This window comes from Protopterus annectens, chromosome 17.part0 (genome assembly GCF_019279795.1).
Source record: "Protopterus annectens isolate FY-2018-M chromosome 17.part0, PAN1.0, whole genome shotgun sequence".
In the NCBI taxonomy this organism is placed as follows: domain Eukaryota; kingdom Metazoa; phylum Chordata; order Ceratodontiformes; family Protopteridae; genus Protopterus; species Protopterus annectens.
Genome location: NC_056751.1, coordinates 796,011,949 through 796,084,037, shown reverse-complemented (window position 1 = coordinate 796,084,037; position 72,089 = coordinate 796,011,949).

Genomic DNA, 72,089 nt, shown 5'->3' with positions numbered 1-72,089 from the left:
TCTTATTGCATCTCATAAGTCTTTCACCAGAATTACATATCTTAGCAAGTGGAAAAGATTTACTTTTTGGCTGAAACAAAAACAAGTAGATCCTTTTTCAGCACCAGTGTCGATAGTATTGGAATATCTGTCTACCCTATTTCAGTCCAGTATATCTGCCTCTACCTTTAGAGTTCATTTGGCTGCAATATCTAATTTTCATGATGGTGTCCAAGACTCTTCTCTTATGTTACACAAATTATGCAAGACGTTCATAAAAGGCGTGAATCATCTAAGACCCCCTTTTAGAGAACCTACTCAACCATGGGAACCTGTCATTAGTCCTACAAGCTTTGACAATGCCACCTTTCAAACCAGCTTCTTCTTGCGACCTCAAATATTTGTCATGGAAAACCTTGGTTTTGGTTGCCATTACTTCTGCCAGAAGTATCTCTGAGCTTCACGCCTTATGTATCAGGAGACCATATTTGATTTTTCATAGAAATAGAGTGTCATTGAGAACTAATCCTTCCTTTCTGCCAAAAGTGATCTCTGAAATGTCCATTAATCAAACCATTGAATTGCCAGTTTTCTTCCCCAATCATTCAAACAGAGGAGAGTATTGCCTACATACCCTAGATATTCACAGGCAAATTTTCTTCTACTTGAACAGGACTAAGGCTTCTCATAAATCAGACTAGTTATTTTGGCCTATTCTGGACCTAGATTAGGATGTGCTGTTGCTAAGGTCACATTGGCTAAATGGTTAAAAGACTGCGTAACCTTCATTTATAGAAAACTTAATATTCCATTAACTACTACCATAAAGGCTCATTCTACTAGGTCAGTGGCAACTTCTGCTGCCTTCCATGACAGAGCCTCTTTACATGACATTTGTGCAGCTGCAACTTGGGCTACTCCTCATACCTTCATCAATCATTACAAATTGGATTTGGCCTCTAGGGGAAGAGCATCGTTTGGTTCTATGGTGCTGCGGAATGTCCTTCTATGACAGCCTCCCAGGAATAAAGGAAGCTGGGGACTCTGTCCCACATGTAAAGACTGAACGAGGATTAACAATATCAGATAAAGAAGTTATGTCTTACCTTAAAGTTCCATCTGTATTGTTGATCCTCGTTCAGTCATTATGACCCTCCCTCCTTCCCCCTCCTGTGGCTTCTAGTGGATCTCACCATCCGGTTCTGTTAGGTCATTTGACCACAGGTAGCCTCTACCTTCTTTTGACTTGCAAATTCAATCCGAGGTAACAGGGAGAGGGGAATTCTGGGTAAGAGTTTTTAGCTCAAGTGTTTGTAGCTGGCATGAGCTTGGAAGATGGCTGGCTTGGTTCCGAGGTCGGAAGCGATACCCACATGTAATGACTAAATGAGGATCAACAATATAGATGGAACGTTATGGCAAGATATAACTTCTTTTTCCCATAACTCTCATTACAAATGTTGCCGATATGCTCAACCAATGGCATACTGGTGTTGATAACCAAGTCATTAAAATGGTTCATGTTTCTGTGTTGCATAAACAATAATATACATCAAACTTTGTAGGGTCAAAAGACATAAACTTTGCTTTACAAATATTAATAGTCTTTCTATTTGTACAAGCCTAGTTGTAAAGCTTATTGAGGATCTCCTGGAAAATAAGGTCAGTTGTCTAACCAGCAATAACTTTATCCAGTCTGATAGCATCAGCATTAACAGAGCTGCTAAACATGTGTTATATAGATCAATACAGATTAAAAAAATACAGAAGAAGTATGGTCCCAATATAAAAGCTTGAGAAGCTTCCTGGTTGCCAGCCCACCAGTTTCCTCTGTTCTCATAACCTCTGTTCTCATAATTTTCACACACCATAACCTTCCTGACTGTCAATCCATCAACCAATTGATCAAAGTAGACAAAAAGCTCAGTTTAGCTAATTTTTATATCAAAAGACTGTGATGGAAAAATCGGTATAAACTGCTCCAATCCGCTTGACTAAATGACTATGAAAGAAATGGTTGCATAAAACAGTCAATCTTTCTTAGAAATAAACATGCTGATAGATAATTCTTTAGTCCTATCATGTAATTCAAAGTTTATTTTTGAGTCTACAACTTCTTCCATTCATTTTCCAGTGCAAGATACTAGATTAATAGATCTGAAATATTTGACCTCATACCTACTTGTTTTTATAGTTAAAAATGAAAAAAACTTTATTACTGCTGATCTTTAGTCCATGGGTCTACATTTGATGTATAGTTTGACTAAGTTAGTTTCTAAATGGTGACAGAAAGGTAGAAGGTTGCTTTTAGGTTAACAGGAAGTGTGTTAACAGGGATCAAAAGGTTGCACTGCTGTCTTGCAATCTGCAAAGCTGATGCTGTGGCATATATTGATTGTTTTTTGTTTGTTTGTTTATTTATTTTGTAAACTACATGTGTTTCTGGAGTGTTGTGAGGTGACAAGAGGCAGTATGTATTCCAGTTTTGGTGTAAGTAGCTGATGTAATTGACCAAAATGGGAGTCAATTCGAGGAAGATCGGATCTGAATATCATGATCTGAAATATGGAGGATGTGAAAATCTCAAAGCAGGAAGTGAATAAGAGATCGCTAAATTCTATTGTTTGCCATCAAGGTACTTACAAGCACAACACACAGCACATCTGTTACAGGGCTAACAGCATGGGTACCTGTCCTCCCAACTCATACTGTGGAGGTCAATCCACCCACAAATAATACTTTAAGGGTGTAGCTGCAAGGGTCAGTAAACTCAATACAATGGGTAGTGATTGTCTAGTACAACTTACTTTGATGTATTCTGAATTTGTAAACTTTAGAGGTCACAAATCTGATTTATTGGACTGTAATAAAAATAGAGTCTTGAGGGAAAGAACAACATTAGCTAGACTCTATTTTCAGAACAAGAAGTACACGGTCCTTCTGATCATTTGACTCCATCATTACTTAGATGTCACATTAAATGTAATACACACAGTAGTAAAATTAAAAATATAATTAAACAAAATTGGTCTATTTTACATTCTTTAACTATGAAGAGCAACCTAATTTTGTATATAAAAAAGAAAGGAATTTGAGACAACAGCTCTGTTTCAAGGATTTTAACACCACCTCTCCAACTAATATTATAACCAAAGGTACCGTCTCTTGCTATGATTGCCAATTCTGTGGCTATATAAATAAAGAAAAAGTGTTCAAAAATTATGTTACTGGGAAACTATTTACCTTTCGATGTTCTGAAACATTTGATTCTATTAATGTGATTTATTTAGTGACCTGTGAAAAATGTGTCTTTTTATGTTGGTGAAAGTAACAGGATGCCAAAGGAATGTATCTCAGAACATCTTTCTACTATTCAGAGAAACGTTTATAGTAATACTCTATTCAACATATAACAGATACTAATGATTCACCTAAGTTTACTTTTAGAGTTATAAGTATTTTCAATAAGAATGATAGAGGTGGTGATGTTACTTTAAAAACTGAGTGCATTGAATGCAAATGTATTAATTATTTTCATGAGGCTACTTATCCAAGTTTAAACAAAACTGTGAGTATCAAACCTATTTTGAAGATGAGATCATTGATTTTTTGTTAGATTGTATAAGTAAGTAATTATTTTATTATTATGACTGCACTCAGATTGGTCTGCTTTTATTATATATAATGCTTTGTTCACATTTTTTATATGAGCATTGAAAAAGAGTTTCACTTAAAAGCTTTGCTGTTGTATGTTGTATTAAATATTTTTACTACATTTTGATGTGTTGAAGAGTTCCTTTGTTTCAGTTTTGGTTGTTCTTCTGCTTGGAGTTTTCTTTGGCTATTGTGGAATGGTTTTGCTTGTGTTTTTTTTTTCCTGGTTCTAAATAGCACACCTCTACTATGGGCGAGTAGCAACCACTATTGCAAATGAAGGAGAGACTTAAGATTTTTTAAGGGTACAGGAGAATCCTTTTTCATCTAATTTCTGTATAACAACAGATACTAGCTCTTTAAATGAGCTTCATGTTACTGTCCTGAGCAATGTTAGATTGTTGGAGAAAAAAGTTCAGTCTTATAAATGTTTACAATTATGACTGAAATTAATAATTTGGAGAAAAAGATTACAGCTTCCAACCATAATAATTTCTTGTTAGTAGAACTTGATGTTAATTCATTAGTTACTGACATTCCCTATGACTGTGGCTTGCATGCCATTTGACATCACTTATGTAAATTTACTGGTAAGTCAGCTAATCAGATAGAAACTTTGTCTTTTACTAGACTTAGTTTTATGTAGTAATGTGTTTATATTTGATTAACAGATTTATCCTCAAATTAAAGGTGTTGCGATAAGTACCCCAGTCACTACCACCTATGAAAATATTTCTTTATCTGTATGGGAAGAAGAATTCCAACATCCTGGAAGAGTTGGTCCGTTCTTCTACCAGGGTACAAGCATCCTTGACCTTGTACACACGAACATGGAGGGGGGGGCAATGTTCCTCACCCAATGTAATGTTTTCACTTGTCAGATCTGACTGTAAGACAGTATTGCTTGAAATCCAGGGATCTAGCAAAACCAAAAACCTTTAGGGCCCATTCCAAGGCTAGTCTCTGTCTACCAAGCTACACCTTAACTAAATTTTAAGCATCCCCCACAAACCCAGTAAAAACCATTGCATATGCTGAGCTATTCACAAAATATCTGTACAGCTATAGTGTACCCACACATATTAAGAATAAGACAAACTCAAAAGACAAGCCACCCTGGTAGAATCACAGTATCAGTCAGTTATACAAAAAAAAAAAATCATGGCCAAGTGTAGGAGGAACAAAGCCATATAATCTAAAAGCCCACTGATTAATCTAAACAGGCAGCTAAGAGAATTAATTAATACTTCAAAGACTAAATTTGAATAAAAAGTATCTTCTCAAGCAAATGACAACCATAAAGTTTTCTGTAGCTTTGTCTGTAACCTCACAGGAAATACATAATGATGCACATAACTTGTTGTAAATGGCATCACCCACATTGAACCAGAGGCTATTTTCAACCTTTTGGCTGATAGTTTCAGCTCATATTTCTCCCCCCTCTCCCCACTGATAGTCCAGAGAAAGTACCGCCTATCACAATCACCCTAACCATTACTAGGTAGCAGGTCACCAAAGTGCTTTCCAAAGTCAAAAACACTGTATTGATGGGCCTCACTAACATCCCAGGATGATTAATAAATAAATAGCATAAAACATGACCTAAAACAGAGCATCAACTATAAATGAACAAACCAAAACCAATAAAATGCTGGCAGACCAAACCACACGAGCAGAACAAGGAAAAATGCAAGTTTATTGGCCCAGTTAAGTGCTTTTGTCCTGTTACTTTAAGACTTCATCAGACCTTGGATGTTCAATTAAATTAACATTTAACTAGCTGTTCCAATGGTTTACTATTGAAATGTCAAACGGCACTACATCGACTTTACTATAGTCGAACACGGAAGTTCGAAAATAGTAATGTCGACGACAAAAAAACAATCTAGGACTGTGTTTTAACATGGGTCGAGGTAGGGGAGATGTTTGTAGTTCTGAATAATACTGAACACCTACCTCGACCCATGTTAAAACCATTCCTAGATTGTTTTTTGTCGTCGACATTACTATTTTCAAACTTCCATGTTCGACTATAGTACAGTCGATGTAGTGCCGTTCGACATTTCAATAGTAAACCTGTTCCAATATGGCATGTGATCCAAAACAACCAATCAAAAAACAATAAAACAAATATATAGATATTTAATGCAATCAATTAAACATTTTTTTCTAAAAAGCATACAAGAATCCATAAATAATAACTTCAGTACATATGTATTAATAAAAAATCGACAATAAAAATATTTGTAATGCAAAAGGACTATAATTTAACAGCACACAGTTTTAATACACTCTTTAAAAAAAATAACTTCATTTAAGCCTGAAGGTTTACTTTGATTTAATCTTACTTGCCAAAGAAGTTTACAAATCACTTGTTCATGTACTGGAAAATGGAATTTTTTATTAGCAATACAAACTGATTTTTGTCAATAAACAACATTAGATTTCTTTACTTTAATAAATTAATAATGCTCTTGAATTCTGTTTTTCAAAAAGTGTTCAGTTTTCCTAAAATAAAAGGCTAAATATGAGTTACAAAAGATGAGATGAATTACACCGTTACTATTACAATCATATTGAGCCATGAACCTAAACCTATAATTAGTAGTACTCAAAAGGCACTCCTTTCCTTCAAAAATATATTTAGATTGTGCACAGGCTCCAAAATGTCTAGTACCTATCCAGGATGAATTTGCTATTTCCATATCCAAATGTCCACCCCTCTCAAGTCTTTCTTTAATATTAGCATGTCTTGTGAAAGTAAAATGTGACTTAGTACTTAATTTCTCATAAAGATCTTTATTATGTGCAACAATATTCCAGTGGTTTTGCATTAATGATGAGACAATGTGACTTTCTGTTCCATACTTAATACACATGCTGCTATCATAGTCATTTGTGTCTTGTGTGATGAAAGCTCTTAACTGGGACAATGAAACATGACCTCTGTGGTCCACTTGAATCACTTTTCAACAGCAGCCTACAGTCTGGTTTTGTGCCCAAGGAATGGAAGATGGCTACAGCCATTCCCCTTTACAAAAGAAGTTCAGTCACTGATCTGGGTAATTATAGGCCCGAAAGTCTGACCAGCCTCCTATGTAATGTCATGGAAAAAAACATGTGATGATAAATAAGGACATAGGTAACCTGCAAGTACTGGACTTATCACAATTCAGCTTTGTTAAAGGAAGATCATGCCTATTAAATCTGGTGGACTTTTTTGAGAGGGTCACCAGAACACTGGATGATGGCAAGACCATGCTCACAGCTTACCTTGACTTGGCCAAGTCTTTTGATACAATACCCAATTCAGGCATTATAGACAAGCTCACTAATTTAGATATAAACCCTTTTATCACTCACTGGATAGTCAACTGGCGTACTAATATTATCCAGGAGGTCAAAATAGGGTAGGCCACCTCCACCAAGAGGCCAGTCACTAGTGAAGTTCCCCAAGGCTCAGTATTGGGCCTGCTCCTTTTTGCTATTAATTTCTCTGAAATGGAAGCAAATACTGAAGGTTTATGGCTGACTAAGTCTGCAGATGATTGCAAGCTGGGGGGGGTTATCACTGACTCCCCAGCAAAACTAGCGTTCTTCAAGAAGGTCTGTCTTTGACTAACAAATGGTGCCCAAGCAATGGTCTTAAACTCAATGCTAAGAAATGCACAATTGTACCCTTTGGGAAGTCAACCATCTTGACTAATTACCATGTTGATAATACACAGATAAGAGTCGACCCAGTGGTCAGGGATCTGGGTATGCACATAGACAGTAGCCTTACCTTTGACCATCAAGTGGCCACAGTGGTGAGGAAATCCTTTTATGTTGTGCAACTTATAATTAAGGGTATGGCATCTAGGTTCTAAGTTGTCATTATCCCACTGTACTCTGCCCTTATCAGAACAATCATAGAGTACAATGTTCTCTTTAGTATGTACCTGACAAGGCATATGCAGCAAATAGACAGACTTCAGAGAATACTTACAAAAAGAATACAAGGCATAACATGCCTGCCTTATGTAGAGTGCCTTAAAGCCCTTTCCCTCTACTCAGTCTCCTATAGATTGCTTAGGGATGATTTATGCCTGGTTTACAATGCATCCACAAACTCCCACACTTATGAATCTCCTGCATATTTGTAAATCAAACACTACCAGAACTACAAAGTCTAGAGACCTAAATTTTGTCTGTGACTTAAACAGAACATGCTGGAGAGACAGATATGTGTCCTAGAGACTGCCCCTCCTATGGAACAGGCGTCCCATCCATGTGGAGCTGAGTTTGTCTATTACCCAGTTTAAGTGCAGCCCCAACCAATGGATGGGGAATAGGAAATTTACACTGGGCGTGGCACCCATGTCCCTTATGGGCAGAGGTAGCTTATAAATGCCTGGCCTTCAATGTCTTGTTTGAATACAGGACATGATTATTCTTTCAGGAAAACTTGGTTAGGCTTACAAAGGCTGCTGGTCATTAGCCTAGTAATAGTCTATGAATCTATGAAGAAAAAGTTTTCAAACATCCTGTTATGGGAAATTATTTACCTTTAGATGTATTGCACCATGCAGATCTATTAATGTGATCTACTTAGTGACCTGTGAAAAATGTGTGTTTTTTTATGTTGGTAGAACTAACAGGATGCTAAATGAACATATCTCATAACATCTTTCTGACATATGGATTATAGTTTATAGTAATGCTCTAACCAAACATAAAACAGATACCAATGATTCACATAAGTTTTTCAGAGTTATAAGTATTTTAAATAAGAATGATAGAGGTGTTGATGTCACTTTAAAAACTGAGCGTATTGAATTAAAAAAATGGGTTAATTATTTTCATGTAGTTAGTTATGTAGGTTTAAATGATACTGTGAGCATCAAATGTGTTTTGAAGATGAGCTTGTTAATTACTTAATTGTTAGAGTGATAGTTTAATTAAGTAATTGTTTTATTATTATGGCTGCAGTCTTATTGGTCTATATTTATTATACATAATGCTTTATTCACATTTTTCTATGAACATTGAAAAAGAGTTTCATCCAAAAGCTTTGCTGTTTTATGTTGTATTAAATATTTTTACTATATTTTGATGTGTTTTATAATTCTTTTGTTTTGATTTTGGTTGTTCTTCTGCTTGAAGTCTTCTTTTGCTATTGTGGAACTGTTTTTCCTAATCATTTTGCTTTACAGATAATTGCACTACTACAAGGTACCGGTATAAACTTTTTGTGATTTGGGTGTTACCTGTTAAAAGCACCAGCCACTGCCATGTTTGTCAAATGGACTATTGCCTGCCTTTTGTATTTAAATTAAAGAACCGTTTGCAAAGGAAACCATGAATAACCAAACATGTAAATCATTATGTTGTCTTTTCATCAAACATACATTTAAAAAATCAGAAACTAAGCTCCTCAAATCATGGTCATTTTTTTAAATACTGATACTATCCAGTTACAAAGATGATAGAAAACAAGGAGTTGTACTAATGAGTATTTTTCAGAAGAAAAGAAGTGTGTAGTACTCTGTTGGGCTTTTATATTGTGATTCCAATTTTCCTCATTTTGTCATAAAATCTTAAATTTTAGGTGGAAGACAGCAACATTTTGAAACAGTTATTTGTGTTACCTGTCAGCCATCAGCCCTATAATGACCTAATGTACCTATTCTTTCCCCTGTTGGTGAGGGTCAGCCAGAAAGTAGTGGACCATCTTCTAGGCAGTCGTTAGGGTTACTGTTAATCCCCATCCATGTGGCACCTTGTGGCAGCATGCCATGCATGAGAGTGTAGTAATGCTGCCCCTCATGAGTTATGCATGGGCTGTATCACTGCTACTGTCAGTTAGGTGGATGGTACATGTTGCGCCATGCTGCTGCAAACTGTAACAGCCAGCTTCTGGTAGCCCAGTGTTAGCCATGCTATAGATTGGTCTGTCTTCCACTCCACAGCACAGGGGAGCTGGCATTAGTCACTCACTCCTGTTCTCCCCATTTGGTTCGTTTAAGTCCCAGATTACTTGTCTGCCTTTGTCATGTAGGTCATAGGCAAGGCTTTACCCCTCTACACCACAAACTCTGCTTCCCTTTTGAAAAGATTAGTATAATTTTTTAGCCTATATCTGAGAAGTCTGACAAGTAGTCATATAGACTCCAGACAGGACAAATAGGCAGCATTTTGGAACTGCAGTTTCTCAGTGATCAAGATTTTGTCCCTTGCAGACCCTGAATACAGAATTCAATCGTAATGTCTGGTCACTGTGTGTGTGTGTGTGTGTGTGTGTGTGTGTGTGTGTGTGTGTGGTCTGCAAGTTGTACCCATCTCTGCAGGGATACAGGGATATTCTCTTGGTAGTACAACTTTCTCATACCTCCTCAAAACATGATTAACTAGCTACTCTAAGCTGTCCATGTACATGGCAATCACTCTTGCTGCTCTGGCATGGGTCATCACTTAAGGTCTACAGAGGTCACTTATCTGGTTAACAAATAAATAAACAGAATTAAACTCAATATTCTTAATTAACGTGTCATCTCAGTTAATGGACTGAGTTTATAAACAGGTAAATGCACTGATCCAACTATTCTTTTTTCAGTTAGACTGCCATGAGTGTTATTGGGATTTGGATTTTGTCTTGCATTTATAGGATAATGGAGACATTTTGTCAGAACTCCAGGAAAATGAATGGTTAGGATGTGGAATACTGTCAGCAATGGCGATACTCCCAACAACTTCAGCTACTGCTGCAGCATAAGTTGTAAATACTTATTTGTATGAAATATAGTCAGGTATGAGAATTATTTGGCGCCTTAGTATTACTTTATAGCTTATATCTGAGAAGTCTGACAAGTAGTCAGATAGATTCCAGAAAGGACAAATAGGCAGCATTTTGGAACTGAAGTACCCCAACAACTCCCAACAACTTCAGCTACTGCTGCAGCATAAGTTGTAAATACTTATTTGTATGAAATATAGTCAGGTATGAGAATTATTTGGCGCCTTATTGAAATGTCGGCACTTGAAATGTGAAATGCCGACAAGCGAAAAAAACATGGACCAAAAACACAGCAGAAGAGCGAATTTTGAAAATTGGTCTTCTCCTTTAAACTTCTTTTTTCAGGAAGGGCAATCCCCCTGCACCCCCAAACGTATATACACCAACTCGGAGATCGACATACCTTGGAGTAAAGAGAATGTTCCAAGAAATGGTATCTCAATGGCATCTCAGACTTCGTTTATTTAAGTCCGATCTTTCGGCCACTCGGTCTCTGTGTTTTGGGATTTGCTCTAGCGAGTCCCAACATTTCAAATGGTTACTGAATTATTCTTAACAGCATAACATTGCCACTAAAGTTCTATAACACATATATGTTTTTTCAATAGTGAAGTAAGAATAGGATTAGAAAAAGTTGTCCCATTCATCTAAGTATACTTTAGGTTCTCTCCCCAGTCTTTAGCATTTTCTGGCACCTGAGCTGGGAGGTTCCTAGTTTTGCAATTAGGCCAAGTAAATAGAATCAAAACAATTAAAAGTGAGGGTTCTAGACTCCTGGAAGGCATACTCTGGCAAAAAATACAGTACTTCCGAAAAGCTGTAAATAGTATCCAGAAAGTGCTATGGAAAAAGAACAGAGATGTAGAACAGCTGTCATCACAGGAGCAGGAAGCCTTTGCACAGAATTAATATGAAAATCCAAAAAAAAAAGCGAAAAAAATTGAATTAACGTGCAAATGATGTTACTTCAAATGTTAGGGAAAGCATTCAGCATTGGAGAAGTTTAAGGCAAGACAGAAGGATTGGGGTTTATCCCAATTAAAACAGAAGGGATTCTATGCAACATTCAAGAAAGAAAAGATCCAGTATTGGAAATATAGCCAGTGCTATTTTTTTTAAAACCATAAAATAGGTAACAAAAATTTGGTTGTTGAAACAACTAAATTGCAGGTTTTGCTCGCTCAGTGCATGGGATATAGCCATTTCTATTAACATTTTGCAAATATATAGGGCAGAAAAAAAAATAAAAAAAGTCAGTAAACTGATGAGTGACTAGAGAAAAAGAAAGCAAAGGAGCATGTGTTATAAATCATGACTTTTGGTCAGTACCCATTAAGGAACAGAGGAGAAATTATCTAAATCCATAACCAAAGGACCGTTATAAGAGCTGATTCCTGTCCTTTCACAGAGGAAAGGATTGTGAAAGAGCTTAAAAAACTAGAGATACAAAACACAACAGAGTTTGACATGATTCAGTAGAGGATTCTTTAAGAACTAAAAGGAGCTCAAAGAATCTCTATTTTTTTACCTTTTTCAGCATCAAAACTAGACGGGAATGCTCCTAGCGTTTTTTTTTTACTGTTTACTAAAAGTATAGCAAAACTGCCTGGAAAATCTCATTGTTTCAATCTGAATTGAATTGTAGGGGAAATTATGACATTTTTGCCAGTGGAAAAAGTTCTGGAATATCTGAAAACCTGTAAGGCGACTCAGATCTATAACTGGAAAGTCATGCCAAGTAAATGTAATAAAGTTCAAATACTGGGTAACCAGGGCAAAGCGTGTGACCTGCTTAGGCATTTCATACAGCTGGACATTGAAGGGGTCTATATTGCAACATCGAATGCTAAAAACAGCGAACGATGTTTCATCGACACATTTTCAGCAAAAGCTGAAAATGTCGAAACCACAGAACAGCGATTTCTTTCATAGGGAAAGAAATTGCTGTTCCAACCCCCCCCCAAAAAAAAACATTAACACTTCCAAACACATGCACACATACCCTAATCCTAATTACACCCCCCCAAAAACCAGTAAACAACTAAATACACATATGCACATAACCCAACCATAAATTTAACAAAAAAAACCCCAGTAAACATTTTAAACCATATGCACTTACCTTAACCCGCACCCTAACCCTAAGGTCAGTAACTCTCGCACATTTACACAAACAGTTCCAAACACATACACACTTACCTTAACCCTAATTCTACCCCCCCAAAACAAAAGTAAACAGCTGAAAACACATACACACGTAACTCAACCATACATCTAACACAAAATATAAAACAGTAAACACTTTCATACATATGCACTTACCTTAACCCGCAACATAACCCTAAGGTCAGTAACTGTTGCGCAATCATGCTTGGGAGCTATACCAGACAAGGGAACACACTACACTTCAGAACACAGCAAAACAACGAAGTGGTCAAGCGACTTCTTTCCCAGGGAAAGAATTTGCTGAACAGCCGCTTTGCTGTTTTCCTGTTCGTTCTACATGTGTCAATGAAAACGCATTCGGCAAAATGCGTTTTCATTGTACTAATAGGAACCCATTGAAGGTTGCTGTAGAAATTAAGCAGGCATGGAAATTGGTTCTGCAAGGGAAGAATGGGTAACTCAGTGACTAGGACATTTGACACAGGAAGTTATAACACAGAGAGGTTATTGAAATGAAGGGGAATGTAACCAGCATGGTACTACTTGGGTCAGTGCAGAAGCTTGATGTCTTTATAACTGACCTGGCGGAAGGTCTAGAAAGAAAAAAAATTACTTTTTTATTGATGGTGCAAGCTGTATAACATGGATGACACAAAGTAAGTCATGAAAGAATGTGAACAATCATAGCAAGATTAGAAGAATGGTGTAAAACATGACAGTATAAATTAATGTAAATGCATGCATAATAATGCTGCTGAAAAGCCAGAGTTAATTGTGTCAGATGACTGTAACATAAGCAGTGTGAGAAAAAGAGCAAGGTCAGCTGAGGATGATGGGATGCAAAGGCAGTTAGTGCAAGGGATTAAAGCTACAAATTATAACCAAAGGCAATAGGGTTTGAATCTTTCTACACCCATCTGCCTACTCTGTGACTCTAAGCAAGTCATGTAACCAGACAGTACTTTTGGGTTACTTCTAGCATTAGACATTTGAGTCCAGAACATTTCCCTGATTAATAAATGCACAAAAAACATAACTATCACCAGATAAAAATAAGAAGATATTGTTCCACAAGATAGTGAGGTCGTGTTTATGGGACTGTATGCAGCTATGGAGATCTCATCATCATAACAACACAGGCAGGAGAGGGTCCATTCATAGGGCATGGTCTATCACATAATGCTTATAAAGACAGACAAGCAGAGCATATTATGTAGTTTTGAAAAGGATGGGACTCTGAGCAAGTCACTTAATTAGCAATGTTCTCAGGTCACTGCTGAAATGAAGCACTTGTGTGTCTGGTAGGGTTATCGAGTTTAAAAAAAATATCTATATCTATATATATATATATATATATATATATATATATATATATATATATACACACAGATATACATATATATTGATCGACAGATGGATATGCAAGACATAAAATTCATCAACAAGTCAACTTGTCAAACAGAAAAAAGCTGATACAGCCAATCAAAAATTGGCTTATTGCACTTACTGGATTTTTCTCTGTGTGGAATCACACTCTACTGGGGATCAGGGAATCTGCCCTTTGCCCACTGTAATGCAATCTCAGACTTTGATATACATGTATATCAGGAGGTGGGGGTTGGGTCGATTTGCTGGAGATTGACAAGTTGTTTTCAGTCACTTACCAATCGATATTATGATTTTTCTATAGTTTCACACCCACATATACAGAGTGGGCAAGTATTTACTTGCCCTGGTTAAAATTTGTATTTTGGTGATTCAAAAGTTCTCAATTTTTGTCTTGTCAAACTATCGTTCAATGTTTTGGGAATTCGAAATATCAAAGTAGACCCATATTATATGCCAGAAGGACACTCTCCTGTATTGTATGGTGTTTTTAGTTTAGTCTTTGTAACATATGACAAACAATATTGTTGACTATTTTTGAAATGTATAATTTTCAACTGTTTTTATGTAATGTCAGTGAAAACATTTTGTTTCTCTGTTAAATGCAGCTTTTCTTCCATGGCATTCACTGAAATTGGGCTCTTTTTACCCAGTCAGACTTTCCAGGTAAACAAATGTCAATAAATAATATGGATCCATTTCAGGCACATTCTGGGAGAACAGTCTGGTTAAATTACTTGCTCAGGGTCATTGAGTAAGAAAATGAAGGCTGCGGGAATCAAACACAGGACTGCTGTGGGGTACAGGCACATCAGCCATGGTCTTAAACTTACAAATAAAAAAATAATTAAATAAAAAATAAAAGTAAAAAGGCTGATGCAATGTATTGAGATGGGACATTACGTATCTTAATGGAATTCATACAATCTAACTTGGTACCATCTTTCAAAAAAGTAAATAGGTATGCAAGAACTCAAAACTGAAGGTTAATAATATAAGGCTGATGTTCAGGAGTTATCAGAAAATATTATCTCACAAACAGGATTGTGGGACAGTGAATGATTTGGACTACCTTTTTGAAGAGGTAATAAATTTAAAAACAGTAATGGAATTCCAGAATGCATGGGACAGGCTTTAGGCAGGGCTGTGACTGTGTATTGAGGGAGCAAGGTTGTTAAATACACAGGACCCACAGCTTGTCAAGTAAATGCTAGGTAAACTAGGGATTTCAAGTATTTCTTCCCTGCTATCAAACTGTATAGTTCAATCATTGCTAAGCAGCACAGCAGTTTATAAAATCACTTAGTAATCAAGGTACAGGTCTTATGTGATAAGGTCTAATAGCTAAACTCTAGAAGAGAACTGCTCTCAGAAAATCACTAAAGTATTAGAAGTTCTCAGCTTTAGCCAAATTATTAAATAACCTCTACTAGTTGTAGTACCGAGTGCATTGAACTCTGGCATCGGGAGATCTTCATCAGTTTGATTGTAGATCCTGCAAAAAGATAGTGCTTGAGGCACTCTCCCTGAACTATTAGAATGTTTTCTGCATTGTTTCAGCTCTTTTGCAAGAGTTCAGTTAAGTAAGCCATGTTTCACCATTAATGGGGAGTTTAGCCTTTCCTGATGTTTATGTGACCATGGAGTTATATTGTATATATGTAAGGGGATTCCTTTACCTTATAAAACAGTGTTTAGCCTTTCCTGATGTTTATGTGACCATGGAGTTATATTGTATATATGTAAGGGGAGTCCTTTACCTTATAAAACAGTGTTTAGCCTTTCCTGATGTTTATGTGACCATGGAGTTATTGTATATATGTAAGGGGAGTCCTTTACCTTATAAAACAGTGTTTAGCCTTTCCTGATGTTTATGTGACCATGGAGTTATTGTATATATGTAAGGGGGGTCCTTTACCTTATAAAACAGTGTTTAGCCTTTTCTGATGTTTATGTGACCATGGCGTTATTGTATATATATATATATATATATATATATATATATATATATATATATATATATAAGGGACGACCTTTACCTTATAAAACAGTGTTTAGCCTTTTCTGATGTTTATGTGACCATGGAGTTATTGTATATATGTAAGGGGAGTCCTTTACCTTATAAAACAGTGTTTTGGAGATTTTTCCTGAATATTCAGTGGGAATGCATTTAGAAGAAATGCCTCCAGCAGTCCTTTTGTGGGGAGCTGGATTTTGAGCACTTGTAGTGAATCTGTCAACAATATATCCTTGCCCAAAGAAGGGAGGGTGAACCCAGCCGCTCCTACGATGTGTGAGATAAAACACACGAGCTGGTGAAAGCTCTGGAAAATGCTGAGTAGCAGATGCAAGAAGTCAGAACTGCTGCTTTTCCTTTCACTATAATGCTGATCTGCGTAATAATGTTTGAGTACCACAGATAATGCATGTAAAATGTATTACTGCAGAAATCTTTTCATTTTCCTTGGATTATAGAAAACATTTCAAAATGTTTTTTAACTCACGGTGCTGCTTCTTTTTAAAATGGCAAGACAGAGAAAAGTAACCTAATAAAATAAATAAGACACTACTGCCACTAAGATATGTGACACAAAAACAGGTAACATAAGATGGGCTTAGGGCTATTGTTTTGTTTTAAAGACACAGAAAGTGACAAAAGTGTCACTTTACTAAGCATGTAGAAATAGTGGAATGAGAACTGCAATTAAATCATTTTTGTCTGTTTGGGTTCATAATATATTTCCTATTAAAAAAATTGTAAAGGCAACGACAACTAGTTCATAAAGTTAAAACATTTGTATCAGTGAGGTGTTAAAGAGGTGAATATGTAACGCACTGATGTGTTGATTTGTGAATATGAACTATATACTATACAAAGCAGTAAGGTACATCAACTAATTAAAAAATGGAGGATTTTTGCCTTTGTGGCATAGCGGATTTCACCCTTTCTATTTTCCATATGATTTGGATGTAACTGGTAGTCAGGGAGTTGTCAAAACTAGTCATGAATAAGAGGAAGTGACTGGCCAATTGACAGTTTGCTCAGCCTTTGGGCATTTTGCAGATTCTTACTACAGGAAGTACCTCTATGGAAAGTCCCAGAAGTACAGTTTCTATATTTGGCACATAGTGTGTGTGAGCCTTTTAAAAGAGTCCATGCTGCCTACATTTCTAGATGCAGATTTGTGGAAATGGGCACCTGCACTGGGTTTCATATAATGGGCCATTACACAATGTTTTCTAGCCAATACCACAGGAGTTTTATCAGCATTTAGAAAATCTGCTGACTCCTTGTGAATGACCTCCATGACCATTCTGGCTTTCATATCCCTTTCCTGTGCCCTTAAATGCTTGGAGATGGGAGGAACAAATGGACCTATATAGGGCTTGTGTCTGATGGTCATGGGGTGGGAGAAAACATTTTTTTTTAAGTTATAAAAAGTAAAGAAGTTTGTCAGAGCCTGAAAGAGACAGGAGTAGGGGTAGATTCAGTGCAGCTTGAGACCTGGGTGATTTTCAAATGACTAGCCACCCCCCCAACACACACACACACACACACACACACACACACACACACACACACACACACACACACACACACTTTTTTGGGCTATGCTTAAATGCACGTGCTCTTTTGCATTCAACTTCCTGATTGTTTTAAACCATAAAAGACCATTCAAACTGTTGCCATAATAGTCCACCAATATTCTTAGCCATCAGTTATAGCCACTTAATTGTGACATATCAAATATATGACTATAATAAAAAATGGCCACAGTAAAGTATTCAAAAATGTTTACATAAGGGGCGGAGCCTAATGGCTAACTGAGAGCAGCTTGATTTTGAGCTCTTCATACTCTTACTAGAAAATACAGGAAAAACTAAATATATTTTAAAAATTTGGGGTAAATATCGAAGATGAAGTAATTTATAACAAAACAACCAATTTTGAAGAAAAAATTCTGAAATTTTTCTGTCAAATACTACAGAGGACATTCCAAACTGTTTGAAGATGAGTAACTCCAAGAATTCACACTCAGACTGTATTATAAAAAAAGAGATGCAACAGATATCTGCTACTTTGCTGGACTTATCGCTAAAAATGGACAGATTTACTGAAAATCTAGAAAGTCTTAAAGATAACTGCCAAAAACAAACAGAAGTTTTTAAAGAAATCTTACAACAGCAACAAATAAAAATATCAGACACTGAGACTTCCTTAAGTGATGTTGATGGGAGGTTAAAAGAAAGTGAACTACATACTCAATTTCTGCTACAACAAAACACTTGGTTAATAAATAAAGTTGATGATATAGAGAATAGAGAAAGAAGGACAAACATAAGGATTTTTGGTCTTCCAGAGAAATCCGAAGGTGACGACATTATTTCATTCTTGAACTCTTGGTTTCCTGAAGTTCTCAGACCAAAAGAAGGCTTATCTTATGGGATAGAGAGGGCACACAGAGCTATCGGTAAGCCACTTTCTATTTCTTCTAAATCAGCTCCAAGATCCATAGTAGTTAAATTTCTTTCTTTTATGGATAAAGAGCTTATACTGAGATCTGCATGGAGGAAAAGTCCTGTTATGTATAAACAGTCATTATTAAGATTTGATAATGACTATTCAACAAGAGTTCTGGATATAAGAAAGGAAACATGGCCATTAGTAAAACTTTTAAAACAACATAAAATCAAAGCACAGCTCTCTTATCCAGCCAAAATAAGAATCCAATATAACAATGACATGAGAACATTCAACAGCATAGAGGAAGCCACATCTTTCATAAAGAATAATAACATAATTCCACTATCTGAAGAAATGGACTGGTTAAATTCATCCTCTTTAAAAAGGGCTCCAGGAAAAAATATTTGGTCGGAGGCAAGAGAAAAAAAGAAACAAAAGACTGACAAAAAGAACTCTGATGATACTATTTCTCTCAAAGTATCAACTAAGGTATGATTATAATATATTAAAACTAAACTCTTTAATACACTAGTATAAAGCAGTTCTTTTTCTTTTTCTTTGCTTACTTAATTGTTTAGTTTAATATAATACTTAAATGTTAGTACTAATTAATAACTTATTAAAGCCCTGAAGTATATACTTATTCTCTATTTACTTATTCTCTAAATACTTATTCTCTATATACTTATTCTCTAAATACTTATTCTCTATATGCTTATTCTCTAAATACTTGAAAACAATAACCAATGAAGTATACTAGACATTCTTTTTATTTTGTCACTAAGCTTTTAATATAAACTGCCATTTAAATGGTTTTCTCTATACAACTACTCAGTTGATAAATTAAGGCACTTTCAATGCCTGAATAAATATTATCATTTTTAGTAATCACATTTATGTTATTTTAAAGTACACATTCAAAATTCATTGATTTATTTTGATGTAGAGTATTGTGATAAAAATGTTATACAATAGAATCACTCATGAACATTTTAGATGTATTCAGTATATTACTGTATTATTTGAAAGTAAAAAACATCCACGAGCCTTCTGCTCAGTTATTTTTAGTTTCCTTATCTAAAAAGTTGTTCACCGCTTCATACATAGCACGTGACATATTTAACTGTACATAGATGTAATTTAAGTTACTGGCCAGAAGACAGCGTATAAATACACACTATTGCAGAGTTTTCCTTTTTAACACTGCTGTCTCTTTTCTATACAAGTGTTTGGTTACTAGAATAGTGCAAAATAATAATTTATTTAAAAGTGTACATTCAAAATTCATTGATTTAATTTGATGTTGAGTATTGTGATAAAAATGTTATACAATAGAATCACTCATGAACATTTTAGATGTATTCAGTATATTACTGTATTATTTGAAAGTAAAAAACATCCACAAGCCTTCTGCTCAGTTATTTTTAGTTTCCTTATCTAAAAAGTTGTTCACCACTTCACACATAGCATGTGATATATTTAACTGTACATAGATGTAATTTAAGTTACTGGCCAGAAGATGGTGTGTAAATACACACTATCACAGAGTTTTCTTCTTTAACACTGCTGTTTCTTCTCTATACAAGTATTTGGTTACTAGAACAGTGCAAAATAACAATTTATTCAAAAGTGCACATTCAAAATTCATTGATGTAGTTTGATGTAGAGTATTGTGATAAAAATGTTATACAATAGAATCACTCATGAACATTTTAGATGTATTCAGTATATTACTGTATTATTTGAAAGTAAAAAAAAAAAAAAAATCCACGAGCCTTCTGCTCAGTTATTTTTAGTTTCCTTATCTAAAAAGTTGTTCGCCGCTTCATACATAGCACACGATATATTTAACAGTACATAGATGTAATTTAAGTTACTGGCCAGAAGATGGCGTGTAAATACACACTATTGCAGAGTTTTCCTCTCTAACACTGCTGTTTCTTCCTTATACAAGTATTTAGTTACCAGAATAGTGCGCTATCATTGCATGAATAAATATTGTTGTTCTTGGTGAATGCTTTTATGTAGCTTAGAGGTACACATTTACAATTTCTTAATTTGAATTAATGTAAAGTATATTAATGAAAATATTATAAAATGGAACCACTCGTGAACATTTTGGGAAGCATCTAGAACATTAAAGTATTATCTGAAGATGGACAGTATTCATAAGCCTTCTGCTCGGCTTTTTCAGTTTTTTTGTCTGAAAAGTTGTTCACCGTCCACACTCATAAGCACGCGATATATCCTAGCGTGTTTAGATGCAATTTAAGTTACTGATCACAAGATGGCATGTAAACACGCACTATCGCAGAGTTCTTTCCTTAACACCGCTGTTTTGATTACAGTAAAGGAAGCGTTTGCTTCAATTATTCTCACACTTCATATATTCTTTCGCATTTTATTAAAAATTTATGGTTTATTATCAATCTCAGTTAATATCTCATGCAAGTATAGCATTATATCTGCTTTGAAGACAACGCTATTATAACAAGAAAGATAGTGAATCATTTAAGTACTGTTGTGTCTTAATGGGTGAGTGTCTGGTAAAAGTATAATACATGCACTCTGTGAACACATCTAACCGACACTGGGTTAGATGAGTTTCTTATAGTTGTTAAGTTGTATAGAAATGGAAGAAGAGGGAAGGAAAAGGGAAGGTGAAGATCCTGAGTGTCAGCTTACTGGGAATTATACTTTCATTTATCTAAAGATTGCTTTATCATGCTTGTTATTGTATAAAAGAAGTACTATATGTAAAATGTTTATTATAAATGATTAGTTATGGGACAAGAGTGCTATTGCACCATTATCAAGGTAGATTTCCTTTGCAAGTATAATTCTAATTTTGACCTTTCTCCTTTCTGTTTTATAGTTTTAACATATAAGTTGAGACCCTTTACTAGTTACCAGACGTTCATTACATTTGTGATAAGCAGAAGTCAATATTCTGATATGTGTGATCTTTAAATTGAACTTAATAGAAAATCTTATAAATAATAACTTACTAATAACAGAACTACAAAAGATCACATATAGGTAATTTAGGAGTGAAATTTTTACACATTTTATTAATTTTAGATTGTGGAACTATCAGAGTTATAAAACTGACATTGACTGAAGAATGAGAAAATGCTTTAATGTAAAGCACTATAAATATTGCTTTAATTCTAACTGTTATTATATTAAATCTTATAAATGAATATTATTGTCTGTAAAGACTTTAATTGGTTTTGATAAAGTGGTTAGCTATATGTCAATTAACTTCACTATGCTGATGTAATACCTTATATAGATCTAAAAATATGTAAAAAATCTCTTTTATTTTAAACAGTATCTATCTATCATACTCACTCTACTTATTTTTATTATTAATAACAATGTTAAATATCACTAATGACAATTAATGATCTGACATTTGCTAATATATTATTTACAATTGGTAATTTGCAAAAATGTCATAATATTAATGAAAAATGAACATCTAATATATTGTTAAAGTAATTAACAAATGTCTTATTTAAAATTGTTTGCAATTTGAAATAATATCTCATTTTAGAATCTAATTAGTAATGAACAAAACTTCACAGACTAGGTATATATGTTATTTACATAATAAGTGTATCTTGTTCTCTGGTTTTAGTTTTCATTTTTTTGAGGAGCTCAATTTAAAGCAACATTTCCTCATTAATGCAACTATTATTATTGAGGGTAAATCTGTTTGAACTTTTAAGTCCAAACAGATTTGAGGTGCTAGACACTTCATGTTTGGGATTTAGAATGGTAAAATCATTAATTGTTTATTCAATTTATGTTAACGCATTTATTCAATTTATGTTAACGCAATGTTTTTCAGCTTTTTCTTTTTTCAGTGGTCCAATTTGAAACTTTTTTTAAGCATAAATAGAAATAAATATATTCATTTCAAAATAACTTTTAAAAGAGAGGATAAATCGAATACTCAAAACATATTAACTTCCAAGGTAAAACAAAATTTCAAGAACAAACAATCCAAAAGTACAAATAAGTACTTAAAAAAATGACAGACACAACTTTATTACCTATAAATATTAATGGTTTAAATAATTCTATAAAAAGGTAGAATTTTCTAAGATATTTGAAATTACAAAAAGCACAAATCATATTTATACAAGAATCTCATTTTAAAAGAGATGATAATTTCACATGGAAACCTAGTGACTATCTAATTTTTTCTCACTCCCTTTACAAAAAAAAAACAAGAGGAGTTATAATTTTATGGAAAAAAAGTGTAGTTATTCCTCAGATCATTTACAAACATGAAGATAAAGAAGGGTTAATATCAATTGTAATAATAAAATATCAAAATAGAATTTGGACTTTAATAAATATTTACTGGATTCCTGGAATAGGATTGTCTACGGTTAAAAAACACATAGAATTAATTAACAAAGTAAATAAAGGTATGATAATAATGGGGGGAGATTTCAATTGTATTTTAGATAACTCTGAAACAACTAATACAAGAAAGTTACGTCTCACACCCGTAAGTAAATATTTCAAGAGATGGTTAGAAAGCTTAAATCTAATAGATACGTTTAATTTTAAAGATTCTAACTCATTAAGTTACACACATAGCGATTATTGCTTTAATACTAAAACAAGAATAGATAAAATATTGGTCTCCTCTGATTTAAACAGTAGGATAACAAGATTTTCTATTATCCCATGTCCCCTTTCAGACCATAATGCCTTAATTCTTAAACTACAAATTGATTTCAAAAGATTAAACACTATAACTAGAATACCAGCTTACATCCTCAAATTAAAAGAGTTTAAACCTTGGCTAGATTCAGAAATCAAATATTTATTAGAAACAAATCCTATTAACGATACAAATAATATAATAACTTGGGATACACTCAAGGCTTTTTTGTATGGCAAGATTATAGGATGGTTTAAAAATAAAACAAAGGAATGGGAATCTGAATTGCATAACATACAAAAACGAATAACAGAAATAAATACAAGTTCTTATGATGTAATAGATTCTCAGGAAAAAAAAGAAATTATAGATTTAAATAAAAAATACAATGAATTCCTCACTCATAAAACAAATCTAGCTTTGGAAAAACTAAAATTTGCTTCAATGTCAACTTCTCCAAAACACTTACATAATCTAACAATGAGAATTAAAAAGCAGAACTTAGAAAATAACATCATAAATATAATACATGAAGGAAAAGGGAAAAAAGGTATCTGATGTGAATGATATTCTTGAAGCTTTTAAGTTCTATTATGCTAAGCATTATGGAAATAATGATAATAATATTTTATTTTCAGATCAGAAATTTAATAGTTCCTTAATAAAAAACTACCTGATCAATTAAAAGTAGAAATGGACAAGCATATCTCCATAAAAGAAATAAAAGATATAATTAAAGTAAGTAAAAACAACAAATCACCAGGAATGGATGGAATAATAATGGAATTATATACATTTTTTTCCAATTTCAGCAATTTCTCTACTTCATAACATGCTAAATGATATTCAAACTCAAATGATTACTCCACCATCCTGGAAATATTCACTAGTTACCCCTATAAAAAAGATAAAAGCGATCCATCCCAATGTAGTTCATATAGACCTATCTTCCTGCTTAATAATGATTATAAAATCTTTATGTCTATCTTAGTAAATAGAATTAAGAAATCCCTGACTAAAGTCATAAATGAAGACCAAACAGGCTTTATATTTGGAAGACACACATATGACAATATTCAGAGAATTTTAACCATTATAGAAGCTTTGAACAGAGACAATTCAGAAGCTCTTATAATCACATTAGATATAGAGAAAGCATTTGATTCGGTAAACTAGAAGTATCTATTTAAAATTTTGGAACTTTTTGAATTCCCATTAAACTTTATAAATTTAATAAAGAATATATATAAAGACAACCTGGCTTATGTAAAATTAGGGTCCAACCAGCTGCCAACGATAGAGATAAGCAATAAACAAACACCAGAATACGCTGAAACACACCCATTTAATAGCAAAGATTTCAGGTACAAACCCTTTATCAATACTCATACAGGTTACAAATAAAATCAAACATTTAAATAGAAGCCAACAAAGCACATGACCAGCAGCCAAAGATCATGTGATGAAAATTTGTGTTTAAAAAAATTTGTTTAAAAAAAAAAAAAAAAAAATATATATATATATATATATATATATATATATACATAAACTTTAAAATACAATTATTTCAGTACTGAATGTTGTAATTTCACTAATATAGGCTTTAGTGTGACAGCTAAGACTTTCAGCTGACAAGATGCCTGGTTTGAATGTTGCTGTCACACTAAAGCCTATATTGGTGAAATTACAACATTCAATACTGAAATATTTTAAAGTTTATATATATATATATATATATATATATATATATATATATATTTTTTTAAACAAATTTTTAAACACAAATTTTCATCACATGATCTTTGGCTGCTGGTCATGTTTATTTAAATGTTTGATTTATAACCTGTATGTATTGATAAAGGGACTACCTAACTTTGCTATTAAACGGGTGTGTTTCAGCGTATTCTGGTGTTTGTTTATTATGTAAAATTAAGCCCATTTACCTTGGAAGCTTTCAAAATAACTAAAGGCTCTAAGCAAGGTTGCCCTATGTCTCCCATCCTGTTTGCCCTGGCGATAGAATTATTTGCGTCTGCTGTCTGAAATGATCTAAAAATAGAAGGAATTAACTTTTACAATAAATTTAATTCTAAAATCATGTTATTTGCTGACGATATATTGCTGACTTTAAGACCGAATGAAGAGTTCATGCAAGAATTAGAGAAACAAGTAGAAGATTTTTTTTCCATTTCAGGTCTTTGTTTCAATAAATCCAAATCAAAACATATACTTCTAAATAAAATAGATGACTTGCATCTGAATAAATATCAAATAATTGGAGAAAAGGTTTCTTCACTAGAATATCTAGGAATTCTTATATCTGAGAACATAAATAAAATAGATGACTTGCATCTGAATAAATATCAAATAATTGGAGAAAAGGTTTCTTCACTAGAATATCTAGGAATTCTTATATCTGAGAACATAGATACTACCATGACCTTAAATTATAATAAAATCCGAAATTTAATTCAAAAACAAGTTAATAGCTGGAATAAATTAATGTTAAACTTGGAAGGTAGGTTACAGTTAATAAAAATGATATTACTACCACAAATAAACTATATAGCAATCCCTATTTTACCAGATAAAAAAGTTATAAAGACAATACAGAAACTTTTAATGGATTTTCTTTGGTATCCAAAAAAGAATAGAATTGTATTCTCACATCATATTAGACCCTGGGACTTGGGAGGAATTAAATTTCCAGACATAGAAACGTATATTAAAGATTCCATCATTAAACTTATACTAAATTGGGTAAATCCAAATTATTCATCCGCATGGAAAATTTTACATTTAACTTTCTTCTTAAATGAAAACAAAATATTAAAAAATATGGATTTGGAGAATTATAACAACATATTTTGGCATGTTCTATGTCATAGCTTACAAAATAAAACAACAAAGCCCACTAATTTATCATATCTGAATAATATTTATAATCTATTTAGAAAATTTATAATTACAAATCCAGATATAAAATTATGGTTCGATCTCTTAATACCATTTAAAACATCAAAGAATTTTAAAGAAAAAATCCAAGAAAACATACTCATTAATTGGGAATCCAAAAACTTTATTTACTGGTTTCAATGCTTAAATAATCACAGTACTTTAACCACCCAACAAGTAATAAATGAGTTTAGTATATCTGAAATAGACAGAAAAGAACTTCAAAAAATACTACAATATGCAAGTGATTTATGTAGAATTATTAATGGTTCAAGCTTTAATACTATACCTAAGTTCATAAAATATATGCAAGAATCGATTTATGGAAATCATAATAAGCTAATTTCTATATCTAAATTATACAAAATTTTAATAGTGTATAAAACCAAAATAGGTCAAAATGTTGTGAACATTTTAACAAAGGACTTGACAATAAATCTATCATCTGAAGGTATAAATGACCTTTTGTTGTCAGTTAAGCTAACATCAAACTTCCAGATATGGAAAATCTTCACATGGAAATTTTTACATAGAGCCTTTTTATACACCATATAAAATAGCTAAATTTGACCCTGCCCAAAAGCCCACATGCTGGAGATGTACTGTAAACTGTAAGGCAGATTGGATACATATATTTTATGATTGCATTAAAAAATTCTGGGAAGATATTAATAGATTTCTTCAAGCCATTTATAATGATAAATTTGTTCTAACAAAATCTTTAATTTTTTTGAATGTAGATGACTCAGTAACTATGAGTAAAAGTGATCAATATCTTTTATGGTCTATTCTGGCTGTAGCCAGAAAATGTATAACAAGAAAATGGAAATCCACTGTTCCTCCAAGTTATGAAGACTTCATATCTCTATTAAAGGAATCTGCACAGAAAGAAATAAAAGTCAAAGAAGAAAGAATTTTTCCCAGACGTTGGACAGACAATCCTTGGAATAAAATCTTAATACTTATAGACACATTACAAAAGGACAGAATTTCTTCTACATGAAATTGAAATGTCATAAACTAAGATGAACTTATGTGAATATATGCCAGTAAAGGTTATACTAGTTCTATGAGATTATTCCTCTTTATAACCTTATTGGTTAATCCTTTTCATTGGACCACCTGTAAATATTGTACATATTGTTATAGTTAACTATTTTCTTTTATTTTGAATTGTAATTTAAAATTTACTGTATCATAATTTGTCTACAAACAAAAAAAATAAAAATTATTTAGCAAAAAAAAAAAATGTTTACATAAATGTACATGTACCACAAAGACATATTAATGATAGTTTAATTTGATCATGATAGCAGAGTCAAGTACTTTCATTCACAGACAGGCACTATAACCAGCAATTTTAGCCCCATTGCTGACTGTATACACCTCAGATGTATAAATGAAGTAATACTAAAGTAAATAAATAAATAAATAAATATGGGCATAATAGAATATTTCAAATTAGCTTCACACAAACACAAGGTAACTCAAATATTTTAACGTATTTCACATAAATGCACCTAATCATGCAAAGTCAGTTAACTGAGCAAACAAGATTTATTTATTATTCATTTATTTTACATTTGTTTACCAGGAAAGTCCGACTGGACACAGATCCATTTTCAGTGGAGGCCCGGGGAGAAAAGCTCCACAATACAATACAGTACATGAGAGAAGAGAAAAAAAATACAGCACACTTATAGCATTCATACACAATGTTAGAGATTAACAATTCTTATACTAGACACCATTGAGGTACATAATAAACTTAAAACAGCATTTGTATTATTTTTACAGTTATAAGTTTTGTCAGGTAAATATCAACGGGTTCACAAGCTTTCAGGGGAACTTAGCTGTACACAGAAACATTCTCTTGGTCTGGGTTAGCCTGGTGAGTGGCATGAACATAGCCAGTCACTTAAATAGTGGGTTTTCATGAGTTTTTTAAAATTAATAAAGGAGGTGGTAGACTTTATTTGGCTTGGTAGTGTGTTCCAGGTTTTAGCAATGGTGTTGGCAAAGAGGGTTTTACTGGCATCATTTTTATGTTGGATGACAGTTATGAGGTTCTGGTTACTACATCTTAAGGCTCTAGAGGGAATTTGGGGCTGAATTAGATGCTGAAGTGCTGGGGTTTTCTCAGGAAGGTAGTACAGTTTGTGTGCTATAGAGAGTTGATTGAATAGAAGTATATGAGACAACTCACGCCAGTTGAGCTGCTTAAGGGATAGACAGTGGTGGGACCTATATGAGGCTTCAGTAGCAAACTTGGCAGTATTGTTGTAGCAAGATTCCATTTTATTTAGATCGATTTGGCAGAGATTAGTCAAGATGGGAGAGGCATAGAGGAGGGTGGATAGAAGATGAGTCCTTGCAATGTTTGCTTTGGTGTGTTTAGTCATAAACTGTTTGTTCCTGTAGAGGAGTCCAAGTTTTTTATTAACTTTCTTGATGGTTTGTGCTATGTAGATATCAAACCTCAGGTTATTGTCTATTTCTACACCTAGCAGTTTAGTGTGTGTGGTTGGACTAATCTGAATGTTTTGATTAGAGTAGATGGCAAAATAACTATTTAGGGGAGGAGATCTGCCTGGGCTGAAAAGAATTAGTTTGTTTTTTTGGGGATTAAGAAGAAGTTTAATGTTAGCGAACCAAGTTTCAACTAGGTTGAGGTTATTTTGAGTTAGAGTTTATAGTTCACTTAGGGTGGGGGCAGCACATATAAGGGTGGTGCCATCTGCATATTGTACTACTGAGGCAGTGGTAAGGATGAAGAGATCTGGTTAGTAACTAAAGAGAACAGCAAAGGGCCAAGGATGGATCCTTGAGGGACTCCTATTGACCCAGAAACAGCCCTCATTCCCCACCAAGCAGTTACAGCCACTTTGCTATTTATACCTCATCTGACTGTAATATAGCTCAACTTCCCAGAGCAAGAATCACAGAAAAAAAAAAAACATAATGAGATAGAAATGCTGACACTGGGACACATGCTATTCTTATACACTTAGGAAGTTGCTACAATATTTTTTGCATTAGCATGTATTTTCTAAAGGATATGAAGTCTGAAATTGCAACTTATTTATTTATTTATTTATTTACATTTGTTTACTGGGAAATTCCGACTGAACACAGGTCCTTTTTCAGCAGAGACCTGGGGAGAAAAGCTCCACAGGTACAAATAAGTAAATATTACAAGAGTAAATGAGTTTACTGTAGACAGCATGACATGCAGAGTACATAGATCAATTGTAAGGCACAAAACAAACAATAAATACTGAGTAATAGATTGTTGTTACAAATTGAGGAGACAAATAAAGAAACCTAAGAGTTATGCTGATAAAGCATGTTTAGTGGCAGATAAAAAAATATAAAAAATATATATAAGCTGTACTGATTGTGTAGGAGTTTTGTAAGTTGGGTTTGGAGTAAGGACAGAGCCAATGCATTTTTAGGTGAGACTTGAGAGTGGTTTTGAATAGACTGCTGGATGGTAACTTGGTTATTGAGGAGGGGAAGCTGTTCCATAGTTTGGATTTTGCACAGGAGAATAGAGCTTCCCCTACTGAGTTTTTGGGTTGGTGGTAAGCCATAGATTTTGGGTTCTTATTAGATCATCGAATACGCATAATTTTGAATGTGTCATCGCTGAACTTAAAATAATGAAAACTGAAAACAGCGAAGGAGCATATGTGCAATTTCTTTCCCTAGGAAAGAAATTGCTTGCCTGCCTCCGGTAGTTTGCTGTTTTGTAAACTGTAGTGCGATCTCAGAGTTGGTATATTTAGTTAAGGGTGGGCACAGCGCTCCATGTTGGGGGGCCTCCACTTTGTTTTGTGTGTAGTGATATATCTTTTTTTTTTGGACAAGAGATTTCTTTCCCAGGGAAAGAAATCACTCATATGTAGTTTCGCTGTTTTCAGTTTTCGTTTTTATGGGTTCGATGAAGATGCATTCGAAGTAATGCATCTTCAACATTGTGATATAGACCCATAGAGTTTTGCTGTTTGATCATAGGGGTCTAGAGGAGCAGTAGGGTTGGAGTAGGTTTTGAAGAGATGGGATCTTATGAGGGTGGTTTACTATTATGTGGACAAATGAGAGATGATTCAGGTGAATAAGTTGTGGGAGTTCAAGCCAGTCGAGTTCCCTAAATGTGCTACAGTGGTGGCTGTGGCAGAATGTGCCTGTTGCAAATTTTGAAGTTTTATTGTAGCAGTTTTCAAGTTTGTTTAGGTCAGACTGTCTAAGGTTGGTGAGTATGGGAGAGGCGTAGAGTAAGGCGGAGATTAGTTGGGAATTGGCAACAGAGGTTCTGGCTGCTTTGGTTAGATATTGTTTCTTTCTATATAGCACCCCAAGTTTTTTGTGTACTTGTTTATGGTAAGAGATATATGGAGGTCAAATCTGAGATTGTTGTCAATCTCTACACCAAGAAGTTTGGTGTGCTCTGATGGGGAGATGGGTGGAAGTTTGGTTAGACTTGGAGAGTTGGAAAATAAGGAATTTGGTCTTACTGGGATTGAAAGAAGTTGGGCATTGGATTGCTACTTTCTACAGATGTGAATGACTCTTGTGTGATCTTTCAAAGTACTGGTAAAATGGGGGCATAGCAGATGAGGGTGGAGTCATCTGCGTATTGTATGAGAGTAGCATGTTTGGTGGAGGTATGAAGGTTGTTGGTGAATAGGGAAAATATTAGGGGGCCAAGAATGGAGCCTTGGATGACACCGAGAGTTACAGGGAGATGAGGGGATAGCTGATCTTGCCAAACAACGTATTGCTGCCAGCCGGACAGATAGTTATGGAACCAGTCAGTGGCAGAGTGGGAAAAAGAGAGATTAGTGAGGACAGAGCTTCTATCATTATTTAATGAATGCAGTCCTCAATGATTTTCAAGAAAAAAACTCACAATTGTTATATGGAACAGACCAAACAATGTGAGGCAAAATCATGTACATTCTTCAAAATCAGGGACCTTTAAGACCTATGTAATTCCAACTTTCATACAAAGAGTAGCCACACATAGTCCAGCTTTGTTTCACACACACATCTCTACCCCTCACCTAGCAGTTACAGCTGCTTTGCTGTGTACTCCTCATCTGACTGTGTTAAGAAAAATAATACCTCTCAACCTTTTAGTGGAAGAATCCGGAACATACCCAAAAATAATGAGAGATAAAAACCCAAAGATGGGATGTAATTTAAATATTCCTCTCCTAGGGTGTAGGTCTAAAAGCTGTATTTGCTAAATTTTTGCATCAGTGTTTACAAAGCTGTTTCAGCATTCTGTGGGTACAATCATACATTACATTTGGTTATTGGCTGTGATGACCACAAACTTCTAACCACACAATATCTTCATAGGTTTACAGGTAAGTACTAAGCTAGCTGCCCTTGCAGGCAATTTTAAGACTAGACAATTTCCCTTTTTTGTGCTCGAAATAAATTATCCCATTTGGTTATAGATTTGCCTTACCTATCCCATGGTCAATAATTATATATTACCCCTAATGAGAATAAATAGGATCATACCTTTGTATCATATCTTTGCAGGATTGTATAATGTTTAAGTTGTTTGCCTCACAGACACAAGGTGCAGGGTTTGATTTTCACCTTTGGGAGGGAAATTGGCTAGGCTTAAAATGCGGAAAAAACAAAAGCCTCTGCAAGTACGGTGGCTGCAAAGGCCCGAAACAATACCAATTACAAAAGAAAAATTAGTCCAGCAGCTGTAGCATCAGGATTAGTTTATTCTGATGATAGTGCAAGCAACATATCAATCAGATAGAATGAGTGCACAAACCGGTTTTGGCAAGCAGTCACAATGCTTTCCTCAGTGTGAAATAAACAGAATGCAATACACTCCTTATATAGTATTAATTCAGTTAATCATTACCTTTGGTTATAAATGCTCATTAAGTCCAGGGGGGAATAAACCCCCAAGTTTAATAATTCATTTCTTCTCTTTTTTATTTAAAATATCATGCCAGCCCATTTGATTGGATCTTGGTCCTCTAATTTTATCAATAATAATAAAATTGAAAGACACACTTGGATGAAAAGACTATGCTTAAATAATGCATTGGTAATTTTCTTATTTCTGATTTCACTAAGATGCTCCCCCACCCTGAATTTAGCAGGATGTGAGGTTTGCCCCACATAAAATGCCAAGCAATGACATGTGACCAAGTAAATAACCCAATCAGATTGGCAATTGGCATAAAATAATATATCAAAGACCTGGATGGTATTCTGACAACTAAATGTTTTCAATTTGACAAACCTGGAACAGTATGAACAATGTCCACAGGGAAAGCAACCAGCTAACTTGTCCCCTAGGAGGTTGTTTGTGACACTGGCATGTCAGGCAGGAAATGCTTATAGTGATTGAAATATGAACCTACATTATTCATTTTTTAAAAGTAAAAGAACATCTAGTTGGTAACATGGTAGATGTTTGGTCAGCCAACAGCATATTCCAGTAGTGATTGACACTGTGAATCAATGAATCTGTATTTCTGCCATATGTAGTTATAAAACGGATGGCAGAACCATCACTATTGTTTTTGTCTTTATATTGGAGAAGTTCTTTCCTGACCAAACCATCCACAGTATTGGACTCCCGATGTACAAAACCAGCCCTGTAGTCCCTGTCTTTAAATCTCATGATCAAATCATGTTTATATATGTTGTAGGTTTCTTCTTCAGAACAGATACGTTTGCCACGGATAAACTGGGATTTTGGAATATTTTGACAGATGTGAGGGGGGATGAAAGCTGGTGGTGTGGAGGAGGGAATTTTATTGTGAAAATTTGCAGTGAACCTGGGTAGAGAGAGTGTTATCATTATTTCTACTTATGCTAACATCCATAAAAAGGATGTTATTAGGATCATAATTCACCATAAATTCAATACCTCATCTATTTTTATTAAGGTAGTTTATGAACTCATATAGATATTCAACAGCCAACCTCCACACCAACCAGCAATCATCCAAGTACCTCCTCCAAATGTCTATTTCATCAAGGTAAAGGTTATGTAATGGATCATAAATAATCTGCTCTTCAATGTAAGCCATGAATAAATCAGCATAAATTGGTGCAAAAGAAGCACCCATGGCTGTTCCCTTGTACTGAAGAAAACATTCACCTTGATAGAAAAAGACATTTTTGGTGAAGACATGTTCACAAAGTATGATAAGGAAGGTGTTGAAACTAGGTTGGTATAGTTGAGATTTATATAACCAGTATTCTAGGGCATCTATGCCAGCCCAATGTGGTATATTGGTATATAATGCTTTGACATCCAGTGTACAAAGCAACCAACCTGGTTCCAACTGAGTATCCAAAACCAACCTCAGGAATTCCGTGGTATCTTGTATCCGGGCACATACCCATTTGAGAAGGGGCTTCAGGTGTCTGGTTAGAAAAATAGACAATGGTTCCATTAAAGAATTCCTGCTTGAGACGATGGTCCTTCCAGCGGGATTGGTAGCATCCTTATGTATTTTAGGCAAAAAGTATATATATTGATGTGTCGGTTCATTCACTGTAAGATGTTGTAAAGTAGTTTGTGAAATTATCCGTTCATCACTAGCTGACAATAAAAATTCATCAATTTGTTTCTTGAAAAGTGAAGTGGGATCAATAGTCAAATGTGAATAATATCGGCCATCCAAGAGTTGTTTTTTTGCCTCACTATCATATTGGGTCCAATATTGGACCACGACAGCACCCCCTTTATTGGCCATCGATATGACCAGCTGATGGTTGTTTGCCAATCGTGAAATCACCTCCATTTCTGTCCTGGATATGTTATTTGGTTTCACCCTGATTTCTTTGGGATGAAAGTGTAGATCTTTGAGAATTGATTTCTGAAATAAGGCAACAGTATGATGCATAGGTGGCATAAAGGTCGAGCTATGATATCTAAACTCATACTGTGTCTCTGTGGTTTCTTTACCATGAAAAAATATTTTAAGGTTCAAATTTCTACAAAATATCAACACATCATCCACAAAACTGTCCTCAGAAACAAAGAAACCAGGGATGAATGAAAGACCTTTATTGAGTATTTTGGTCTCAGTTTCAGTAGGAGTACAGGAAGATATATTAAAAATACTTATTGTTTCCTGATAATCATTTTTAACAGTGTCTGCATGTCGTTTACCCTGTTGATGTTTCCTCCCTCCCCTTCTACGTTTGGTCCTAAAGGGACACTGTTGTTGGTGCGTTTATGAGCTGGTGAGCCTGTAGGACCAGAAATGTCTGGTTCATAACTGGAAGAGGATTCATCACCAGTGGAATCTGGACCAGAGGCTGATGATTTTTTGAGGATAGGATGTGGTCGTTTTCTCTTGGACATATTTTTTGGTTGCTGTAAAAATCGTACCCTTTTGGTTTTATCCTTATTAAAAGGATCACCTCTCTCGTAATCTGCCAAGTCTCTGAGGAATTTCTTCCTCTTCCTTTCTTTTAATTGTTCCTCCAGTTTTAATAAATCAGTACGTAATTCTTTGAAACAAGAGGTATATTGAAGTTGTCCCTCAAACCTGATAAGTTTGTCCCCCAGCTTGGTGACATTAAGAATTTCTGAATCAATGGTCCGTTCAAAGTGTGCAGTTAAAATCTGAACAAATTCCATAGTGGCTTTATGTTGGGCATCAGCCCATGCTTTGAGTAAGGTATTGTCAGGGTTGCTTACTAAGGGTTGTGGATGAATCCTGAGACCTCTGGGGGTGATATTCTTGGCCATATAGGCCTTGAATAATTTGTAGTGCCAGACATTGCTGCACAATATCTGCATACCTTTGTTCAGTTTAGAAATCAAAACTTCACAGCTGTCCTTAGGGGGTAAAGCAAATGCCCCTAAATCCCCAGAATTACCTTGACCTAGGCCAAATATAGCCAGGTCATCCCGATCAGAGGCTAGGCCTCATAAAAACTGAGAAATTTCCATTTTTGCTGAAAACCAACCAATATATGTAAGGCACACAAAAACAATAATAAATGATTAAATATTTAACCATTAATATATATTCAGTGTGATAAAGTTCCAAAGGCTAACACAAAGAGCTATTGCCAACTAACAGAGAAAAGACAATATCAGCCGAAGTTCACTTGGTAAAATGCACCACATTCATAAATCAGCATACCAAAATGCCATTGTTGCAAAGTCCAGTAATTTCCACATCGACAACTGACAATTTTGCGGTGCCAAAAAGGTTGGACTATAGTTAATAGTAAATAGTAAAACTATCGCTGTGTCTATACCTGTTGTAAAGCTGAGTCTAATCCTGCCCATAAAACCAAGTTACAATTACTTGCCAAAACCTATATATAATCACAGAATAACAATGTGTGCCGATTCTTCGGAGACTGTCAGCAAAATAGGAAAAAAGCGAAATAAAAAATAAATAAATAAATAAATAATCACAATAGAGTAGGGGAGTATGGGCAATCATTACCCCAAGGGGACAGCAATACCATGTATTACCCCAAGTCAATCTACTACCAAAAAAACCCTAACCAACGTATTTGTTTGCATAAAGTAGTTCCTTACCCAATAAATTGTGTATGTATATGAAAAGATTAGGACTGAAAAATATAAAGTACTGCCAAGTATACTATCAGAAACAATTAGGATAGTTGGTCTAATATTGAATACACCAATTGTATAGAGGTAAAAACCACATACGTTCCCTAAACATTTGCAGAAAGTGCCCAGATGGCCCTAAATATCAAGTACCTCCTAAACTGCTCCCTCGTAATGAGGAAAAACACAAAAAAATGAAAGTTGCAGCTTATAAATCATCTAGTCTTGTGTAACATACACAGCACATTGGCCGATATCAAGCCCTAACTGCCATAGAATCTTGATGTATTTAAGCCACACATTTCATGCCATATATATGGAAAAACGTATGTTGCCCATCTATACTAGTATAATGATAAGCATGTAACCATTGGTCAAAATTGGAACTAAAGACCTAAAGTAAAATTTAAAGAACCAAGTCCAGTCATATAAATAAATGTATACGTATACCAGTAAATATATATATAGTACAGCCTTGATGAATCCTTATAAATGATTGGACTTGGTATAACTAATTGTCCTAATAACTGTCCACCATTAGTTATCCAAAAAGATAAGCAGTTACTACATACTATACTACCATTCCATCAACCACAAATCACAAAACCAAAATATGTGTATTCGGCTGAGAAAGTCCCAAAATAGATACCACCAAGGTTGTCCGATATAGCAATGTGAAAAAATACACAATTAGTCCTAAATTTAACTGTAATAGAATGTAAACACCAAATGTCCCAATAAATGTCCAACAATAGTTGTCCATAAGATAGACAGTTACTGCATACATTGCTGCCGCTCCGTCGACCACAAAATCCAAAATATGTATGTTAAACTGAGAGGGTCCCAAAATGGCAAACACTGAGGTTGTCTAATGTAACAATGTAAAAAATCATACAAACATACACCAATAGTCCTGATATGAGATGTAATAAGATGTAAATGCCAATCCAACCCCTCTGGTTAAATCATTGATCACACAATGTCCAAACAAAATTTAATATAAAAACGAAACATCCGATTTGGCGTGTTAGTAATTCCCATTCAAATTTAATGTTATGTTCACAAACGGTCACGGGGGAAAACTTGAAAGTAAGCAGCAAAAGGGTAAAGGAGGTATTATACTTTGAAAGGTCTATTTACCTTACTAAAGTTGCTGTATAAGTGCCAGTCCAGGGATAGACAAATTAGGCACTAGTATTCCAAAAAAAAAAATATATAAGGCTAGTCATAAATAACTAGCAAATGTAAAATCCAACAGATATATAAGAACCAGGTATCCCTGGTGCTACAGGCCACAGCAGAGAAAACCCAAACCTGGAAACAACAAAAGCCTCTGCAAGTACAGTGGCCAAAAAGGCCCAAAACAGTACCAATTACAAAAGAAAAATTAGGCCAGCAGCTGTAGCATCAGGATTTCTTTATTCTGATGATAGTGCAAGCAACATATCTATCAGATAGAATGAGTGCACAAACCGGTTTTGGCAAACAGTTACAATGATTTCCTTAGTGTGAAATAAACAGAATGCAATACACTCCTTATATAGTATTAATTCAGTTAGTCATTACCTTTGGTTATAAATGCTTATTACGTCCAGGGGGCAATAAACCCCCAAGTTTAATAATTCATTTCTTCTCTTTTTTATTTAAAATATCATGCCAGCCCATTTGATTGGATATTGGTGCTCTAATTTTATCAATAAAAATGAAATTGAAAGACGCACTTGGATGAAAAAGAGTATGCTTAAATAATGCATTGGTAATTTTCTTATTTCTGATTTCACTTGGGGGTTTATTCCCCCCTAGACTTAATGAGCATTTATAACCAATGGTAATGACTGATTGAACTAATACTATATAAGGAGTGTATTGCATTCTGTTTATTTTACATTGAGGAAGGTATTGTAACTGTTTGCCGAAACCAGTTTGTACACTCATTCTATCTGATTGATATGCTGCTTGCACTATCATCAGAATAAAGAAATCCTAATGCTACAGCTGCTGGCCTAATTTTTCTTTTGTAATTAGGCTTAAAATGCCCCCCAGAGGCAGCTAGCCTACTAATTAGCTATGAACCTATACCATAGATAATTTGTGGGGACCCATGGAAATGATAAAGCATTTTGGGGCTGCATATGTCTGTTAGTAGTTCACGAGGCAATCCTGGAGCAAATTTTCTGTTTCCCACCCATAGATTAAAGTTGCATTTGAAAATGGACAGGGATAAACTTTATTTTACAAGGAAGGGGAATCTGTTCCACCGCAGCAGTATCTTCTGTCAATGTTAGTGCAATCATAATGAAAATAAACTTTTTTAATTGTTTTTTTTGTCTCCTTGGACCTCATTTATACCAGCCTGGCCCCTAATTGTTCACATCCATTCTGAGTCTACTAGCCATCCTCCAACCCCCCAACATACCCTGGCATTGGTGGGGCTGGTCGTGGATCTTAAGGAAGTCCTGGGAGTTTGGCAGTCTATGCTTCTGTTGGATGATTTTTTTAAATTTTATGTGCCACACCCATGTTCCCTTTTTCCACCTCACACTCAATTACATCCAAGGACAATGTCCCATTTTTGACCACTCCTCCCTTTAGGGAACATCAGCAATGAGTGCCCTCCCCCCAGGACAGGCATGCCAATTCATCTCTACCCCTCCATCAGTCAGCCAACCTGCTAATCAACCCCAGGTCAATTGGGATGTAGTCAGGGCTTTATCACTGTATGCCACTGGAGTGGCAGATAATGAGATAAACAGATTTGCATATGGTGAAAGTTGGGGGTGTGCACACCTTTTTTGCACTCAAATACAGTGCTGCTTGTTTTACATACGGTATAATCACAGCATACCTCTCAACTTATTTGCTCAAGAATTCTGACCAAATCTAAAACTAATGGGTCATATGGTGATGCAAAGGCCCAAAATCAAGAACAATTTTTATAAACAGTTTGAATTCACTTAAAAGTTAATAGAAAAGGTTTTGCATCAGCATGTGTTTTCTGAACAGTAAAAAGTAAGAAACTATAATATGCGGAATTATTGCCCATGGTTATTTACCAGAAAATCAAAATTCTGTGAGGAACAGGGTAAAAATGTAAGGCAAAATCAGGGACAGTTGAGAGGTTAATACATTGCTTTCCAGGCATCTACACATCAAGACACTAGCTATCTCTGGGAGTCAAAATGGACATCATTACAAGTATCTGAATGCTGAACCTCAAACATCTGTAATTATTTAATGATTGCAGTACTCAATGTTTTGGTAGGAAACCACTAGTTTTACAAGAAACACAGCAAAGATGTAAGGCAAAGTCAGAGACATTCTGTAAAACTGCAGACGGTAGAGAAGTGCTGACTTTGTTTTACTCACTTGCCTGATGATATGCTTTTGTAGTATTCCCCATTTCTTGCCACTACCAGTCAAAGCTCCCAACCAGCAATGGTCTAACACTAGCCTCTGTGCCCACCTCCCAATTATGCTGACAGGATCACACCTCATGGGCACATACATGACATGCCCACGTTGATTAACCTACTGAGTATAAATTAATGCTTGCAGTAGCTTGTGAACAGTTTGTTAAAAATAGCTGATGAAGTTTGTGACTGTTATGTTTGGCACTGCTAAAACTAACTAAAATAAGTTAGCAATATCAAACAGAGCAGAAGTATTTTAAATGACCAGAAGTCTTTTCTCACTGTTGTATGTAGTGTGCCCCCCTTAAGTCATGGGTCCTGAGTAGCCAGTTGAATCACCCTTATTATAAACCACCATGGGACTAGAGTCAGGATAACAGTTCCAGGTCCTCATAAGGTAATTGTAAGTGAACAAGTCTACCTGACATTACCCCAGCTTCAAATCCCACATTAGTAGATCTCCCCTCATAAGGTAATTGTAAGTGAACATGTCTACCTGACATTACCCTAGTTTCATATCCCAAATCAGCAGATCGCCCCTCATAAGGTAATTGTAAGTGAACATGTCTACCTGGCATTACCCCAGTTTCATATCCCACATCAGCAGATCTCCTCTCATGCTCTGTTATCTTGTTCAAATACTACAGCCTTCAGTGGGAGAGTATTTTATGCAAGATGGACACAGTCCATTGTCTACCATTCTAAGCAAAAGCCTTTTACTAAATCACGATTAACGATGCCAGCAAAAAGAACAATAATGAAACAGACAATCAGCTCCCACTACTATCTGTTTTATGTAAGTCCTAGAAAGTGTTCTTAACTTTAATTATTCATTGTTTTTCTACTTATTCTCTGCAGCACTGAACCATCATTTATATCTTCCACTGTCTGGTTAGTAACATCTCCTACTTAAGTCTGTCCATCTGTCTCTGCTCTAATATTAATACAGTAGCATGTTTATCCCCGCCCCTTTTGCTACCATGTCATGTGGTACAAACATGGAGCCAAACCCCATAAAAATCTGGCAAATCACAAAAGGAAGTTACATTTTCAGAATTCACAAATGTCATTGCAATCAACTTTCAAGTCATACCCCTTTTCAGTTTACATTTTATTTTTTTTCATACTCTTTGTGAAACATTTTTTTTACATGGCATAATGTCTTCTGAAATACGAATGGGCTTATGGATATATTCTTTGTCGGTTGGTCATAGCCCAATTGCATTTCAGAATCCATTTTGCCAGGTCATGGTCTGGATTAGTATGGCATGGTTAATACAGTCTTTGGAAAAAAAGAAGAAAAAAAAACACATGGATTTGCATCTGGCTAGAAAGGGTTTGTGTAGCATGTAGTATACTACAAAGTGATAATAAGTAAACTGGGATAAAAGACTTACAAATCATTTGCCACTGTAAAAAAGTCAACTTTGTAAAGTTTCACTATTTGTAAAAATGCTGTCTGAACTTTAACTCTATTGATGTAGTACTGAAAAATAGTGTGACCCATTCAAGTGTACCTTTATTCCTTTGAGATGTCATTGATTTTTGCCTCATATTTTTCCTCTGTCCTATTTAATTTTTTTTTCTAATAAATTGCTTAGGATTATATTTATACCTCTCAAGTGTCCAGATTTTTACAGAATGTCCAGATTTCTGTCTCATGTTTTTGGTCTGCTCCTCTTAAATTTTTTAGGTTTCTGGCAAGTGACTGATGAGTGAAGTCAGAAAATAATGATAGCCATTTGAGTTTCAGACTTCATACTCTCCAGAAAATTCCTGGTAATGCAAAACCTGTGATTTTATCAACCTGTACGTTTATAAGAGCAAAATGTAACAATTATCCCTAGCTTTGGGCTTTTAAGCCCTTATTATGTATGGCTTTGTCCAGATTTCTTGTGCTGAGAGGTAGACAGGTATGATTATAATCAGTCAAAAACATTATATATTAGTTTGCAACTTCATAGTCATAAAATGCTTATTGATGCAAAACCTACTGCTCTGCATGTAGAAATGATTTATTTTATTATTATTACATACATATGCCATACGTGCATGCATACTCACCCACAGTGATGGAGAGCTTGCCCAATGGACCCTTTTCAGCCACAACCAGGCCAGAGGTATTGCAGATGTATATGAATAAAATGCAGGCTGGTAGAGTATTGTAGATTTGTGTAAAGCAAGTGGTTGATCGTTATGGAGGCTGTGGATAAAAAGTGACCCTTCCTGTTGTTTGATTACAGTTAAACAGTCACATATCTGGCTTGACAGAAGCACAATCACACACCCCGGGATTCATGAAGCTTGCCAGGTGCAGGCAGAGCGTAGGCGGTATAATGCCAAATATGGCTGTCGAGCGATTCAGGTATGATCCAATTCCATGTGCACTACCGGCGTACGCCAGAACTGCACAGCCCCCGGTTTAGTTATGCTAATCACCCCATGCGCAGTGTCGCACCATGCAAATGAAGGCATATAGTGATTCATGAAGTGGTGCAGGCGTAGCGTAAGCCCACGGAAATGTAAACCAAAAAACACGGTTTACATTTTCCCAAACAGAACATCGGAGCTATGGAAGCAGACCAGACCCAGGTATCACAACGTTAACATATGCCAATGGCGAAATACACAGCCAATGGCATAAGAAAAGATGCACAACACGTAAATAACAACATTTAATGTCATGTCCACAGTAACACACAGCACAACCGCAGGGCATGTGTGCGGAAGCTGTAACATAAAGAAATAATATAAAAATGTCATAAAATCGCAACATAATAGAAATCAGGTTTACAGCATAATACACAATGGTAGGCATGGAACACCACAACCAAGGTGCAAGGGTTGCTAAGGGCCTGCGATAGTGTCCGGCGCGGTAACTATGAATTAGTAGTCAATGCCATGCAAATGAGGCAGATAATACTGAATCGCAGATGTCCCGCCGGATGAAGGTTGTACCATACGGCGCAGCGGTATAACACAGAGGAGTGGCTCAGAGGAGATACATGACATCAGCAGAGGGGTGTGCCACTATAGCAGTAAGCACATTGGAGCAATGCAAATCTGGCCTGTCTGTTGCTAAGCAAAGCTGCAGGACAGGGGTGGGGCGGAAGGTATAGAATCATTTAGCTGAGAGCACACATGGTGCCCAAAAGCGCATGTGTACAGGGATGAAAACGTGCCCGAAACCCAGTAATCGGACACACGCGCAGCGAACAATAGCACAAACAGGAAGGTCAGGGGAAGAAAAGAAGGAAATGCTGAAGTAGGGTAATTGGAGTACTAATGAGCAATCAACACCAATCAACCCACAATGGCCAGTTGACGGCAGCTGACAAGTCTGCTTGCAGAAACCTGCAAAACAGGATAGGGGAGGCATTGGAATGCAAAGAAAGGAGGGGAGGTATTGGATTGCAAAGATAGGAGACCTGACACAGCAGAGCAAAGCAAACCGACAGCAGACCGGCAGTAGCACACATAATGCAAGATATGCCAGGTCCAGGAAAGTACAAATGAAAGTAGGCTGCAGGATGCACGCCAGAAAATGGTAGGTGCAACGTGCAGAAATGTAAAGGGAAGGTCAAGAGGTAATCCACGGCAGCCAAATGTAATTCAACACCAAAGGCACCACAATAGTAGTTCCAGCAGTAAAACACATAAGATACCCTGTAGCTACGATCCTACATACACACCCTATGACATCATCGGTGTTCACAGCACAATAGTATAAAGTGTGAAAGCACCCTACACACACCTGTGTATTCCCAAACACTGCACCATAGGTGTAAACATACGGGGAACTTTTAAAATGTACATGTTGGGAGATACCATAGCTGTGATTCATCAGCATGTGTTAGAGACTGACGATGTTGTGGAGGATGATGCCGACAACCACCGCAGGCCTCGGAGGAGAAGGAGACTGTTCAGACCAAGGGTAACCTACCAGGGGCTACATGACCTGGAGATACTAGAGCATTACAGGGTGGACAGGGACATCTTACAGCAAATAGTGGAGCTGTGCCGGCCACGCCTGAGAACCAGAAACAACAGAGGGGAACCCATCCCAGTGGACATGAAGGTATGTGTAAGCCTGCGAATACTGGCCACAGGTACCTTTCAAAGGCCAACTGGAGATATAATGGGTATCTCACAGGCATCAACATCCAGGGTACTACACCAGTTCCTGGATGCCATGTTACCACATGCCAATGAGCAGATATACTTCCCCCAAACTCAGGAGGAGTTGGCCAGCAATATGCGTCACTTCCACCGTGTGGCACACTACCCGGAGGTACTGGATACGATAGACTGCACGCACATACAAATCAAGTCACCACCCGGTGAGCATGGTAGGTGCTACATAAACTGCAAGGGATTACACTCCATCAACTGCCAGGTCATGTGCAATGCCCAGGGCATTATCATGGATGTGTGTGCTGGCAGCCCTGGAAGCTACCATGACTCCCATATCTGGCATGCCTCACAGCTGTATCAGGTATTTGTCAGGGGGGACATCCCACATGGCCATCTTGTGGGGATGCTGGCTATGCACTGGAGCCGTGGATGATAACTCCCATCAGAAATGCACACACACCCATGCAAGAATGCCATAATGAGGCACACGCACAAACCAGAATCATCATAGAGCATGTGTTCCAGATGCTGAAATCACAGTTCCGGTGCTTGGATACATCTGGTGGAGCCTTGCAGTACTCTCCAGGCACGTGTGCCCACATCATCATAGTATGTGCCATGCTACATAATATGATCCTGTGGAAGCAGCTACAGCAGGGACAAAATGGTGAAGGCCCTCATAGCCCACCACAATTGCCAAGGCCATTACAGGCACAGAGGGATTCAGACCATGAACACACTGTGCCAGCCCCAGTAGGCAGACGGAGGTGTGCCCAATATGCCTATGCCTTGGCAAAGAGGGAACGTATAGGACATACTCTGACAGTTTAGGCCCCTACGGACTGACACACCTCTCCACCTGCACACACAGTAAAATGGATGGCACACAAACATGACCACCTGTAAATTGTAATGTATAGGTGGCCCAATGTGTGACTCCTACATAGGCAGCCCTCAAACATTGTACACACAACAGCTAGTGGCACACGGAATGCCAACACCTGAACAGTACATGAGCCTTACAGCATATGGTGGTGCTGTGTGCCTGTCACGTTCCCCGCCAGATATATATATAATACAGATAGAAAGGGCAATAGAGTGATATATGTTGATATAGATGGATTCAGCGATATCTGCAAATATAATAGATAGTTCAACGACATTCATAACACCTTGGCGGTACAAATAAATAGGATACCGCCAACTATGGAATGTGTAACATACCGACATGCGTTACATTTACGTTTCTTACATACAGGCATAACTATTAAATATGACTATTAAATAGGCTGAAAGACCGATAGAACACAGTACCGGAATAGTACAGCCGCGAGTAATAGTATGATGATATGAAGGGACATTTAGTCACTGCTGCCGGTGTTGCGGTCCACATAGGTACTGTGTTCAACTGTGTTTGTGAGTGCTGTAGTCTGTGTAAATGTGCATTGAGGGTGCCGTGTGCGTCTCCGTGTGACTGTAATGTGTGTGTGTGTGTGTCCGCAACATGTGTTCGTTAGTGCCAAGTCAGAGGTAGATCAGTACGGTAGGTGTGGGTATAGCTAGCCGTAGGCATACGGTTACTACCTGTCCCACAGTAGGAGGGACAGCCCCACCCTGGGCAGGTGTGTCCTGACATAAAACAGTACAAAGGGCAAATGTCCGAGATGGTAGGACATTAATATGTCCCATATATAATGTAATAGTCATATTTAATAGTTATGCCTGTATGTAAGAAATGTAAATGTTACATGCAAAATGATAAGTAGCTAAAGTCCCACAACAATAGGTATGTATTGAGGATAAAAGTATGTGCTAACCTGTGTACTGACCGTGGCTACGTGTTGGCCTGTAAACACCGCTGTGTGTCCCGCAAGTGTTCAACAATAACCATATGAAAAGGTGGCAACCCATGGCAAACAGGCTCTTTTACCAACACAACCGCAATGACTGCAAATATCTGGGACAGAAATACAAGGGATAAATGTCACTTACACATATCCCTTGATATATCGCTGCAATTCCGGAGGTATACAAGTAGCAAGCTCACCTGCAGACGATATAGAATCCAATTAACAATGGCCCAATGTACAATCCCGTAACATAAGTCTACTAACTGTTAGCTCTCTAATTAGGGACGGAGCCCACACACATATATATGGAATATGTAGAAATGCAAGGCCCACAAACCTGTATATGCTACATACACCCACCGACATTCCCCACACTAGAAACTAAAGCAATACAGACTGTAATAGCAGCACAAACATCCAGTCAGTCAATTACATCTGCAGAACCCTCAACATACCATGTGAGAGACACAATTAAAGGCGTCATGCAAAATTGCAGGCGTTGTATAATGGAACAAACAGCCATGTTACAGGTTTTGTTTGCAATAGTCTGTTATCAGACGTTGGGATGACAGGTACACCTACATGTTGAACCAAATACTCTACCTGTCACACACAATCCACGGGGGACATGAATCCAAAGTATACTTGTCTCCATGCATAGCAGTTGCAATTACACATAACAAAACACAGTACAGACCATCTCCCCGAAGGTAGGGCAAATAGGCAACGCCCAAGTGGAGAATTCAATTATACCCCACTGTTGCCGCATAATTGGCGAATGGAGTAGCTGCACAGCTGATATGCAAGTAATTAGTCACTCAGGAACACCAATTGGTGGGATGAATCCACATGTTACAGGTATCGACGTATATAAGGATGACTTGCCAGACATTCAAACTGTATGTTCATACCGAATACCAGTTGAAACACTGTGAGAGAGATAGAGACGAAATGCCGTAACGATAACAAGGTATGTAGAACACCCGATATGTAAGGTTATGTATAGCATGATCTGTATTAATTAGTTTTACTGTATGTATAGCCTGGTTTGCATTAATTAAACGTGTCCGCAATGCATAAAGTGGGAAAAGGTATTTATGTAGTGATGTCTTGCTGAGCATACTAACACTTGTAGAAACTGTGCATCCAGCAGTGGGACACAAGGTACACAGCACAGACACCACAAGGGATGCTACATGAGGGCGTTAAACAGAACAATTCCATACAACCCGCCGTCAATGGTAGGGTATGTCCAACAAGGACGTGCCATAGCAGAGGATAGTATATGTTGATATACTGTCACAGCACGCATGTGTATGGGCATATAACGTTAATGACATATCTAAGGTGGTCCCGCTGTGCAAGTATGCTTTGCATTATGGGATACTATGTGAAATATGTGTAATGTATAGTATTGTAGGTAGATATGACAGATATTCTACACAGCATAACAGGCATATCAAGCATACCACAGGTATCGTCTATTCGCATGTACAATAACAGGATACATATGGCTTGTAGGCATGGGACATTGTAATAGCATGATAGCTAATCTAAATGGAAGTTCTAACAAGTAACCATGCATAAAGGACATGTAATAGCTTCACAGGTGCATAGTGGGGTACTATGCAGTCTGGCAAGTCCATGTGTAAGCACAACTACAGTGTTCACACTAGTGGCACCTCTCTAGGGTAGTGTCCTGTGAACAGCAGAGCCATGTGTCACCTGCACCTCTGCACAGTACAGCCACTGCAGTGATCCCAGGCCTACATGTGTCTCCCAACCACCAAGGGAGGTATCACATGAACAGTGCTACTGAGTGTCCCTGCATGATGTACATAGTACTTATGTTCCAAAGCATGGTGAGTGTCCGGTTTGGGAATGTAACCCTCAAGCACATCCCACTCATTGTGGCGTGTGTGCACATATCCATGAGCATGTTGCTCACAGTGGGTTTTGCTTATGTCGTATGAGGAGTATATCCATTAATAATGTTGTGGACATGGGCCCTGTCTGATCAGCAGAGGTCACCCCTGAGTATGTAGTATGCAAATGTGTACAGATGTGGTGTCCGTAGTGCAGCTGCATACTTAAACTGTCGGAGTTCAGTAACCTCATGGTGTGTTAATGTTGTGGTATGTAAAGCTGTAGCTGTTGTGTAAGGTACACCCTAAATGGGGTGGTGTACCCTTGAATGTGTGTAGATGTCTTGAGTTCAGAGGTACAATGGGTGCCTATGTACCAGCTACACACCCAGTACAGATAGGTGTGGCCATGTAGAAGGATATCCACGCCACAGTGGCAATACGGTAACCACAGGAGTGGGTGTGACATATGTGTGTACTGCAAACATGTACAATGTGATATGTATGTAGGGAACTACCACCCATGTGATAGTCAGTGGGTGAATGGTGTAATGCAAAGGTGATGTTCATGCACCTTGTGTCATGCAGCTTGATGCCATGATAGTCATATCATGTATCTGTCACAGCAACACCCATATGGATGGAGTCAGTATCAGCTGGTGGAGCAATCATGGCGCTTTGTATGCAGGGGTTTGAAAGCTAGGCAGGGAAAGTCCCCTGTTCTAGCCTGTACTGCAGGGAAGCATATACTGAACATGAGGGGCCCTATGACTGAGGACTGTGGTATGCCAAATGTACCTGACATGTAGTAGGTACTATGGTATTCTGGCCTCACTGTGTGTGTCCTGTCCATGAGCCACATTGCATAACATCCTGAGACATAGGGTACGATGTGCAGGTGGATGTTTATGTTGTCAATACCAGAATGGAGAATGGTGCTGAAAGGCAATGAGAGGACAATGTAGGATGTGTGGACTCCCATACCATCAGCAACTGCCCTGGTAACTGTATGAAAAGAGTCCACCATGTGAAGGGGCCATGTTCTGGCCCTAACAAGCCCAACCCGGGTGGCAGCAAGGGACGGGAGCCCAACAATGTCTCTGTGAATGACGTCCTTGATGATGTGCCCCATAGCCATGCAGAACAGTCCAGTCAGGTGTGTAGGACTATAGTCCCACTTGTGCATGTGGTGCCACCTGTGTGTAGTGTGATAAATGTTGCTGTGTGCCATTCAGGGGCTACAATGTCTGAAACAAGGCTATTACTGAATATGGTGGCCTAGTGGGGAGACATGTCATTCAGAGGTTGGTGGACATCACAGCCTGGGACGTTGGAAGGTGACATGGGGACAGTGTCCCAGGGCATATAGAGTGCAGGTCAGTACTGTGTAGGTGTGACCACAGGGACACCACAATGTTCCTGTATGGATTGTGGCCCTGTAGTGAGTGAGAGGGTGTAATGTTAGCATTGAATCCATCCTCCAGCATGTTGCCAACATCACCTGGGTCTGTAATGTTCCTGAGTGACTGTTGTATGTGACAGCAGATGTGGGTGTTGCCATTGACTACTGATATACCACCATAATGCCTGGTGGTGCACCCCGGAATGTGTCACAGTCATGTTTACGTAGCTAGTCTTGGAGTATGTGATGAGGGACCCTGTGGCCCTACCACGGCTGACCAGTGAGCCACCCCACCCATGGGAATGTACACCACTGTGCAACAGCCTACAACTGTTGTTGTACATCATATGTCCATGGAACATGACCACCAGAGTAGCGTCTGTTATCTGGTGTGTACCATCATGGCTCTGTGTGGAATAGCATGATCCATGCAGTTGTGTACATGCTAATGAAGTGCACTGGGGTATGTGTCAGCATTTGTATGTGCATTGTCCATCTGCACGGGTATCATGACGTTAACAACTGCTGTCAGCAGACATCTGTAGTAGGTGTTGTAGTACTCATGTACTGTGTATGCTGTGATGGGTGTGGTGCAGGGATGTGGCTAACAAGGTTGATTAGCATATGTTCAGAATCCACCAATGAGGGAATAACCCCAGGTGTGTAACACCAGTCACATGGTGGTAGTGTTCATGCCAAGGTTAATGTAGGTCTTGGAGGTGGTGTGTATGGGTTGATCCAGCAGAGCGGAGGTTATGACTCATGGATGTGTCGGTACATGAGTGGCTATCCCAGTTAAGTGTGGGGTAGTGTCAGTCACACATCAGTAGTAGCTGTCTGAGGCCCACTGTCCAATATACCAACAAATAAGGTATGTTAACCGTGGGGTATGATGTTGACTCTGTAGCTTGTTACAATGTGTATAGCGGTCCCGGACACAGTTAGTTGCACATGGAGCACCTCTGATGCATTGTGCTAAGTAACTAACCAGGATGTGTGCACAACATAGTGGGATATGGGAACCCCTCAGCTGTGGGTGTGCCGGTCCAGGTATGTGCCTGAAAGGTATGGTCTGTCTATAACCTGTCATTGCAGGTGTGCTCTGCAGAGCCTAGAGGCAGGTCCCAGTCACTGCAGAGATGTTTGAGTGGTGCATTATAAGGTGTGCCTTGCCTGCGTGCGTCACAGAGGAAGATGCAAGCATTGTGTCACATGACCCCATGTCATGCTTGCCATTTCCCATTCTGCCGGTGACAGTTATTGGAAACTGTGCAAGACAGGCAGTATAGAAGCAGCAAGAGCCTTACATGTGAGCTGTACTCCCAGGGCTGACAGGTGCAAGTCATCTGTGCCACAGCATTGTGTTTGACCAGGTCAGTCAAAGCGGACAGATACCAGATGCCTGTGGAATGACAATAGGAGCATAGGCAACTGTTGAAGTGACACAGTCAGTCATTGTACAGTGGTATCGTGTCTGGACGAATGCAAAATGCTCCCCAGGGCTTGGCCCACACCCTCAGGGCTATAAGACTGGTGAGCTATTGCATGTCCCTGCACACGTAGTCTGTGAAGTGGCATCACAGGGCAGTCACACTAACATGGAGAATGACAGTCACATCATACCTGGTGAGGTATGGAATGGGTGCATAGGTTATGTTGCAGAAGCAGTTACCCGACAGCAAGATGTAAGCGACTATCGCCTTGTGTAGCCTGCTGTGTGGAACTGCAGTGTGACTCCCTACAGAGTCACCTATGACTGGTGTGTTGTGATTGTTATAACTCCTTATTGGCTGTATGTGATGGGCACACATGAGTCTGTGGGCTATAAGTTGGTGATGTTGTCTTCCATGATGGGGGCTACCTCTGGTGCCTACACTGAGTATGGAGACGTACTGCACAAGTTGTCCTCATAGGTGTGGCCAGTGGTGGAGATCATGTGAGACTATGTGATGGGTGGGGTGTGTTGCGAATGTTACACATCCCCAAATGACTGTCAGGTGCAGTCAGGGTTGGTGACAGCATTACCCCCAGCCATAGCTGTCAAACTCCTGTCCCCAAAATGAGGAACATTAGCCCTCATATTGTGTGACAAATGGGCAAAACATGGAACACTTACAACTGGCTTACTAACAGCTTCAACTAGGAAGGGCATATGATGGCTAAAATAGGCTGGTTTTACATATAAAAAAGATATTCTAATGAATTAATATGATTCCCATCTATTTAGCCATGGCTAGCAGGTAAACAATTTCCAACAATGAATGTGTGACAGACCCTTTCAATGTGGAAGCTTGAGGAACATGCACCTTTTAAGACCCCAAATGAGGTACGTTCCTCGTAATGAGGTACACTTGAGAGCTATGCCCCAGCACGGCTGAAGAAATGCATCCTCACAGGCTGTAGTGTCGTATGTTGGGAGGTGAGCATTGAATGTGTACATGAGACAATTGCTCTATTGCCACATGTACGACATATCCCTCATATAGACAGGCAGTAGCACTGGTACGTGACAGTTGGACATGCCTGTATATACAACCATGTCCCACAGGATATGTGTGTTACATGTGTACAACAGCTGTTGTACCATAAGCAAGCTGGGAAGTGTAGGACAGCCAGTGTACCTGTGGGAAATGGTGTGGAATGGGTGCTATAGTAATCAGTAGCTCATGACATGCTCACAAGTTCTGAACAAGTGCCTAGCATGACCATACAATACAGATAGGGTGTTGGATAATATCAACCCACAAGTGTTGATGACAGTCATTTTGGTTGGCACCGCACTATAACCCTGCTGAGTATGGTGTGCATGTCCATAAACTATTATCACTGTAGATGTTAGCAGTACAGATGTACAAGACAGCATTGATGTTTGATTACAAATACCTTTGTATGTCACAGGAGTGTTCCACCAGTGGCCTGTTGACAGACTCACAACTACAAAAGGTGCAAGAGTGACATGTGCACATCACACCAGTGCCAGCTACAGTAGAACAGGGTTAATGTGTTGTACCCCACCCTCATTGTAGCCCATACCACACAGACAAATGTTAGGCATCTGTGTATGTAAGGCTGTGAATGGCCATGACCTATCAGTATAGCTGTGTCAGTGTTGTGAACAACATACAGAATGGGCTGTGTGGGTGAGGTGTGTGACATATGTGCACAGTCTGATGGATGATACCAGCATTGTCACAGCTAGGTGAACATCCCTGTACCCATAAACTACTACCTAGGCTGTTGTCAACATTATGGACACTGTGTAAGGGATGGTGCTGTGCAGTGCACCCCCCAACTTGGTGATGTCTCCAGTCCCCTTAGGTAGTCATATGAGGTACCCATGTCATGTCAGGGTGCCATCCATGAGCACAGAGATCACTGGACAGGCATATACAGCACTGTGGTGACCAATATTGGATCACATACCACCTTTAAGGGGTAATGGCTATGCATGGGTGTGCGATACCAGCCTTCACAATCCTCACCTCCACTATGCAGCATGCTGTCTACCTTGCAGAAAGACATTTGCTACACCATGATGGTGGACATGCTACATGTCCATATCCTGATCTATAAGACATATGTCATGGACAGCCACCATCCTAATACTAGGATCACCACAGGCTGGACAGATCCCTGTGCCATATATGTGACATACTCCCGCCATACCATGCAACCCTGTCCATCAAAGCTGCACATGTCATCCCAGTCATACATGGTGTGATGGTGCATGGTAGACGTACTATCAACTGACTGGATCAGTAATGTGGCACTGATGCACCTTGCGGTGGCATAATGGCTGTCTGTTACAGCTTGGAAACCATGCCTGCACATGCTATGGTTGATAACCATCCCTGCGAATGTTGTCTGACTAGCCATTGTCCCATGTCTATCACATGTGCAATACAGGCGATCCGTGGCAGGATGTTGAACAGTTGTACAGTGCTGTGTAGATGTATATGGCAAAACACATGCATGTACAGGTGTCCATGCATATGTGTGCATTGTCACTGCTCAAGTCCATTACGGCTGTGTCTGTGTTGATATGTGACATATACACAGCATCCAGGTCAACAGCATTACCGTGGACACATCCAGGCATGTGCAGATAGGTAAGAACACAAGTGCAGGCAAATAGACATGCCCACAGCAAGACAGCATTTACATGGAGTATGAACACTGTAATGAGGTGACACACATATATGGTGATGATATCCAATGCATAATGGGTGTGACATGTGTGTGACACAAACACGTCAGTCGTGTCAGTGTCATGATGCTTTGCAAAGATAACTGTGCAGATGTAGTAGATGTCATAGAAATGTATGTTCAGCAGTATCTCTGTACATCTCTGAAACTGTGACCTGTCACCATCATTATGTCTTACAGATAATGCCCCGTACACGCCTCCCAGCATACAGCCACCAGGAGGATGATGTCCTCATCCCACAGCTCCATGACAACTATGACTTGTTGTTCAGCCATGTGCCACAGCATGCCCAGCAGCAGGATGACCTGTGGCAGGATCTACGCAGGAGGGTGAACGATGTGGGTGGCCATAACTGTACCTACCAGCAGGTGCGCAGACACTGCACGGACTTGATATAACATGCAAAACAGTGTGCCACTGCAATTGCCAGGGAACAAGGTGGAACAGGTGGTGGGCCACCAACCCAGTCCCCACTCACACACACCGAGGAGCTACTGGCCAGTCTGGGGACACCCAGGGAACAGCATCCACAAACACTAGCTGCCATCGTGGAGGTGGGTGTCTCCCAACCAATGAGCCTGGAGTTGCCTGGTAAGTCAGTACTGCACATATGGCTATTATATCCCATTTAGTTGCATGTGTCACTGTACATTATGTAAAGTAACAACATATGCAAGGTATGTGGACACACATGCTGCATACTACAGTATGCTACGTTGTGTATGCACACATGTGCATACTATATGCTATTACACAGGTGAATGTGTTCACATGCACAGTGCAACCTGTGGCTGTCATACAGTCATGGATAATGTTCATACTGCTGTGTCACCCCTATACAGGTACCTCTGGCGTGCCGCACAGACATGAGTCCATTGCAGGTGAGACTGTCATCAGTATCAGGCATGTTACAGTGTAGATCTATTTGCCATGTGGCCAGTTAACACTTGCACACCTGATGTTTGTTCCAGTCACGATATGCAGGTCGCATCACCCATCATTCACACAGGCCACCCATGTGCAATATATACAAACGAAATGATACACTGACTTGAAACCACAGTACTTGTCATTGCGACATGTGTGGTCAGCTGTGCATACAACGATGGAGGTGTTCTACAATGGAGGCATATGTAGTATGCATTGGAACAACATGTGTGGTACGCACACAGTACCACACAGTGAGCTGTGATATGGGCAGCCCACAGGTGTCACCATTGTGTCATATGCCCCTGCATTGAGTGCACACATTGTGATGTGCCACCTGACATGTCCCAGACACGTAGTGCTCTGTCTGCAATATTGCCACACTATCGCATGACCTATACCCCACATACCAAACATAAAACCCATTGTCTGCATAGCCCTATGGATTGTGACATATCTGACATCTATGGGTGTATGTCATATGGGACAACACAGACATGTGAGATAGATGGCCATCACACACATTTGGCCAACACATGTGCACACATGGCCATGGGGGATGGCCAGAGCCATGTAGCCACACAGTACATGGGATGTGTATACACCCTGTTGCACATTGTCCACACATGGTCCAATTATAGCCTTAGTTGACCGATTATACAGTTGATGTGGTACACTGGACATCCTAAAAGCCTGTGCACAGCTACTGGAGGTGTCACGATCTGTTGAACATCACGACTGTGTTGCAGTTATGGCTATGCAATGTGTACATATTATGCATTCTACAGCAATATAGATGCCTCATGATGCCATGCAATGGCACAGTGTCTGTACTTCACACTGTATAGCAATGTAGACAGCTCACACTACCCTTCCATGCTCATGCACATTTGCTAAACATGCATTCTATCTGTAGGGCATACAGACAACACTGCAATGTGAAGCCCATTATGATGCTGTACATGTCTCAGGACACCATTGTGTCAGACATGTATGCATGTTAATGCACATGTCAGCAGATTACATGTCAAGGTCACGTCAGCCATGTGTACTGTTATCCTGTTCTGGGCCACATGGTGTATCAAGGGGATGCATGCATACTACCATGATTGTGTGAACTGCATGGCTACTGATATGACACCTGCTTGCTGTAGTGTGCACCCCAGGGAGGTATGCTTACTAACACTATTAATGTCTGAGCTGCATGCCCTCTGCTGTATCACAGGCATGCTGCATGCCATCTGACAAATCACATGCATGATGTGTCTGTGTGTGTGTGTGTGTCTGTGTGTGTGTGTGTGTGTGTGTGTGTGTGTGTGTGTGTGTGTGTGTCTGTGTGTGTGTGTGTGTGTCTGTGTGTGTGTGTGTGTGTGTGTGTGTGTGTGTGTGTGTGTGTGTGTGTGTGTGTGTCTGTGTGTGTGTTTGTGTGTGTCTGTGTGTCTGTGTCTGTGTCTATTGTACTTTACAGTATTTCTTTGTATTCACAGGTGATGTAGGAGCGTTACCCTCCTGCGGTCCATCTGATGTTAGTGTCCCCACAGATACTAGCAGTGAAGAACATATGCATGAGGTACAGGCAGGGTTGTCAGGGTCTGAATTTGTGCCAATGGTTACCATCCCAGCTATGTCCCCCTCTTCCCCGCACTCAGTTCTGCTGCCAACACATACCGCATCACCAGTGGCCATAGAGGAAGGAACATGTGGTGGCTACAGAAGGTGTGCCTACACACCATGGTGTCAGTGTAATGACTGCAGATGTGCCACACAGGCATGTGGCTGGTGCTGCTCGTAGGAGGACCTCTGGCAGACATGCACCTGCAGGACAAAGCGCAGCAGCTGGTATCACCAGACGCATGTTCCAGACTGTAATGGCGCACAGGCACATGCTGAACGGCAGAACAGAGAAGGGCAGAGGCTGCAGAGGGCTGCTATCCATACCCTAAATGACAACATCCAGGCATTGGCAAATGCTCAACAGCAGATTGCTGATGTTGTGGATAGGCGATTGGGTGAAATGGTCGGAATCCTTGACCGAGGTGCATGGCAATCTGCGAGTGGGAGCTGTCTGTGCTGGAACATCTGGTAGGAGTGAGGCGTAGGCCATGTGGACTTAGGCCAGCAACACCACCTAGTGTAGGTCGACGTGAGCATGCCACCTCACATGCCTGCTCCCATAGTGCCGGTAGCAGTAGCAGTGCAGCTGGTGCTGCGCTGTCAACACCAGGACACAGCAGGCCACGTGGACATGGCCCTGGATGTTCTCAGCGGGGACACAGTTCCAGTGGACATGTGTCGTCGGACAGTATCCACTCGGTACCTCCACCTGGTAGTGCCCGTGCAACCCCAGGCAGGCACAGGTCACGTGGCCGTGGACGGACACAGTGAGCTGTACATCCTGGTCTGTACAATCTGGGGCTGTCAATTATACCCCGTGTAGGCCTCACAAATGGCAGAACTGTGTACACACATACACGCACACAGCTGTAGGGCTCCACAACATCCACCTGCATTCTGAACAGACATGTCCAATCAACTCACCGGCCCTTACACACACACATGATGTTATCCATTGGTGCAGCCTATGCCCCTGGCAAACATATCACCCTGTGCATATGATGAAGCCTGTGCTGCATCCCTGTCATCCACACCATTGGTGCAGGGTTATGCACAAATATTCTGATGCACAGGGTGAACAGAATAGTGAGAGGTGTATGTAATATTACCTGTGTATGCATAGTGAGGGATGTGTATGTTGCAGTGGTTGTGTGTGAATACTGAGAGATGTGTATGTGACATAGGTTGTGTACTATGGACATGCACCAGTCATACTATGTAGTGCAGGTGCAGCATGCATTGTGATGTGTTCACGGTATGTGTCTCGGTTACATCTGTAGCACCATGTTGGTTGTGATACCCTGGTTCCCTCCTATGGTGTACTTGCATGTGCCTACAGGTAGCAGTGTTTGCAGTCCCCCATGTGCAACTGCAGATTACTCACAGGCACGTCTGGCAATATCAGCATGCTACATGTACCCTCAACCTGACTGTTGGAAACACCAACATGACACAGATGTCCACACATATACTTCACCTGACGCATGTGGTCAGTGTCACAGGCTACACTGGACAGAGAAGTGACATACATAGCAGGACACATTACATGTATGGTGACATGGTGCAGGGGTTGTACACAGTGGTCTGGCCAATGATGATGTGAGGTGTCACTTGGTAGCTGGAGGCCACACTGTGCAGCAGTAGGACCCTGTAACAGTACGGGAACATGGCCACATTCACAGGGTGTACACCACTATAACGCACACCCCAGTGTTCAGGTGGGGACCCTTGCCTATGTGGTCATCACCCTCACAGTACTATGCACCCACATGACGTGTCACAGAGAAGGAACATGCACAGGTAGCCAGTATGGCTGGGACCTATGGCATCAACAGGGTAGTGCACTGCATCACCATTATGGGTTAGTCACCATGTGGGGTTAGTGATCATTTCTCACTGTATATTAGCATACACCCTCACACCAAGCACCAGACATACATACAGACACACACACACTGTGGTGACCACACATGTGTATACGGACAGCCGACGTGTGTGATGCACCACACCGGCCGACGTCATGCTTCCCACACTGACGTATGTACAGATCTCTACAACGGTGTACAGGGATGTGTAACAACTGGGACATATTCCCCACGATATGTGGCATCTCTGGTCACACATTCGGACACACATGGCAGTGCTGGGAATGATACACGTTTGATAGACATGCAGCGGTATTGATTGCATTATGTGTACCAGCGCTATATCTGGCAATTGTGCTGCTATATGTACACGGGAGGTTGTAGCTGTTACAGGTGCCATGTGACATATAGTTGGTAACACCTGACCACTGTGTATGCATTATGTCAGCACCGTCACGTAACAGTGACATAGCGTACTGTTTGCACATGGCATGATAGGATGGTGTGTGACACAACTGTGAGCCACCCCCTGCACACATACATCTACACAGGTGGTTTACCACTTTATGTACACACATCCCTCCATACATGCTGTTTGTATGTCACCGTATACAGGTGTCAATGATGGGTCTGCATTGCGACTGCATGTCATAGTTAGGTGCAACTATGTTACAGACATCGGCCACTGCACATGCATGGTTGCTGCATGCACAGTACAGATGTCACATGTGTCTCCTGTTGCCATGTTTGTATGCATTGCTATTGTTGGACATGTGTGTTTACATACATAACACATGGACTGTGGTATGATATCACGGGTGTCACAGGCGACCAGTACAAGGGTATGTGTCCCGGTCAACATTGCTACCCCCTGTAGTGTGAGCATTCAACAGACATGGACCCACCTTCCATTTGCGTGTGTAGCATTGATTAGGCCACTGTTATGCACGAGGTACATCAAAGGCTATGCTATGTATGTATGTGTTGAGTGTGCAGTCCATGCACACATCCACACAATCACATGTATGACATATCCAGACATGTGTTCATTGGTGTACAGCAACAGTCATGTGTCACAGCTGTGTAAGGGCCGTGGTATGTCTTGAGCTGACCTGTTCATGTATACTGGTATCATTGCAATGCATAACACCTGTTGAATCCATGTTGGTACATGTGTACTCTGCACAGCTGGTGTACACCTCTGTACAGCCCAGTGGTCATGTGTCACATGGTGTTGTGGTACTGTAAGGCTGTGTATTGCTGCACCGACGACATGGTGATGACTTGACAGCTACAGTGTACACTGCAGTGTGTACGTGTGTGACCTGCACCTGTGACAGCTGTGATGGCAGCTGTGTGTGTACAGGTCACTGCATGTGTGACCGCCCTGTGCGTGAGGACAGTTATACCTTACTGTGCCCTTCTGTACTGTGCCCTTCTGTGTGTACACTCCATCTGCATGCACGACAGGCCTTTGCAACAGCTAAGTGTGTGAGCATGCCCAGTATGCTGTTGTGTAGATGGACACACAGTACAGTCCATGTACACAGTTGTGTAGATGGACACACGGTACAGTCCAAACTGAGACCTTCCGTGTTTACACTCCTTCTGCATGCAAGACGGCCCTTTGCAACAGCTAAGTGTGTGAGCATGCCCAGTACGCCATTGTGTAGATCAACACACAGTACAGTCCGAACTGACATATATTACCAGGTGTGTGGCCATGGCCAGTGACACCTTGTGTCGGTGATGTCCCTCTGTGCATGGGCATGACCGTTGACATCCTGTATTGCCATGGTGGTCATCCAGGCAACGGATTTCCATCTTCAACGTCAGGATGGATGCCTACCGAGTACACACTGGGTGACTATCTGGAAGGGTGTACTGTCTGTGGTGTGTACTGTGTCTATGTATTGTTGTTGTAGTGCTCCATACATGTATAGTTGCCCCGAGTACACCACTGCCATGTGTTTGTATACGTCTACCGTGGGACAGTACTATGTCTGATCATACACTCTCTATACAATCCCTGCCGGCATCCTGGCATTTGCGGATGTTGACACGTGCCTAGAAGAATGCCTGTGGGACTGCTGTGTTTAGTAATCTCGGTAGCGCGTTCTGTAAATGCATCATGCTGTAGTGTGATAGGGTAGTTAGGTGTAAGTTCAATTCCCAGCCCTGCCAAGTGTGTGTGTGTGTGCGCATGCTCCCATCCACCTGGGGACTCAGGTTATGCTTTTAGACGCTTCACACCACAGATATATCCTGCTGACGTCTTTGCCTTTGCAGATGTCGACACGCACCTAGAAGAATGCCTGTGGGTCTGCTGTGTTTAGTAATCTCGGTAGTGTGTTCTGTAAATGCATCATGCTGCAGTGTGATAGGGTAGTTAGGTGTAAGTTCGATTCCCAGCCCTGCCAAGTGTGTGTGTGTGTGTGTGTGTGTGTGTGTGTGTGTGTGTGTGTGTGTGTGTGTGTGTGTGTGTGTGTGTGTGTGCATGCTCCCATCCGCCTGGGGACTCAGGTTATGCTTTTAGATGCTTCACACCACAGATATATCCTGCTGACGTCTTTGCCTTTGCGGATGTCGACACGCACCTAGAAGGATGCCTGTGGGACTGCTGTGTTTAGTAATCTCAGTAGCGTGTTCTGTAAATGCGTCATGCTGTAGTGTGATAGGGTAGTTAGGTGTAAGTTCGATTCCCAGCCCTGCCAAGTGTGTGTGTGTGTGTGTGTGTGTGTGTGTGTGTGTGTGTGTGTGTGTGTGTGTGTGTGTGTGTGCACATGCTCCCGTCTGCCTGGGGATTCAGGTTATGCTTTTAGATGCTTCACACCAAAGATATATCCTGCTGACGTCTTTGCCTTTGCAGATGTCGACACGCACCTAGAAGGATGCCTGTGGGACTGCTGTGTTTAGTTCTGTAAATGCATCATGCTGTAGTGTGATAGGCAGTTAGGTGTAAGTTCGATTGTGTGTGTGTGTGTGTGTGTGTGTGTGTGTGTGTGTGTGTGTGTGTGTGTGTGTACACGCACCTAGAAGAATGCCTGTGGGTCTGCTGTGTTTAGTCATCTCGGTAGCGAGTTCTGTATATGCGTCATGCTGTAGTGTGATAGGGTAGTTAGGTGTCAGTTCGATTCCCAGCCCTGCCAAGTGTGTGTGTGTGTTTCCAGCTGCATGACAACAGTACATTGCTTTTACAGTATTCACTCACCATAACATCTGTGCGGCGTCTTTGCCTTTGATGCCGCTGTCTAAAGGCTAGACGTATGCCTGTGTGACTTCCGTGATCTACTAATCACGGTTGCACGTTCTGTCACTGCATAATGCTGTTGTGTGGTACAGTGGTTACGTTCGTGTTCTGCTCACAACCCTGCCACATGTGTGTGTGTGTGTGTGTGTGTGTGTGTGTGTGTGTGTCTGTGTGTGGGTCTGTATCTATATATATATATATATATATATATATATATATATATATATATATATATATATATATATATATATATATATATATATATATATATATATATATATATATATATATATATATATATATATATTAATCCAACGTACCAGTATAGAAACCACGTATGGAGCAAAGTTCCTGTTGTAGTATTAAAATAAAGCTATAAAATCCTTCTAGTGCTCAGGAACCAAACGGCAGTACAAATATTTTCGACAGTCAACAACCAAAAACTTTCAATAGTCAACGACAGGAATGCCAAAACTCGATGTATAAAACCAGATATATTTTATTCCACACAGAGTAAGCGCTTTCACCATCAGGCTTCTTCAGACTGCATAACTAACACTGAAATATTCTTAAATAGTGTTAACAATTAATCTTAATTGCTGACATCACAACCATTTAGCAATTTAAAGAAACGCCTCTTCTTAATAGACAAATAAAAACTATATGTGCATGATAACCACAAACCTTAAAATCTAACCTGAAAAAGTTTATTATTTTATTATTTTAAAATAATATGTACAATAAAAACTCTGATTTGTTCTAAAAAACATAGTTTTTCGGTCTAGGCAACCGTCTCCTTTTCAACAATGGTTGTAAATTAATCTTGTCATTTAGACCAGGAGGTTGGTCTGCCTTACACCGAACTATCCATCGGAGTTCATTCTCCTGTGTATAATTATCAATATCACCACCTCTTGGATTGGGTCTAATAGTGTGTATAACATGAAAAGTAAAAACATGAGTAGCCCCAAACAATTTGTGATGTTTAGCTAAGGCATAACTCTCTGACCCTAAGTGCATGTGGTAAACGTGATCTCTAATACGCTGTCTTAACTGCCTATTGGTCTTCCCTATATAAAATGCTGGACACGATGAACATTTAGCAATATAGACCACATTTGTACTATGACAATCCGTGCCTGTGTAAAAGGAAAACTCCTGATGTGTAACTGGATGTCTAAAAATCGTGTCAGTATTGATATATCTACATTGATTACATTGATTAAAGGGTATAGTATTATAACCAGGATTATAAGGTAGAGTGGCATTGGTGACCATTGGTCAATGACAAAGTAATTGTTTTAAATTTCTTTTATTCTTATATATAAATCTGGGTTTAATACCTACTACTTTGCTAACGTCTGCATCTATATTAAGCATTTCCCAACGCTTTATTATGATATCTTTAACCTCCTGAACGTCACTTGTAAAGTGTATAGGCACACCCAGTTCACTAGAATTACTTGATCGCAAAACCTCCATAGTCACTTGTCTCTCTGAAAAATAGGGGTATGCTTTCGTGGTCCTCAAACTACATGCTACTGAAATAGATCTGTCAACATCATTTTCTCTGTATGATCTATCCAAGAACATATTCTTTAGATTTATCAATTCTTTATCAAACCCTTCTTCTGTGGGATTTAACCTGGAGGCCCTCATCATTTGCACTTTCACTACATTATCAAACACATATTAAGGATGCATGCTACCTCTATGTAACAAGGTATTCCTGTAACATGCCTTCCTGTGTATAGATGTGTTCAGTAAACCATTCGCTAATCTCTATTTCAACATCTAGAAAAGATATTCTATACCTAGATGAATTCATAGTGAACTTAAGAAAGTCTGTTAACCCATTGACCAACGAAACAAATTCTAATAATTGTATTTCGTCACCTTTCCAAATCAAAAAGAGGTCGTCTACAAACCTTCTGTAAAATCCCACATACTGTTGAAACTCCTGCAAAGGAAATAAGGATTCATTTTCCCAGTCAGCCATAACTATGTTGGCGTAGCTATTGGCACATGAAGTGCCCATAGCTACGCCATCTCTCTGAGTATAAATGTCATCATTAAAGATGAACACATTATTATCCAGGATAGTTTCTAGAAACAATGCTAACAAATCTATCATGATACCGTCTATATCAGAATTTGAGTCCAGGTATCTCTGTACATTCACCACACCTACACTATTTGGTATAACCGTGAACAAACTTTTAACATCAAAGGTAACTAAAATGTACTGTTCACATTCTCCTAGAGTCCTAGTATAACTATATAAATCTAAAAGGAACTGTTTGCTGTCCCTCAGTATAACAGGATTAACATCCACTACGGGTCTAAGATGATACTCTACAAATATTGAAAAAGGTTCTGTAACCCATCCTTGTCCTGCGACAATTGGTCACATAGGCGGATCAAGGATGGATTTATGTACTTTAGGAAGACCTTTCATAACCAGTACCAATGGATTATTAACTCTCAAATACTTAAACAAATTCAAATCTACTACGCGGCTTCTAAACAGATCATCCAACATATCAAACACTCGAAAAACTTTATTAGTCACTTCATTCATATCTATCTTCAAATAGTAAGTATCATCTGCTAACATACCATACATACTTCTCAGATAATCTTCTATACCCATTAAAACATCCGGGCCACCTTTGTCAGCTGGTCTCACTACTATTGACCGGTCATTTATCAATCCATTTAATGCTCTACGTTGTTGTAAAGTTAAGTTGTTCCCCTTATACTTTTTCATATACCTAGTATTTCTCTCATAGTATTCGTATAAATCACTCTCCACCATTCTTGTAAAAATATCCAATACTGGATTTAAAGGGGGTAGATATGTACTAACCGGTTTAAACACACTATCATGTCCTATAACTCCCTCTTCTCCATAATCCAACTTCAATTGTACATTTCGTACAAACATCTTAACATCCAGAATAGACTCTGTAACATCGCTACACCTATTAGGTATAAAAGTAAGTCCTTTACTAAGGACTTGTTCTTCATATTCATTAAGCTGTCTACCTGACAGATTTAGTACTAAGGACCTTGCAACTTGCCCCACATTTTCTTCAGGGTCGGTCCAACAACTTCCCTGCCTGACCCCTTCCGCTTCTGCCTTCCCCTGCTCATGAATCTGGTTCTCCCATTCGTGCGGGGGAGTTCTATGGGGAAAGGGGTCTGTAGCATATTACTTCCGGCCATCATAAAGCCATTAACAGGTCTATTCAAATTAGTTTTACTTCTCACTACTGGTTCATTGACAGAATTATTATCACTATTAATGGGTAAATCAATGTTAGTAGATGTATTAATGTCGTTCAGTTATGGGTGCTCAGGAGCACCAGTAATTACAGATGGTTCAGTTATGGGTGCACAGGAGCACCAGTAATTACAGATGGTTCAGTTATGGGTGCTGGCGACATTGATACATCTACTAACATTGATTTACCCATTAATAGTGATAATAATTCTGTCAATGAACCAGTAGTGAGAAGTAAAACTAAACTTATTATGCACATGTTATGCATGTGTATTTCCTGACTGTATGCCTTTTACTCTTGTATTTTACCTTTAACATTATGTAGCCTTTATTTCCTTGTATTGCTTGTGGAGATTTTCTACCCAGGCCTCCGCTGTTACTGGGCACTTCTTCGCCCAGTGGACTTCCCGGGTACTCAGACTGCACATACATGAATAACTTCTAACAGCTATCTTTGCATATTGTACCTGCTGTTGTACCTTTGTCTCACTTGTAGTCATGGATCTGTCCAGATATCTAGCTCACACAGGTTGTCAGGTATGGTCGGTCACGCCGGCACACACTAGGTATCCCTCACACTTCATCAGGGTTCTCCTGTTAATGTCGGGTGTCTTCCTCACCCTTCTGCTGTTTGCCACTATGCGAGTGTGCGATATATTCTCCCGCATATTTGTGTGGGGACACGTGCATCACGGGAAGGTGTTTTATCCTGGGTACTGGGTTATGCATGACCACTCAGGTCTGGACAGTGTCTTGGACCTGTACTTCATGTTCTGACTTGTGTCCAGATATGTACTGGATTGGACATCTTGTCGTCATACCCATTCTACTATTTACACAGGTTACTTATCCCGTAAGGGATATTCCAGAAATTGGACCATTCCACACAGAAACAATATCGAAATGTATTTTGGCTTTATGAAAATGTGCAGGGGGTTTAACATGCAGGGAATACATGGTTTGCTATCCTGACACTGCCTAGGGTGACAATACCTACTACATATGCGTAGGGGTCGGTATGTGTAGCTGTGTCTGCAACGGACCAGTGGGCCACGTACAGGTGGATTTGGTGGATGTCCTGTTACAGGGCTGGGTTGTGTGATGTGGAGGGTATGCTGGGTAGCCCATTATGCAGCCAGGTGTGTTGCATTTGTTATGGCCAGTTCCATCAGGACCAACCTGTGGGTATGTGACGGTGACATATCTATACATTTTGATCGCACATTTACATGATACATATGTTTGTGGGATTGTGTTCTACACTATGGCCTGTCTGCTTGTCTTGCAGCTGTTTCTCCATGTGTTTGTGTTTATGTCCACTTCACCCGCTGCCCCCTCCTATATCTCTGGTTCACCTTTTCTGCATACGACACAGTATCACCTTTGCGGGTTTTACCATTACCCATCCACCCCTCACATGCAAATTACTCACATCCGATAGCTCACTACTTTTGTTGTTGGGCCATGACACGGCCAGAGTAGCACATTGACTGCCCCACAGGTGTCGGGTACCTTTATGGTTGTGTGGACTACCCTGCCATGTTTGCTTCCCATGTGCTATACCTCACACACATAGGTACACGCCCATACTTCACTTTCGTTACTTAGTTGGTATACCCGGGTACTACCCTTTTGGCTGTGTCACATACTAGTTTGGCTTCTACCGATGACTCCCGGGATTTGCAGACCTGTTGTACTCATTGGGGGGATGGCACCTTTTCCGATGTCCATGCTATTCCTTCCACATATCCTACTGTTGTGGACAATGCCTCCCCACAGTCTACGGTACTGTTTCCACCTTTTCAATTGGCCACAATGTAACATTTGCAGTGGACACAACACATTTTCCACTCTGACACATACCCACGGTCAGTTCGACAGATAGAACTTACAACTCTTGCCTATATCTAAGCTTTAGTCTTGTAGCATTTCAGTGGCTTATTCTTTTTCTTATGACATTTATGTAATATATGTGTGCAGAACAACTGTTTAATGCCACTGTTACATGACGTCTGAGGGATAATTATGTCCTATAATCTCTGCACATTTGCCATGTTTACAAGCTTGTGTCAGGACACATCTGGCCGCAGCGGTACTGTCGCATAAAGTGGGACAGGTGGTATTCTTAGTCGATGGTACGGGTCATACTGTTCCTTTCGGCCTACATGTGTCCTTATTGTTGTAGCTGTTTCTATGCTCCTGATTCGTTTACATGTGTATTCTATTCCCTATCACATTTGTTATGTGGGATACAGACATACCTTTTGTATGTGACTATTACATCCCTTGTGGGATATGATTCGGACATGCAGTCACTGCATATATCTACATTTCTCCTCGTGTATTTTGTTATGGACACATCTGCACAGCTATGTACCCTCCCTCACATTATGGGTCAGCTGGTGACCCTCTCCATTGGGCTGGACGTACCTCCTGGTGGCGCCCTAGCATATGATATGTTTCACTTCCACATGGTATAGCTATAAACACTATGTTGGACCACGGGCACGCAGTTTTTCTGTCATTTGTTCAAGGGTAGGGACCTGTTATTCCCTATCGTGTATTTGTGTTTGCTTCTTCATTTTCTGTTCGCAGGGACTATCTTGCATGCTTTGTATACGTTTCAGTCTCCACGGACACTGATAGGTGCAAGTATTACTGCAGGCGGACTATACTATTCAGCAGTTTAGGTTGCTCATCGACAGCTGACATTGACACGCCTCCCTCCGCAACTTCAGTACGCCCCATGCACTCGCGCACATTCTCTATGCACGTGGCTGTGGCGGCTGCACGCCTTCATTAATATGCATATGGCGCTACTACTCCATATATACGCTGCACGGCCGGCACAAGCCTTACACTGGCCTTGCGCCGAGCTTCATGAATCCGGGGGAGAGTGTATTTTCTGAAATCTGTTTAAAATGATTGTTGCTGTGCATTATTGTTCTTCTCTGTGTATGGGGAGGCTGTTGCAGTGTAACTAATAGTAACAGGTTGGGCATAACTTCTTTCAATTTCCATCGTATTTGAGCCTTAGCATTGTAAATGATAAACGGCTGTTTTTGGAGGCGCAGGCAGGATGTTCATGAAAGTAATCAGTCATTGGTATAGTGGTGCAGTGAGGTGTTCCTATCACAGTGCTTAGCTCAATGTCTGAGTTCTTGGCTGTGGCTTTTTCTGTATGGAAGCTGCATGACTTCTGTGTCTCTATGTTTATTTTTTTCTGGTGCTCTGACTTCTACCAACACCCCAAAGGCATGCAGTAGGTGAAGTGGTGTTCCTTCAAATTGACTGTAAGCAAACATGTAGTATTGAGTGATATTTTTGTGTGTGTGTGTGTGTGTGTGTGTATTTTCTGAAAGACAGGCCTGTCATTATCAGTATGTCTGCATGTGTGAAAAATCTGTTCATGTTTTGATAGGCCTGGCTTGTCAGGGGCCGTGTCAATGTGTGTGTGTGTGTGTGTGTGTGTGTGTGTGTGTGTGTGTGTGTGTGTGTGTGTGTGTGTGTGTGAGTGTGTGTCAAAAATATTACTGATATTTGTCTGTGGGGTTACACAGTATTGACACACACATACGTAATTCTTCAGGGTCACAGTAAAAAAAAGTTGTGATTGTTTTTCCACAAATAAAGCATAAAATGCATCACACAACAGCCAAACTCAATGAGCTTCTGGGACCCTGGTGGCTCCCACACCTTAGGATGTATACTTGCGTTTTGACACTTCACTAAACCTCACCTAGTCTAAACCTTGTCCTGCTCAAAGGTGTGCACAGACGTTTGCTGTAATTTATATGGTCATTAGTACATTAGCTTTCCTCACAAAACTCAGAGGTGTGCACAGAAGGTTGCTGTAGTTTGTATGGTGATGATTCCATTAGCTTTCCTCACAAAACTCAGAGGTGTGTACAGAAGATCATTATAGCTCATTAGGCAGTGCCCTGTTTATGAGCAATATGTTAGAATACACTACTGTGATTGTAATTTTTTCACTTTCCTCACAATAAGACATCAGATACATGTACAGGTGAATGCCTTTTTGGGGTAGAAATAAGTATTCATGCTGTTTATATATGTTTGACAGCAACAGGTTGAAATATGTTAATGTGTTTGATTTGTTCTTTCAGATTTGTCCCAGTCTGACCTCTTAGTGATACACGGAAGATGGCTGTCTTTTGGTCGTAGGGGTAAAGAGACATACATGCTCTATATATGTTTGACATTTGACAGCAAACACATTAAATATACATCTATGACCATTTGTGCTTTGACTTTCATCCCAATCTGACCAAAGAGATAGACAAAAGGTAACTACCTTTTTTTTTTGGGGGGGGGGTGCAATAGGCATTGTACCCAGAGATGATTTATTATCCATGCAAGTATTTGTCTCCCCAATTTGTGAACTGTTATTTTATCAGACACAACGTACTTCTTCCTTAAAAGAAATAAATAAGACTGAATTTCTTTCTTTACTCGTGTTTCTTGTTCAGGCCATCACTGGATCAATAGGATGGGAAAAAAGCTCTAAAATGCACCTAAGAGCATCTCTAACCCCATGGATTTGGGAGGTCATTACATCCCCAACCTTTTTTCCATTATTTATTACAGTTATTACAGTGCACTTAAGTGTGTTGAAAGGTTACAGGAAAAAGCTGGAGAGCAAAACAAAAATGTGAGGAAAGGTGCAAAAAAGTAAGCTGGCTAGTGTGCAGAGGCCAGGATGGATGGAGCCAGGGGCACCAGGGACATTTACGTCATGTACTATTTGACCAATGTCTGCCTCTGTTTATCACTGCCCACCCACAACTGGTCTACTTTCCACACCACATCATAGTCTGCTTTCAAGACTGTGCCCTCCCTTCTGCAAATTCCTAGATTTGCCACTGTAGTAGTAGTAGTAGTAGTAATAATAATAATAATAATAATAATAATAATAATAATAATAATAATAATAATAATAATAATAATAATAATAATAATAATAGTAATAATAATAAACATTACTAATGCTACTACTAATAATAAATGGCCTTTTGTACCACATCCAAACGTTTTAATATTAAATTAATAACCATTTATTCCATGTTACTGAGTTCCCGATTATTCTTTGCTTTCATCTGTTCCATAATATGAAGACATAAGTATGTCTAACTGGCCATTTATAGGTTCATAGGTTCATAGGTCGGTACTAGGCTATCAGCCCAAGTGCTTAAGTAAGCCTAGCCAACAAGGATCCCTGGCTTACGCCACCCAAGACAGTTATTTTCCTGTGCCCCTGTCAGGCAGAGCCACAGAAGTGATCCCCAGGGTGTATTTCCTATTTCCCATCCACTCATCAAGATTTTTCTTGAAGAGTGCTAATGAGGAACTTTGCTTGACATAGATGGGTAGCTTGTTCCAGAGCATAGGAAGTCCCTGGGACAGCAATTTATCCCTCCAGCATGTTCTGTTTATTGTGGTGACAAGGTTTAGGTCCCTAGAGCATGTAGCTTGGAGGGATTGGGATTTCTTTAGGTGTAGCATGTCCAACAGTTCTGGGTTTGACAAAGCTTTATATGTTAGGCAGAGATCTCCTCAGAGTAGGTAATATGCTACAGAGTAAAGCTGGAGTTTTTTGAGATGGTCAGTATAGGGCATCTGTTTGAGGCCAGTAATCCTCTTTGTGAGGTACTTCTGTGGCCTTTCAAGCTGCTGCAGATGTCTTGTGAGGTACATTCCAAAAGGGGCGTTGTACTCTATAATGGGTCTAATGAGTGCCGAGTGGAGGGGAACAATGACCTCTTTTTTCCTAGATGAGAACCCTTTGGTGATGAGGTGTGCCACATAGAAGGATTTCCTGACTACTTTGGCGATCTGATTATCAAAGGAGAGACAACTATCCACCTGGGTTCCAAGGTCTCTTATCACACATTTGGCATTAAGTAGACTGCTGTTTATGTGGTAGTTCATGGGTACAGAGTTTTTACCAAAGGGGATGACAATGCACTTTTTGGCATTGAGCTTGAGGCCATGCCTCTGACACCAGGCATCTGTCTCAGTGAGGCCCTTCTGCAGGATTTCCACATCATTTGGGGACTTGACTATGGCTCCTAGTTTACAGTCATCTGTGAAATTCATTAGCCAGAGGCCTTCTGTTTTAGCCTGTACTTCAGAGATGTAGATACCAAACAGGAGAGGTCCCAAGACTGAACCCTGTGGTACTCCACTTGTCACTGATTTGAACTCAGATTTGGAGTCTGCAACTTTTACAGTGTGGGTTCTGTCAGTGAGCCAGTTGGCAAACTATCTTGTGACGTAGGGATTTATACCTAGTTTAGTGAGTTTAGCTATAATTCCAGAATGGGGGATGGTGTCGAAAGCCTTGGCAAGGTCAAGATAGGCTGTGTGAATCACCTTACCCTCATCTACAGCTTTGGTGACTGCCTCAAAGAAGTCAATCAGGTTCAGAAGACATGATTTGCCTTTTGCAAACCCGAACTGGGTGGGGTCCAGAGTATGGAGGTTACCAATATCTTTATCTATGAGTTCCATGATGATATGTTCCATGGCCTTGCAGACCAGGCTCGTCAGGCTAATAGGGTGATAGTTCCCAGGATCAGTGGTGGCTCTCCCTTTGTGGAGTGGGATAACTGTTGCTGTTTGCCATTCAGTGGGCACAAAGCCTGATGTGAGACTATGATTGAACATGGTGCTTAGGTGGGGAGCCAGTTCGTTCTGAAGTTCATGTAAAACATAGCCTGGGATGTTGTCCGGCCCCATGGATGCTGGGTTTTTGGTTTTGGAGAGTGCAGCTTTTACCTACATAGATGTGATTACAGGGACTCTGCATTCTCCCTGTATAAAGCTGGGCCTTTTAGGTGGTGAGAGGTGGGGTAAAGTTAGCACTGAACCTATCTGCCAGGATGTTGGCAATATCAGTTGCTTCTGTAATTTTCATGCCATTATGCTGTAACTCAGAGCAGATCTAGGTGTTGCCGTTGAGATTCCTGACATAGCTATAGAATATCTAGGTGTTGCCATTGAGATTCTTGACATAGCTATAGAATGCTTTGTGTTTGCCCCTCGAATCAGTAGCGATTTTGTTTTCGTAGCTAGCTTTGGAGGATCTTGTAAGGGATCTCAGCTTCTTGCTGAGCCTGACCAGGGAGCTCCTCCACTCATGGGATTTTACTCTCTTTTGCAGCAGTTTCTTCCTTCTGTTGTAGAGTTTGTTTATGGCAGGGGACCACCAGATTGGCTTCCTTTTTTTGGAGGATAGCTTCTTGGTTCTATTTGGGATAGCACGATCCATGTACTCATGCTAGTGCTTATAGAGTGCATTTGTGTAGGATTCAGCAGTCGTAACTGTATTATCCATCTGCATGGGTGTCATGAAGTTCACCTCTTCTGTCTTAAGAAGCATGAAGGTGGCTTTGGAGAATTTTTTTACCATGGTTTCCTTAATGCTGAGTGGGGGCGTGATGTGGATATCTAGTGTGATTAGCTTATGGTCGGATCTGACCAAAGAGGAGTTGACTTCAGGTGTGGAACACCTGTCACTCATGTTGGTAATGACTAGGTCTAGGATATTGTTGCCCCTGGTGGGGGTGTGGATAAGTTGATCCAGGACATTGGAATTTATGAATTCCAGAAAGCGTTGTGCAAAGGGGTTGGTTCATGAGTAGTTTTCCCAGTTAATGGTGGGATAGTTGAAATTGTCCATTATTAGGGTGTTTGGTTGAACCCTAATATTTTCCAGTATATCAAGAAAAGAGCAGTGGGAATCCTGGGGCATGCTGGGGGATCTGTAGCATGCTACAATTTGGATTGCAGTTTTGCCCAGAGTTAGTTGCACTTGGATAACCTCAAATGCATTATGCTGTGCAACTAGCCTGGGGGTGTTTTTTTTTACAAGCACTGACATTTTATTTGAGCTGTTAATTACGTTTTTATGCACACTAATACACACCAATGGATATTTACTAGATGATATTGTTAGACAGATGTATTTTTATATTTATAGTGTTCTAATCAGGTTATGTTTATGGTTAGATATTCAATGGATGTGAGGTCCAATCGCTCCCAGATACAGCTCACAGCACAATGACTAGATGATACCACAAACAATTCCAAAGGCAGCGTTGATGGAACGAAAAACACAAAATGAACTGGAAATCCACACCGATTTATTGTAGAACGAATCACACAAAAGAACATACTAAACACAATAAAACATGCTGTTTGACCTAGGTTTCGTCCGTATTCCACAGACTTCTTCAGAATAATGAATTGTAAAACATGACCACTGATATACTCATTGTAGTAATCAATGTATGTTTATGGTTAGATGGCTATGTCTTTTTTCTTGATTTTAGTTCTTATCACAGACGTGATGAAGGCTTTATTGCATTAGGTAGCCTAAAACAATTTTAGTTAAAAATCTTTTTATGTGCATTTTATGCTTTTCTTAATACCTAATTTTGGAATGTGGGTTGCTAATAGATAGGTAGTTTTTTCCTTAACTAAGATTTAGTTTGATCTAATCAGTAGTCATGTGTGGGGAGTGGGTACTTGCTGTTCTAAAATGCATTTTTACAGCCATGTTTATATTGTTTGCCTTGAAAAGGGTAGTTTAAAA